Source organism: Vulpes vulpes, chromosome 7 (assembly GCF_048418805.1).
Source record: "Vulpes vulpes isolate BD-2025 chromosome 7, VulVul3, whole genome shotgun sequence".
Classification (NCBI taxonomy): domain Eukaryota; kingdom Metazoa; phylum Chordata; class Mammalia; order Carnivora; family Canidae; genus Vulpes; species Vulpes vulpes.
The window spans coordinates 48,907,225-48,979,313 of NC_132786.1; the positions used below are offsets into that span (position 1 = coordinate 48,907,225).

The following is a 72,089-nucleotide window of genomic DNA, read 5'->3' on the forward strand; positions in this document are numbered from 1 at the left end:
GAGTTCGAGGTGTGTTCATTCACTTAGTTCCTTAATCATTCAATCCACAAATATTTTGTGACTACTGTGCGTTGGAAGTGAAGCAAAAGAAAGAGCAATCTCTCTCTCTCTCTCTCTCTCTCTCTCTCTCTCTCTCTCTCTCTCTCACACACACACACACACACACACACACACACACACACACTCCAGATTGTAAACTAAGTAAGGTCTTTAGAGGGGACCTGGCACTCTTTGGATCATTGCTAAAGGAATATGAGCATATTTTTGGAATATTTACTGCAGAGTTGGAGGGGGTTAGAGGAAATTTTGGAGCATCCCAATTCTCTTTTGTCTGTGGTGTCTCCCAGAGGCAATGAAATTTCTGGGTGATAAAAATATATTTTCATTAAATTGAATGTGCCTTCTTCTTTTCTACATCTGCTGCTACAACTTCAGTCTAACATTTACTGTTATATTTGCAAATGTTATAGAGAACATGCAGTCAGCAGGATGTTAACAAGCCAAATGATAAGCAGTTCTATCATAAAATTGGCTTAGGGAATGCCTCAATCATAAAAGGTTAAATACCTTTCTTTAAAGTAGGACATCCTAGCTTTGTAATATCCTGATTACCAATGTGTAATTTTTTCTGAGGAGGATATAGTATACAGTACTTCCCACATTTACGTGGCAGGAGCCCTTTTAATGGGATTTTATCTTGTAAGATCGGTGAGGAACACCAATCAGTACCTTGGATGCACGCAGTAATAGTGGAGACAAGTTTGAAAGATGGAGTGGAGACAGAGTGAAGGAAAGTTTTGAATTCATTTTATTAGATGCCCGGCAGTCACCAGAAGAATTTGCACTGGGAGTGGCTGACTTACCACTACCTTGTCCTGTGAGTTGGGTTCCAAAGGAAGATTCTGCATCTCTGAAGAAGTGACAAAAGCATCCCATGAAAGAAAGAGCCAGCCAGCCAGCATTATGTCGCCAAGGCCCAGAGGCCAGATCACACCCGTGCTGGTCAAATGTAGCCGTCTCTGCCTTTGAAGTTCCTTCTTTCCTCTGTGTTCTGAACTCCTGAGATTCTAGAGGTGCTCAGCCAGCCAGTGGGAGAGCAGACGGAGTGAGGAGGGAGACAACAAGCCAACACCATCATCCCCTTCAGTGGGATCTACCAGCAGATGGAAGCAGACCCCAGCTGGGGAAGCAGAAAAGCCTAATTGAGCAAGAGTTTGTTATTACTATTGGGCTAGAGGTTTATAATGATGAGGTTGGACAACTCTTCGTAGTATCTATGAGTGTTAGAAAATCTCTATAATAAATAAGCCTGAGGTTTTATCCAAATGGAAGAATTTTCTTTAAAAAATCTTTAAAAGATCTTAAAAAGATCTTTGAGAGGATAAAAGAATAAGAATTTCCTGTTTGTACCTTCCTGAGTCCAGCTTGTTCAATAGGCCAGTTCTACAGGTCTCAATTGGTGAATATGACCACTGGGCTTGTCCAGCTCCCCTCTTTGGGAAACACCATTCTATTTATATGGTTCTAGTGGGTGCTGCCAACCACAGGACCCCACTGCCATGGCCACAGCGTGGATATATACCCTCAAACCAGGCCAATCAGAAGACTTTCCTGAGGTTTTAGAAATTGTTTTAAAAATTGGGATTGTTGACCTGAACAGGGAGCCTAAGAGATCCAGGCACCCCTGCTTCCAGCAGTACAAACCAAGAACACTAACTAACATAGAGAGAGGAATAGGTATGAGGTGTGGTGATATTTGAGCTCCTGGTCCTAGTTCTCCTTGACAGCTAGTTATATCCCTGCCCTTTTCCCGTTTTGGTAATAGATCATAAATATTCTCCCTTTTTGCCTAAACAACTTTGAGCTTCTGGCACTTGCAACCGAGTGCTCGCTAAGATGAAATGATATCTTGTCAAGGGGCCAAAAAGATACCTGTGTGAAAGCTGCCGAGTAAAACAAAGAGCAGCCTCTGACATCCAGAAGCTGGCCCGGCACTCACAGCTAGGCCATATTGTTCTCTTACTGGACAGAAACAGCCTCACAGACTATCAACTTCAGACAAGGTGATGCTGACACTATAAAATGAGACAAAGCATGACCACTTCCTAATTTTGCATAAGCACAGACAAAAATAAATTCACTGTGACACCCTCAAAATACCATAAAGACTCTTCTCTTGCCTAAGCTGACAGCCACCTCTTTACCAATTATTACTTTATCCTGGTTCTAGTCTCTTCTCCCTATAGATAAGCTTTATTGAGATAATCAGTCACATAATTTCCCCCTTTCTAACAGCATGAAATGTAGAAGGAAACTGCTTCCATCTGCCCTCCCCCAAATCACCTAAAGAAAACCCAACTTTTCAAGCGCCTTCTTAGTGAGACACCCCTAAGGTCTCCATACTGTGTATCCTCCTTCATTTCAGTAATAAACCAAACTTGTTCTTTGACTGGAAGACATTAACACTGTTAAAAAATATATATATATATTGGCTTTCTATGCAGCCATTTGTCTCCCAGAATGCCTGGAAGAGACTATTTTTAAAACTAAAATGGTTGGAACCTTGCAGAAGTGCTTAAAGAAACCAATTGAGCTATATCTACCTTAATTTTTAAATACCTTGGAAGGTGTAGTGGATGCTGTGGTGAACCGCTGAGCTCTCCCCTTTGGGACCCAGGCACCTATTCCTCTACTTGCCCAGAGTGTTCACGCTTCACAACTGAGATCCTCCTTTGGAATTGTTTTTGGGCAAAGCTTTTTGCTGAAGGGCACACTTCCTCCCTGGGACTGCCTAGATCCAATATTGATTGGCTGAGATGAGGTTGGGGCAGTCCAGCCCCTTTATGGCATCAACTCTGTAGGGCCATTCCCCATGGGGTCTGCTAAGGTCTCTGCTGCAACCTGCAATTGCATTGCAGATCATCATTCTCCCTCTTCTCAATCCAGTTTATTTCACTCCCTCATAAATCAGAGCACTCCCCAAAACCTGCTGCATGTACCCCTCCATCTTAGGTTCTATTTCCTGGAGAACTGACTTAAGATAAGAGAGCTAAGAGCTAACTGGCTACCCAGCAATTCTCACAAAGAACCAGAAAAGTTCCATCATTGAAAAGTCCCATAACTTGCCAAATATGTACAATAGGTGGTTTGCTGAACAGGTTGGGGAGGGGCAAAGTCACATGACGGGACAGTTTCTCCCATGCACAGAAAGATGGAGCAAGACTAGGGAGTGGCAAGAGATAAGAATGGCTGATATATGACCTAGTGTAATTAGCAACTAATGACCAATTGATTGCCTTTTTTTGTTAGTTTAATACAGAATTATATGTTTATAGGAAAAAAATAAGTACTTTAAGTCCCCGTTGGTAATGTGGGAGTGCACCTGGCTGTTTGGACTGTCAAGCTAGAAGTTACATCTTGTATTCAACTAGTTGTCACATAAATCTAAATCATAGATTCCAGGAGGGAGTTTTATTATAATTCCTGGTTTTGCCAATTGAAATCCATTAAGTTACAATTTCTTTTTTTTTTAATTTTTATTTATTTATTAGTCACACAGAGAGAGAGAGAGAGAGAGAGAGAGAGAGAGAGGCAGAGACACAGGCAGAGGGAGAAGCAGGCTCCATGCACCGAGAGCCCGACGTGGGATTCAATCCCGGGTCTCCAGGATCGTGCCCTGGGCCAAAGGCAGGCGCTAAACCGCTGCGCCACCCAGGGATCCCAAGTTACAATTTCAAAATAACTGACTCCTTAAATCTAAATTCCTCTGTTACACTCTCAGCAACATGGTTCTATCCTCTGCAGCATCCCTGCCTGTGACTCCACCCAACACCAAGTTCATGCCCCACTCCCTTCTATCTTACTGTTCATTCTGTTACCCTACTCCTCACTCAACCAAATTCTACCCACCTTTGAAAGGTCTGATCCCCTTTTGTTCAGGTCCATCTTTGATAGTCCCTTCCTACCCTAACTCTTCTTACCCCATTTTCTACAGTGTAGCTCAGATCCTATTGCACCCCATCATGCTTAGCACAGGGCTATGCACATGTAGCTGCTCCATGTATACAATATTTCTCACAGTTTTATTAATATATAATTTATGTACCCTAAATTCACCTGTTTTAAGAATATGATTCGATGATTCTTAGTAAAAACTTACATAGTTGTGCAATCATTACCACACTCCAATTTTAGAACATTTTCATCACCCTAAAAAAATCTCTTGCACTACTCCCCACTACTTCCCATTCCCATCCCTAGGTCCAGACAACCATTAGTCTGCTTTCTGCCTCTCCAGATTGCAAGAAATATTTTTTAAGCTCCTCATATGGAGCACCTTTACCAATTTTCCAATGGCTACCATCACTTATTATTGAGTCCCCTTTACAAATAACCTAAGGTAGACATTTGAATAATTAAACATTGTTAAATAAATGGCACTGAAAACCCCCTCCTCACTAACAAATTGATAGTATTTACTTCTTATTACAATAAAAAGATGTCATTTTTAGGTAAAATCTAAATTCCTAGGTTTATTTTAAACTCAATGTTTATTCAATTGGAGTTTGTTTTGAAAACGGAAAAACAGGAAGAAGGAGTGAACAGATAACATGATGCCACCTTGAGAGCATTCAAACAAGTCACTTCACTCATGGAAATTAAATAGGTCAGACAAACATCCTTTTCTGCATTTCCTTGTTTTAAACCCCAGGGATGAGGACTCCTCCTGAGAACAATTATAAAGGACAGCTTGCAGAAGTTCAGGATGTTTCTTCCTGTGTAAGTCAAACACAAGCCAAGGCTTGCATCTTTTATTAGTTTTACTTATATTCAGTTAAATGGGTCATCCCTTGTGCATTTTCTTACATATTAAGAAACTTTAATAAATTATGTTTGAACTCAATTTAAATTGTGGCCATTTGATCAACTATCTTATAAGCAAATAAATAAGAGAAGGAAAGCAAAATTACATCCTGCCCTGCTTTGAACAAACTGGTGAAACATTAATTGATAATAAAAGTTCATTTAGAAATATTTTAATGAAATTGAAACCATTGATACACAGCTAACATTCAAAGCACATCAAGAAAAATGGTAGTTGTGACTTTCATTTTGGCATCGTAAAAGTTTAATTTTATTTGTTTATTTATTTATATTTTGTGATGCCAAAATAAAGCAAGATTATTTCACAGGTAGAAAACACATTTTAACAAAAAAGCAATAAAACAATGTGTCTTGTGTGCAAAGGTCATATATAATGGGAAAGTGAAAATGAGTCCTCCTCCACACATTCATATTGTTGAGAGACTGTAGACACTTTCAGAACCACCAATAAAATGTATATTACTTTTTCCAGGATTCTGTGAGCTTAGCCTTGAGAATACTGAACAATTTTTAAAATATTTTATTTATTTATTTGAAAGAGAGAGAGGGCGCACACGCAGGGGGAGCGGCAGGCAGAGGGAAAGGGAGAAGCAGGCTTCCCTCCCCCATGAGGCAGAGTCCCCTGAGGGGGTGGATCCCAGGGTCCTGGGATCATGACCTGAGCCATATGCAGACACTTAATGGACTGAGCCACCCAGGCACCCTAATATCGAACTATTTAAATGAAAGTTCTAAAATGTGACTTCTCAAATGCTCCCGAAATTTAGCAAACAGATGCTTCTAATAAAGAAATTACCTCAGCTTTATAATTTCAACCCTCTCTTATATTTGAATACCAGAACTATAAAAGTTTTAAAAAGCTATTCTTGTTTATTTCCAATAATTAGATTCTTTTTATCGTAAAACAAGAATAACACTTAAAATCATAGTCTTTCTAGAGTAGAACTAACTTATATATACATAGCATATTATTTTATGACATGGTAATATATTTAATGTGAATGCATTATACCATGATCATCATTAATTATAGGGGATTATTTAAGATTACTTAAGGTTATTTAAGATTTTGTTTATCACCAAAATTTTCAAGATCAGAACTCAAAGAATCCAGTGGGACCAAATGATTTGACCAGGGCCATCTCCTGAGTCTGAGACCAAGAGAAAAGAATATTTTATTTCCACAAAGCTAATCTACTTATTAACCTTCCGGAAGTAAGCCTTTCTGTAATCCTTTTTTTTTTTTGTAATACTTCTAAGCAAGAGAATCGTTTCTTCTAACAACTATAGCAGAAACTCAAATAGCAGGAAAATATAAGTGAGTATAAGTAATCGAAATGAATCACAAATGTTTTCTGACCATGAATCTGTATATTGAAATGGGATTTAACACCTAACAAAATGAACACTGAGACAGGGACCACTAAAATAAAAGCTTCCCAATTTAAAAAATATTATAACTAAGCTTTTAAAAATTGGGGTATATATTTTACTCTTTTACAGTTGAAATAGCATTGTATCTACTAAAACAATTATCTTTTATTCTACTATGAGTGCATCCAAAAAATCTCCAAATATAATTATCAGAAACCTTCACATAATTCTCACTTTTCTTTAAATGAAGAATATTTTAAAACTTTTCTAAGTTGTCACAGACCTCAGTTACCAATTGTATATTCATTAGTAGAGGATATTCTGATATATTTATTTTGGGTCCAGTTAACTCTGTTGGCAATGAAAGGCCTGAAATAGGAAGATAAAAGAGATGGAAGTGTGGGATAATACTCTTTAAATATGAATAAACAAATTTATATGATCTTCAAATAAAACTTAAATTTACTATGAAACTTTTAAGATGGGAAAGTTACTACTCTGTTACTTTAGTCTTTAAATAAATTTAATGTATTGAATTTCTGGATCCAAGTGCTACCTGCAATTTATGATGAAAGGCATTCACCCGTTCTTTCTGAACTGGCCAGTTCAAGATGCAGTGAGATTTAAACATCCCTCTTCGCAAACAGAGTGCATGGTTCAGTTTATAGTCTGGAATCTCCTCAAGAAAGATCAATATAATGGACTCTAGATTTTGTTCAATAGCTTGCTGAACTGCCTGGTGCACTTTGAATCTAGTAAAAAAAAATATATTGAAATAAGTTACATATCAGTATACAGTATTCAACAGCCAAAATCTCCAACATCCCCCCTTACATTTGCTTTTACCTGTCACTAATAATCAGGTTATTTTTTTTAAACTTATTTTTAACATTTTTTGAGTGGTGAGTCATAATATAAGTAATATTTAAAAGCTTAATTGAAAAGTACACGCTTAAAATTTCCACAATGTTCACCTACCTTTTGCATAATGGATCCTTTAATAGATGCTGTGTTATAACAAAAATAGTTTTTCTACTCTTTTTGATGCTATTAACGATTGACTCGAGTTCAAGGACACCTGCCTCAAAGTCCCTCTCTTCGAGACAAAATTTGAGAGTTTTATCTTTTTCTTCCATTGGAGAGAAGTGTTCCCAGACCCAATCTCTATCTTTATAGGCATGAATTATATAAGCTGCATATTCAAACTGCTCTGGCTGTTTGTCTATTTCTTTGAAACCAAGAATTCGGTGCACTGAAACATTCCAATAAAAAGATATCCTCCAGCCTTCAAAATGGATCAGCAACACAATAAAGATAAAAGTCAATAAGACACTGGTATTTATTATGAAAAAGATTTCAAAGGGGGCACTGTCTTTGCAGGGTGATATATCAAAAAGCATCACTGGGAAACCATGATATTGAGGTGGAGTGTTGCAGAGGTAATGGCTTGATAACTCAGAGATGTTGGTATGGGTGCTGTTAATCCAATTAACAAACCAGGCAATACTTTCACAGGTACAATCAAATGGATTAAAGCTCATATCTAAATTACTAAGGTTCCTGAAGGCTGGCCCAAAAACATTCTTCTCAACTGATGTTATGAGATTCTTCTGAAGGTTCAGTGACTTCAGAGACACCTGATCATTAAAGAGAGATGATGGAAATATGTTTAAATTATTCAATCCTAAATCAATGCTCTTTAATTCAGATAAGCCCTTGAACACCTCTGCTGGGATCTCATCAAAGCCATTAGACTCTAAATTAAGAATGTGGAGGTGAGAAAGACCCTTTAGAAAATGAACAGGACCACCGGGGTTTGCATGTTTCCATAGCCTTGCTAAGTTGTTATGCTGCATATCCAGAATTTCTAATTTCTCAAGACCTTCCAACAGTTCATCATTTATGTTGGCTATATTGTTGTTGCTTAGATCCAGAATGTTCAAGTTCCGAAGAGGATGAAAAGGTGAAGGGGAGCTGTCCACATTTCTAGGGGACGTTCTTCGGAGCATCAGTCTTCGGAGGCTGGGAATCAAGGCAAAAGAGCTGCTTGTCAGTTGTAGGTATTTGTTGTAGGAAAGGTAGATTTCGACAATATTTTCTAGACCTTTCCACTCTTGGCCTGTGAGTTCTTGTCCAATTTCATTAAGGCCAAGGTCAAGTACCTGTAGGTGGCCCAGCCAAGAAAAAGCACCACTCTCTATTTTTGAGATTTTGTTTTTGGTTAGATTGAGTGTGATTAAAGGAGACTGAGCAAGTGACAAAAATGTTTCATTGGTTAAAGTTTGCAAACTTGTGAAGGAGTTGGAGAGACTCAAGTGTTTCAACTTTACCAATCCTGTGAACATATTGCTTTTTATGCCTGCAAAGTAGTTGTCTTCCATGTTCAGATACTGCAAACATTTTAGCCACTGAAAGGAAAAATCATCAATCCTGGGATGCGAAGCAAGGGAAGTGCTTTGTTTAGCAAAAGATCGTTTCAAATCCAGGTATCTTACATTGAGAAGCCCATAAAAGGAGTGGGAAAACAAATGCTCTATATTATTATACTCCAGGAAGAAATATTCTAAATGTGGAAGCCAGACAAAGGAATTGTTCTCAATCACATTCAAGTTGTTGTGGGAAAGATCGAGCATGGTGAGATTCGTATGCTTTAGTCCATGGAACGTCATATTGCTTGTTCTGTACAGCTGGGTGTTGCTTAAGGATAGATTCTGGATGCTTGTATTTGACAGTTCCAAACAAAGGTTCTCTGTGAGACTGGGGTTCAGCTGAACGTTGTTCAGAGAGAGGCCAAATAACTTTCCAATTGCATGGAAACACCCTGGAGAGAACTAAAGGTGAGGGGGAAAGGAGGTTAATAACCAAAACACAGTGGTGTCCTCATGACTCTTGAAATGTTGAAACAATTCTTTACTCAGTCCCTTGCCCCTTCACCATCTTCTCTGTGTTTTCTCCCCACCCCTCACTGCACAGCTCCTTACTCTGTGCCTGCCACACCTACCTCGTGCTCCAGCCCCTCACCTTTCCTGGCCACTGCTTACCTTCTACTCATCATTTAAGGCCTCCTCTTCAGGGGGCCTCCCCTGAAACCTCAGTCTAGGTTAAGTCCCTGGTGCTTTTACTTGATCACACTGAGTATAATTGTAATTAATAAACTATTTGTAAAGTCACCCCTGGGGCAGATCCTGTTTCTGTCCTCATCACCCCTGTTCTCAGTGAATAACATGGAATGGATGGGTGGATCTTATTAAAAGCAGTGATTCACACTTTCCCTTCTGTGACTCTGAGTTCCAGCCTTTCTCTTTGTCTTTCCACCAAGGTTTTCTTCTGCCTTTATTTCATGACACCACCTCCAGCTCCCTTCTACTCTGCCCCCACTGCCCCCCTGCTCCCCGCACCGGAAGCCTTGGCTGCTGTGTGATTCAGCACCAGGGCAAGAGAATGGAAGGCAGGAGAGAAGGAATCCAGAGAGGACTGGTAGCCAGTCCTGGGCAGTGGTTAAACACCAGCAGCACAAATAGGATCTGACTCCTATGGTGCAATTGGTGAGACGTTAGGATTCATGGAAGAAAAGGCAAAAATTAGGAGGAAAATGTACTTTTTCATAAGTAAAGTGAATTGGACTACAAAACAGAAAATTGCTAAATTAATTAGGACGGACTTACATGACAGCAGTATATTACAGTAATTGAAGTTGAGTTTTTGAATAATTCTCAATGATATGGAGAATGTTCGTGATGTTGTATTATTTTTAGACAGCAGGATACATATACTGTTGCCTCAGGGAGGCAACATGGTGTAGCTGTTAGGAGCATGGGCTCTGATCTAACACTGCCAGAAACCCAATTCCATCACCAGAAAAATCACTTGTGAGACCTTGGTTCCTCAACCCTACTTCATCTCAATTTACCCTTGTGTAAAATGATGGTAAGAATAAGTTAGTTACAAGACTATGTATATATAGCTTATCACAGAGCCTGACGCACAGGGTAATTTGAATTTATACTCTGAATTTCACCTGCTATTGTTTTTTTTCCAATTATCACTTGGAGTAAAGCTGGAGATAAAAATACCCAAATGCTAACATTGATTGTTTCTGGACTGTGGGCTTTTGGATGATTTTAATCTCCCCCCTCATTACTTACATATTTTATAACATTTCTGCAATAAGTGTTCTAAATTTTAAAAAATGCTATTCAAATCTTAGCATGAGTATTGCATAAAATGTTCATTTGTTGTCTGTTTATATTTTATTATCTCAGGACCAATACACAGTCTATTTTTATTCTGAAAATCAATACAGCTTGTAAAAATCTGATTTAGTTTATGCTTGCCAATATTCTTATTCTCAGCCTGTAAAGGAAAAAGAATATACACATACCCATATATAAAAGTGATTAATGAACTGAGTATCATGATCCAAAGAGAAGGTTAGTTACATATATTCCATTGTAAGAGGATTTTTATAATAATCTAATACTAGTTTTCATTTATGGAGCACTTACATGCCAGACACTGTGCTAAATTCTTTACCATACAGCCTAGGAAGTAGTTTTATCATTATGCCAATTTTATGAGTGGGGAACTAGAGTAAAGAACTTGAATAATTTGCCTGATTATATAATTATTAGGAGAGAAAGCCCAGGGGTGCCTGGGTGGCTCAGTCTGTTAAGTCTCTGCCTTCAACTTGTGTCATGATCTCGGGGTCCTGGGATCAAGCCCCTTGTTGGGCTCTCTCTGCTTGTTGGGGAGTCTGCTTCTCCCTCTCACTCTGCCTGCTGCTTCCCCTGTTTATGCTCTGTCTCTCCCTCTGTCAAATGAATGAATGAATGAATGAATGAATGAATATCAATCTTAAAAAAGACAGAGAGAGAGAGCAAGACCAGAGGCAGAGCTAGCTAACCCAACTCTAAAGCCTGTGCTCTTAAGTATCATGCTTTTTTATTCTTTCAGAGATTTTGTGTGATAAATAGTATTGTTTCCACTTTACAGGTGAGGAAACTAAGACCTGGGGAGGTTATGTAAGTTCCCCAAGGTCAAAGTACTGGCCTAGAATTGGAAGAGGAATTTCAACCCACTTCTATCAGACAGCAGAGCCTAAGCTCCTAATTGCTATCAGACTCTCCCATCTTGTAAGGATGAAATGAATGGCCCCAAGCAGGAAGTAGGAAGGATTTCTGGAACATGGGGCAAGCATGAGGTGGTAACCCCTTTCTCTAGGGAATCTTTAGATTCTTACCCATGTGACACAGGGGCTCCCACACTTAAAGGTAGAACACACAAAAAAATTTACCTTGCTTCTTACCTCTTTAATTGGATTTGATGACAACTCCAATTTTTCTAAAGAAGAATTACCAAGGAAATCAAGTTCTTCACGTCTCAGTACATTAATTTTATTATTTGATAACAGAAGCTCTTGGAGATTTTCCAATTGGAGCTGACTTCCTAATTTAGTAGATGACAAACCATTATGAGATAGATCTAATTTGACTAAATTCTGAGAAAGAAAAAAGACATATGGAAGTTAGAGTCTTGCTTCCAAAAATAGTTCCTTTAAATATTAGAGTCTTAGAAATGACTTAGAAATAACAGCAGAAATGTCACCTCTCTATTATTCTATAGAAAACTGAAAGTAGGGGTAATAAAAATCTTTGTTGTGATTGAAAATACCATTGCAGCAAGGGCTTTGTTTCTTATGTCAAGAATCATTAAAAAAAAAGAGAAAGAAAGAAAGAAAGAAAGAAAGAAAGAAAGAAAGAAAGAAAGAAAGAAAGAAAGAATGAGTGGATGCCTGGGTGGCTCAGGACATGGTCCCAGGGTCCCGGAATCGAGTCCCACATCAGGCTCCCCAAAGAAAGCCTGCTTCTCCCTCTGTCTATGTCTCTGTCTCTCTCTCTACATCTCTCATGAATAAATAAATAAAACCTTGAAAAAATAAAAATAAAAAAGAATCATTTTATTTCTCTTACCAAAGTAAAAGGACGTAAGCTTATTATTCATGATATAAGGACTATCCATAATAAGCATTTATTTATAATAGGCATTTCTTTATCATGTAAGGAATATTCACGAGGCTTAACAAACATAGTGTCATGCATTAGCCTTGAAACTAAACAACAGGAAAGAAAAAATAAGAAAAAACTGTCGTCTAAAAAAAAAGTATGACTAGAACTCTGCTGTCCATGAAGTCCTAAAATGATTTTTATATTGAGAAAGATTGAATTAACAGTTATATAAGTTTTGCATGATAACTAGTACAGAATATTTATTTTTGTTTGTTTTGTCAGTGCTGTGGGACATTTTATCACCCTTGTGCTACTTTTTAACACATAAACTTCCACTCAGGTAAAAGGTAATGACCAGTTGATATATATTTGGGCAGACTCTTATGTAATGCATATTAAAGAGAGTAAGACTTTTACTTTGTTTTTTATTTTTTTTAAAAAAAGAATATTTGCTAAGGATTACTCTAACCAAATTTTGAGGTTTTTGAGTCCAAAGACATTTCACCCACTTCAGAATCTAAGGAGGCACAAGAAAGAATTTTCAAATCACTAGTGAGCAAAATCATTTTATAAATATTTCTAAGCTATTTAAGTTCGTACACTATTCTTGGCATATGAGGTCATAGAAATGCCAAATTTTTTCTAGGTCTATAAAATGAAGAAAACAAAGTTTTAGAATGGCTTTGGTTTAAGAAAAGTATTTAATAATTGTCTCAGATTGAGACACAAGAACATATATTTTCACAGATGTAAAATTCAAGCAAAGTATTAAAAAAAAGATGGCAGCCATTGGTAAAGCAGTATTGTAAAGAGATTTCTTAAATCAAGATTACATAATTTTTAATTAAAAAATTTGCTTTATCATGCATAAGTTTTTGTTAACTTTATTTAAGTCAGAATTTGGATGTGGCATTTTTTGTTAATTACTTCAGGTACTAAATTAGCAGCATTAAGAGTTTATTTGCTGTGTTCCTTGTGGGATATTCTGGTTCTCTGTCTGGTTATGACAGAACAGATTCTTTGATCCCTACCTCTTGTCTCTAAGTTGTATTTTTAATGGAAGGGAGCAAGAGAGGCAAAGTTCTTTACAATTAATACTGAAATTGATTTAAGATGCTGTTTCCTCTTTTGCAAACATTTTCAAACATAAATGGCCATATTTGTATGTGGGTCCCCCTCTTCCCACTGAAGATTAGTTTTCTATTTCCTCACCTTGATATTTAGATATGAAGTTTAAAGATGCATAAATGACTTGAAGACTTACCATGAGATAACGTATTTTTAATTTCTTATATGGAGATGAACATTGTCATCTTACCTTCAGGCTTCGAAAAGGATTATTTTGAATGATCTTGATTGAATTGGACATTAGATGGAGTTCAGTCAAATTCACGCAGAAGACAAAAGTTTGATCTGAAAGGTGAGATAGCTCATTGTGTTGGAGGTTCAAAATTTCCAACAAGGGGAGTTTTTGGCACAATTCTGGCTCCAGTTTTGAGATGGAGTTAAAACCTCCATCCAAGATAATAAGTTGGCTATATCTTGTAAAATTGGCAGGTGGTAATCTTCTGAGCTGATTATGGGTGAGATTCAACACTGTTATGTTTGCTGGGAGGTCATCAGGCACTTGAGTCAACTTCAGGTGACTACAGTCAGCTACTTCATGTCTAACAACACATTTATTGGTAGAGGATGTACACAGTATCCAAAAAGGCAACAGTCCCAAAAAGGAGTAGATATGATAAAGCAAACTCTGGCTCATGATTCTCCCCTCTAAAAGAAATGTCAACAGGTAAGAGATCATAGGCTTTCTTAAGCATTGGTATATTTCTTATAAAATAGATAACCAAAAGTGACGACGTATGATCTTTTTACTCGCAACTTCTATGATAATACAAGCATGTATTATACAAGCAATACATCAAATGGAAATAAGTCAAATAGCACAGAAAAGTAAAAAAAATGGGGCATACAAACTCCCTCTTCACTCTTCACCCCCATCTCAGTTTCAACACGTCTTATTGAAAGAAGCACTATATGTGATTTCTATAAACCAAGATAAATTAGTTTTTTTCATCATACTTTTGGGTGAATGGCCAATTTGGAGGGATATGTCTAACACCGGCTATTTGGTTGTCATCTTGGAATCCATTCTACTGTTGTATTCCTGGGTGAATGCCACTATCATGGTTTTTAGTACCTTCTTTCTTGAATTTTTTTTTTTACTCAAGTATCTCCTTGAATAGCCCTTCCCCCCTCTCTCCAAAATATTTTTTTAAAGATTTTTTTAATTTATGATAGTCACACACAGAGAGAGAGAGAGGCAGAGACATAGGCAGAGGGAGAAGCAGGCTCCATGCACAGGGAGCCCGACGTGGGATTCGATCCCGGGTGTCCAGGATCGTGCCCTGGGCCAAAGGCAGGTGCTAAACCGCTGTGCCACTGAGGGATCCCTCTCCAAAATATTTATAGGAAGTTTTATCTTTCAAGTTCTTGAATATCTGTTTTTGTTCTCTTGTCATATGATTTTGATGTGTAGGCTGTTTGAGGTTCAAAATACTTTTTATGCAAAATCATGAAGGCATTATTCCACTGTCTTCTAGTATTCATTGTTGCTAAAAAGAAAGCATGCCCATCTGGTTTTCTTTCCTTTATATGAAAGATACCTTTATTTTACTCTCCTTTTCCTCTTTGGAAATATCTTTTCTTTTTCCTTGGTATTGTAAGATTCACAAGGATATTTCATGCTAAATCTTTCCTCCAAAATGTAGCTATACACTCTCAGGCATTTTCAATCTGAGGACTCATGTCTTCCTTAAATTTTTAGATTTCTTTTTCTATTATTCTTTGGTTCATTTCCACTCTTTCTTTGCCTGTGTTCTCTCCTTTGGAACCACTTTTAGGCAGACATTGACCCTTCTGTGTGATCTTATTTGTATTTAAAGTTCCCTCTTCAGGGCCACCTGGATGACTCAGTCAGTTAAGCATCCAACTCTTGGTTTCGGCTCAGGTCAGGGTTGTGGGATCCAGCCCCACGTCAGGCTCCATGCTCAGTGGGGAATCTGCTTAAGGATTTTCTCCCTCTGCCCCTCTTCCCCTCACTTTCACTCTTGCTCTCTCTCTCTAATAAATAAATAAACAGTAAAAAAAAATTTCCTTTTATATTCCACTTTTTTATCTTTTAATTCTCTATTTCTAGATATAAGCTCAGCTTTTTGTATCAGGATTTGCAGTATATATACTTTCTAAATTTTAGTAATTATATTTTAAATACATACAGAACAGTACACAGATGATGAATGTACAGCTTTTTGAATTTTCATAAAGAGCATGTCAGTACATTCGCCACTCATTTTGAGAAATAGAGCACAATGAGCCCCCCAGAAACCTCCCTTATGTTCCTGCCCAGCCACCACCTCCTCCTTCCCCAGACAAGCACTTCATTATTTCATACACAGAAAGATTAAATTTTTTTAATCTTTTTTATTTATTTATGATAGTCACAGAAAGAGAGAGAGAGAGAGAGAGAGAGAGAGATAGGCAGAGGGAGAAGCAGGCTCCATGCACCAGGGGCCCGACGTGGGATTCGAACCTGGGTCTCCAGGATCACGCCCTGGGCCAAAGGCAGGCGCTAAACCACTGCGCCACCCAGGGATCCCCAGAAAGATGAAATTAAGTTGCATTTGTATTACATGTGTTAACAGCATTGTGCACTATGTATCATTGTATGCCTTTTTTTAAAAAAAACTCCAATTTAGGTTTGTGAGATTGATCCACATCTTGTCCTTTAGCAGGATTTGCTCATTTCCATTCAAGCAGAATATGGCTATATACCATGTTATCTTTTTTTCAGCATTTCTAATGAAAAACTCTAGACAACAGCACAACTCACAGAATTTTACAGTGAACACACTAGTGTTATCATATATCTACCCATCTATCCATCCTCTATCTACCAGTTCACCAAAATATACTGCAACATCAGTACCTTTCCGTCTAAAGAGTGTGCATTGCTACCTCCAGTTCAGTATTTAAAGGTCTTTTTTCTTTTTAATAGAGTTTTTCTTTTGATATAAAATTTACATACACTGAAATGTACAAATCTTTGGTGTACATTCTCTGATTTTTGACACATGTATACATCCATGTAACCCAAACCCTAAAGAGATCCCCCATCCCCTTCTGGTTCATTCTAATCCCTGTCTCTCAAAGACCATCATAACTCTGACTTTCTTCTACTATATTGTTAAGTGACTTATAACCTACTATCAATGGAATCACATTCACTCTCTTAAATGAGGCTTCTTTCACTCAAGTGATCTTTTTGAAGTTCATCCATGTTGCATATTGGGAGTTTTTCTTTTTTAAACTAAATGGTATTCCATTGTATAAATATATTTTATCCATGCTGATATTATTAGACACATGAATTGTATGAAGTTTTTCACTAGTATGAATTAAGTTACTGTAAATATCTTTAGATATATTTTTATGGACATGTATATACTTGATTTCTTTGGGATAATTACTTGTGACTGGAATTGCTGGGTATTTGGTAAGATAGTTACTTTTATAAGAAACTGCCAGATCTTTTAATGAAATTTGTACCATTTTACATCTTTACCAACATTTGGTACTATTATTTTTCAGTCATCCTGGTGAGTGTGCTGTAATATCTCATTATGGTTTTAATTTTCATTTCCTTGCTGGCTAGTGATATTTAACTATTTTTTTTAAAGATTGTATTTATTTATTCATGAGAGACACACAGAGAGAGGCAGAGACACAGGCAGAGGGAGAAGCAGGCTCCATGCATGGAGCCTGATGGGACTCGATCCCAGGACCCAGGATCATGCCCTAGCCAAAGGCAGATGCTCAACCGCTGAGCCACCCAAGTGTCCCTATTTAACAATTTTTATTTGCTGATTATCCATTTGTATATCTCCCCTTATATATTTGAAGATTTCACTTATTTTTTAAATTAGGTTGTTTCTTATTTATTATTGAATTACAGGAATTTTTTATATACATAGGTATTAGTCCATTGTCAGATTTATATTTGTGAGTGTTTTCTCCTATTTTGTGGCCTATCTACTCATTTTCTTAATGAGTGATTGTATCTTCAGAATCATGGTAAAGTCTAATTTATCATTTTTTAATTATTACTACTTTCTGTGTCCTGTCTAAGAAACTTAGCCTACTCTCAAATTGTTCTTTTTTTAAAAAAATAAAAGTATGGTTTTAGGTGTTAGGTTAAGGCCTGTAATCTCTCTTTAATAAAATTTTGTGTATGATGTGAAGGAGGAGTCAAGGTTCATTTTTTTTTCAGTTGCACATCCAGTTTGTCACTTTTTTTTTCCTTTCCCCACTGGATTGCTTCAGGATCCTTCTTAAAAACCTAATAAATGGGGATCCCTGGGTGGCGCAGCGGTTTGGCGCCTGCCTTTGGCCCAGGGCGCGATCCTGGAGACCCGCGATCGAATCCCACATCAGGCTCCCGGTGCATGGAGCCTGCTTCTCCCTCTGCCTGTGTCTCTGCCTCTCTCTCTCTCTCTGTGACTATCATGAATAAATAAAAATTTAAAAAAAAAAACCTAATAAATGTGGGTGGATTTAAGTGTGGGTCTATATCTGGGCTCTCAACTCTCCTACACGGAAATACCTGTCAGTTCTTAGGCCACCATCACATTGTTTTGATTACTATGGCTTTATAGTAAACATTGAAGTCAGAAGTGTAAATCCTCCCATTTGTTATTCTTTTCCTAGATTGCCTTTCCCATGCTATGGTTAATAGGAATTATCTGAAATAATTTTACTTATTATTTAATTCATTATTCCACCTGAGTAGAGTATAAAGCTATAATAGTAGAGGACGTGGTTGTTTTTACTCTGTACTGCTTTGCCTGTGTCTAGAAAAATGACTGGAACATAGCAAATATTGAATAAATACATGTTGAATGAATAGCTTTCCATGGGCAGTTAATTAGCTCAAGAAAACCTCTTATCTCTGTAAATAGTCACAACTTTATTTTGGTGGGATAGGTACCTAATGTGATATTCTTTGGTATGATCATTTACCTAATTTCATTTTCAGATATTTAAAAAAATCAAATAGATCATCAATGTATGGAGATAGATCAATAAAAATGATATTTAAATAATTTAAGTTTTTCCATAATTTCTAAAAGTCATGTCACAAGAAAAATTCCAGATAAGTTTTAGAGAATAAAGTCATTTTTGATGATTAATTGTAGGAAAATAGAGCCAGTGTATTTATAATTGTTCTAGTAGGCTTTTTAAAAATAGTAGTTTTAATTCTAATCTAGTTCTCAGAAATAGAAAAAAAAAGTCAGTTTCTTTATAATACTGGCACTGAGTATCATTAAAGCTAGACACAGTTTTTATATTTATGACAGTTTTTATATTTATGACTATGACAAACATCACCAGTCCAGGCCAGCTAGGATGCCCCTCACCAAATTGCTCAGGTACATGAAACATGTGGGGCTGGAAACGGTACATTCTGGAAATCTGGAACCAACTCCCCAAACCTCACCTCTCTGAGATCCTCCCAAATCTCTCTTCCCTGTACCATGAGTGCTTCTACTTCTCCTTACCAACTCAAATCTACAGTCCCTGCAATATATTCTCCTCCTTGTCTGGGGACATTTATCTCTTCTGGTAGGGCTATAAATAGAGATCAGAATTACTGAAAAGGACTAATCTCTTTACTAAGAATATCCCCGAAGGACTGAAAAACATTCCCAGATTTGAAAATATATTCATCACATGGAAAAGATTGACCAAATTACAGGTAGGAGGAGTGAAAAAGGAAAATCCACAGAGAGAATCTTATGAAATTTCAGGATTGTAGCCATTCACAAGAAAAAAGTCCCAAAACCTTCAAAGGAGAGCATACAATCAAATACCTCCAAAAGAAAAAGGTCCTGATTGATAGAAAACTTTCATCAGCAACCCTAGCCACTAGAAAGCAATAGTGATTAGCTTTCGAAATGATCAGGGGAAATAATTTTGATCCAAAAATTTCATTTCCAGCTGAACAGCTCAAGATAAGGAGAATATGCAAAGATTCAGGAGGTTTATAACTATGCAAACTGTATGAAAAAATTATTCTGGAATTTGCTTCAGTGAAACAAATGAAAATAGAGGATGAAATAGAAGGGAAAAAACTGCTATTGAGTGTGACATAGTAGAAGCAAAGAAAGCTGAAAAGATGGAAAATAGATATCAAGTGGGCCTTGCAATTTTAGAAAGGTGCATAGAATTCCCCTTCTCTGTCCAAGTGGGAGATAATATTGTATCATGAGAAAGACATGGAGTCTGGATCCAGGCTACTTAGAGCTAGCCACTATTTAGTTTGGCTTCTCCAGTTTGGTTTGTGCACTTCGCAATAATTTTTCCCCCTGAATATATACAGATACAGCTAACTGCAGACACACAATCCTACTGTAAAAATGGGAGGTAACTTACTGAACCAGCATGGCCTGAGGCTGACTTGAATTTCCTCTGACTCGCCTGCATTTGCCAGTGTTACTTTCTCATCTTCCTGTACACCTAAATGCCTTTCTACTTGTCACCTTCTCCACTTTTCCTTCATGAAGTCAAAGAAAGCCACTTTGGTACTCCCAGGAACACTTGAAGTGTTTTCTCTTTTTTCAAGCACATGATCACAAAAGGCCAGCTCCTATCTCCTCTCCAGACAACAAAACTGAGGGAAAGAGATAAACTCTTTCAAGCTCACAAGGCTCTGTAGCTATGTAAGACAAAGATATGATTTGTTTCAAAGGTTTTACGAAATAATTTCCATGGATTTCCTAATGAGCTTTTCCAGGTACAGAACTCCACATAGGAAAAAAAAATTACTGCATAAGATATTTCAGAATGTTAATTATAAATTCTTGCTATTATGTATATTCTGGGTTAGGATACACTTCTCACTACACCTCTATCAGCTCTCTTCTATTCTCCTTGTTGATTCTGACTAGATTTCAAGCACCAGATCAAAGAAAGACCAAAGAATGCTAAAACCAACGTGCAGTCCCAGCTCGAGCTAACGAGAGATCCTCTCCCAGTAAGAATTTTAAAAATATACCTTCATTTGCTCTGATAACGGCTGACCATTCCTTTTTTTCATTAGTCCAAATCCAGTTATTTTCACCAGGGAAGCATGGAAGATTTCCTGCGATCTCGAAAGTGAAACTAAAAAAAGAAAAGGGAAAAAAACTTCAAGTTCTTGGATTCTAAGAAAGGCAAAGGGGAAAAAAAAAACACAATATCAGCAAGAGAACTATTAAATTGCTTCTTTAAAATGTCTTGCTCTTTTTTCTTCAGGCAGTCCCTTAAAAGGGTCACAGATTTAGTAACAGAGAAGTTGAAAAAGTGGAACCTCCCTTCTTGGTGTGGGCAGGGCTAGTGCTCCAGAGGTTAGTAGATACCTGAGAGTGAATTCCTCTGTTTTTCTTCCCAAAGGCTATGCAAAACTGTCAGAACCTCCAGAGTGTGGTCAGAGTGACAGAAAAAAACCCTCAATCCTTAATCAAAGCTAAGTACTTTCACTTCTCTTATCTTCTTAGCAACCCTGGAAGGTAAGTAATGCAGAAATTAACCTTTTGATCCAAGAAGACACCGAGTTCACAATAGAGGAATTGCTGGCTATGGCAAATCCAAAAGCCAGCCCTAATTCATGCCACTCCAGCTTCCACAGTCAAAGCCTGCTAGGGAGCAAACAGATCTGCCCACAGAAGTCCAGATTCACCCGGTAGCTTTCAGTAAACTTTATTGACTAGTTAAAGGAATGTGCTTATCAGGAAAAAAAAACACACTTCCCATAATTGATATCAGAGGATTTAATGTTACTAGCTATATTGTTATATAGTAAAATATAACACTTAGAAGGAGCTGTAGAGATCACCTAATTTCAACTCCCTTGTTTGAGAAATTAGGAAACCTAGCATGGTGAAGGGTTTGCCTAAGAATACACCACAAGTTACCACAGTACTTCACTACTCAGACAAGAAGAGTAATAAAACAGCCTGGAATATTTAAAACATGTCACTAGTTTGACTTGATTGCAGAACTGACAGCAAGAAATAGGTTTGTATCGTGATGCAACATGTCTTCCCTTGGGCCTCAGCTTAATTGGACTACCTTGTGGTCACTGGGCTCATGGTCATGCTTTCCTGATTTTTCACTTGTCCTATCTATAATATAATACCATAAGCAAACCATTGTATTGCGTAAACAATTGTCTCCCACGTCTACCATTGTGATATGCAGTAAAACATCAACAGTATTCAAAGGTTTCTTCTCTGTGAGCTCCTTGAAGCAGAACAGGGTATGTTCTTTGTATTATGACTCTCTAGCCACTCTTCCATGGAAGGCTGGTACTTTGGCCTCCAAGGAACCAGGCTCCTCTTCAGTATTCAGACTTTTACATTATTTTTTCCCACATTGACTCTGGGTTTGGCCATGTGACTAGAGTTGGCCAATAGGATATTATTAAGCATGAAGTAAGCCAAGACTTGATAAGCTTTTGCACATTGGCACTTACCATCTTTCTTTCTGAACTCAACTGCTATGTGGTAAGAAGCCCAACCCAGCCTTCTGCAAAGGCAACATGGAAGAGAACTGAAAGTCTGGTCAACAACTCCACTGATCACCTAGAAGACAGCCAGCCTCAACTTGCTGTCCATATGAGTAAGTCATAATGGGAGTGGATCTTCCGATCCCAATTAAGTCATATGGGGCAGGTGCCACATGGAGTAGAGATGAGTTGTCCCCAGATCCTGCCAAAATTACAGGAGAGTAAACAAATAAATAACTGGTGTTGTTTTAAACAAACAAAACAAAACAAAACAAAACAAAAAAACCCCTGAGTGGTGGTATGTTATGTATCATACATACATAGATAAATGAAACACATTCCCTCTACAGTCCAACACACCCATTTTTATGCTTTATGACTCCTTGTGCATATTAGGCTTTCCATAATGTTGATTGAACTAATGAATGGCTTTTTCCAAATGCTTTTTATCGATTAGTTCATAATGCAACAGTTTACATAGAGATATTAATGTCCTCAATTCTTGCTAGTTTCTGAATACATCACAGGTCAGTTTCTGTCCACTGTAGATTCCTTAATCATGCATTAACTTATTTAGCTATTATGGCAGTAGGTGCTACAATGACAAGACTCATTTTTTCCCTTTTTAAAAGAATTAAATCAAAGTTGTTTGTGATATATCTCCATAAATGTAAAATTACAAGTCCAATATTTTTTGGTATTTTGCAGTATGATAGATAAGCCAATCTCAGAATAAAAATGAAGCTGCATTATCCCCAGGGCACACAAGATCTATAGCATTCTAGAAGCCAAAATCCCTTAAATTTATTAAATTTTACTGATTTTACTAAAATGTATAAGTTTTATAGTTTCCTCCTTCAACATGAGCAAGTACTTGTTAATGAAAATTGAGTAAGATGTATATGCAAAGAATCTGAAAGAATGTTTTGATAAAAACAGCAAATTTCAGAGTCCAGCAGCCATAAGCTGAATGTAATTGGTAACTTACTATTTGTATATTTGTGGAACCAAAGACCCTCTGCCCTTCTCTGCCTGCTCCTAATAATAAATATTGATACATTAGACATTGTTTTTAAAGGGCAATTACAACCTTTTTAATGCTAGGCAAAGAATTTTTTGATGATTGAATACAGTGTATAATCACTAGGAAGTCTATTTGTTTCATCATAGGATTTGTAAAGGAAGGCTTAATTATTGTTTTCATCATCAACAACATCTATAAAACTAGACTACTGAAGGCTATATGAGACAATGTTTACAATTTCTCATATAAATTAACTTAAACATGAAGATTGCATTGTTGTAATTTCTGACAACATATATACAAGTTGATATTGTGCAGAGAACAGACTATGTGAAAAAAACAGGTTAATATCAGACAAAATAATTATACTATTGCCGGATCTTATGAGGTCCAAATAGAGAACTGGTTATTGAGGAATATTTAAACTTGGGTCAGCACTGAATATCCAATTGCCAGGGAGCTGCTGGTATTTGGGTATTTAAGAGTCAATATCATGCACAGGTTTAATTTAACATGGTTCTTAAGAATCTCCACAATAAATTGGGCTAACCAATCTACTGAACTAACTAATCCCTGTGTTAACAGGAAGCCCAAGTAAGGGCATACCTTTTCATCATTAAAACTTCTCATGGGCTTGTAATGTGATTAATGTACTATGGACCTAGGTAAAGAGTTAAGTTTGCCTCAGAGCACTAGCTAGGTAGGCATTTTAAATTGTGCTCACTGGTCTCCCTTCATAGCCACCTTTGGAAACAGACATGATCCTACTCTGTACCATCTGAAATTTCTGCAGGCATTTCTCTCTCTCTCTCTCTCTCTCTCTCTCTCCTCTATGGTATCTGAACTCTTTTTCTAATGTAAAGGTACAGTTCCTCTTACCAGTGTCATTTCCATGTCTGCTCAATGACTTCAGTTGTTTTAAATTAAGCTCATCCAGACAACTCAGCAAGAATTTTAACAAGAGAGGAAATAATGCTATGTTCTTCCTACTACTCTAACAAGTCCTGAGCAAAATGAAACTTGAACTTCCCTTCTGAAAAAGAAACCAACATATGACACACAGAGCTTCTGGTTTAACCTAAACTTGCTTACTTATTTATTTAGTAATTTTTCAAGGTAGTTGAAAATGGTGATATCTTTCAGTCTCTTATAAACCTGTGAAATGCGTTAATACGAATAGGATTTCACTGTCCTTTACGGACAGTCCCATGGTATGGCTAAGGGCTCTTTAAACCATATGCCTTGAACTTAATATTCATTTATTAAAATAAAAAATAAAATTCTAGGCCCAAATTCACTATGATTCTACACTTTAAACATCTTAACTAAATTTGGTAAGCTGCTGTCCACTGGGCATCCAAAGAATGGAGTCATAAATGGCAGACAAAGCCAATCACACTTAACACAAGAAAGTTTAAAGTGTCAAAAGCAACTAATAACATAGTATAATCATATTGAACCGGTCATTGGTGAGAACTAATGCTCACGAAATTGGTCTCTATTTTATAATGCAAATTTTAAATCAACAGGGGAAGTTAAAAAGAAAGCCCAGAGTTGGAAAGGCTGGACACTTGCTTTTGACCACACTTCTTGATTTTTACCTAGGAGGAAGCTCAATCTGTTTCATGAGATGGTTTATAATAAGAATATGGGAACCAGTCCTTAAAAAGTACGAAGTAAAAGTGGAATAAAGGTGGGGCAAGGAAAAGTTTCCTATGATAAGGATATAGAGCTAAAATACATAAACCTAATAAAGTTCAGAAAACCTCAATACAGAGTTTGTAGCCTATAAAAATACTAGTCTTATTCTTTTCTTTATCTAGAAATAATCCAATATAAGAGTTGAATATATACTTTAACAGCATCCAAAAAATGGTAACATTTCTTTTTTCTTTAAATTACCTGTATGTGTTTGTTCAAATTGCTACTTGGTTTCATATTCTTATAATTGATTTACTGTAAGAGCTTTCTGGGATATTACAGAAGTGGCTTTCATCTAAATGTATTGAAAATTTTTTGCCTGATATGTTTCCTTTTAATTTTTAATAATGATTGTTTTAACTACACAAAAAGTTCATAACAGATGTGATATTTGCAAAATGTCAGACTATCATTTGCAAAATGATATTTGGAAAATGTTTTATTCTGTGAAAACATCAAAAACTAATAAACTGGCTGAACTAACCTTATAGCCAAAGATCAACAAGTGAATTCCCAATCAAGAAAAATTTACCTTAAGAATGATAGGAAATTTCGTGGAAATTTTACTCACCATTTCCCTACTCCCTCTTGGCTCAGCACAGTCTTCATATAGAAGATGCAGCAGCCAAAGTCCCAGCTATGGATTAAACTAACTGCCAATGTTCTACCCTTTCTGGAGGCATCATAAAGGACTAGTAGTTTCATCTAACTTGAATCTCAGACTTAGGGAAAAGCAGTAGTCACTGTTTGTGAAAGCTTCAGGAAGATTACATATACAGAGGTACATGAGGCAAAAGAGGATAGATGGGTACATATAATTGACCATCGAGGTCCTTGGGGAGAAGTTGGAATGGGATTCTTTGAGCTATTAAGACATTCAAAAATAGCCACATATGTGGAAGAATTGAGAGAGCCACACACAAGCCCAGGCAAGAGGCATTCTCAGAAAAGACCTTAATGGACCTTAAGCTTTTATCTCAGGCTTATCCCTAAGCTTGGAACACACCAAGCCAGTTGATGAAGCAGTGCCTTAGCACAGAGCTGGTTTGCAAGGATTGGGACGGGTGTCCAATTTTCAAGTAAAAAATCATAAGGCAAATAAAGAAATAAGAAAACATGGCCCATTCAAAGGAACAATATAAATCTCCAGACATTCTCCTTGAGAAAGCACAGACATTGGATTTACTAGACAAAAACTTTAAACCATCTTTCTTAAACATGCTCAAAATGCTAACGGGAGTGAAGGAGAGGAAGATTGTGGCACAGTAGGAGGACTGAAGGCTGGCCTCATCCAACAAACACAACTAGATAACTATCACATCATCCTAAATACACCATGAATCAACCTAAAGGCTGACAAAACTAACTCCATAACTAAAGGGAGAGAAGAGCTATACTGAAGAAGGTAGAAAATGCAGAGATGCAGTTTAGGGGGTAAACAGATCAGAGGTGCTGCAGAGGGGAGGAAGTGATGGTCAGAGAAGAATGAGAGAGAGAGGAACATATAGGAGAATGCACAAGGAGAATATGTTCCCAAAACTATTGTCTTGGGAAAGGAGAGGGGCTGAATTTCACGAGTTCTTGCAAACAACAGAGCTTAAAGCCTTAAGTTTTCAATGTCAGTGGGCTTGGCTTGGATGGAGCCCTGATGTCACTGCACTGCTCCTGGAAAGAAGGCAGACAAACAACCCAGGGGCATATGGCTTGGAAACAGTGAACTGAGAGACACCTGAGGCACACAAGAGGGAGATTATTCACTATTCTCAGAGTGCTTCCCTGAGAGGCAGCATTTACAGAGACCCAGCCCCAGGAACAAAGGAGCTGGCTGGTGCCAATCCCCTCCCCTGATCCCCAGCATAAACACAGATCCACATGACAGAAGCAGCTCAGTATGCCAATACTGGCTGCCTAACTTGGTTACACCAAGCTCCAACCCCCAGTGCTTTGGTAGAACTGCTCTTCTCAGGCAATCTTGTCTCATTCCCAGTGTGGCAGTCCTCTTCCCTAGACGACTAGCACAAACCCCTATCCACACCACCTCTCCCAACCAGAGGGTTCTCAAGGTTTCAGTTCTGGTGGAGTTAGTGTCAGGACTCATTTAACAAGCAGACCGGAGTACATCTTGTTAAAACCAGCCAAGGACCAAACACTGCCCACTGTGGGCAAAGGTAAGCCTCTGTAGATGATTGCTCTGAAGGATAGAGCAGCCAGCACACAATAGCAGAGTGCACACAACACACACTGAGACACTCCCTGAAGTGCCAGGCCCTGGGAACTACATGATTTCCTCTTAATAAGGCCATCATTTTCAGAAGCAGGAGACATAACTAACTTTTATAATACAGAGAATAAGGCAGAGACTGAATAAAATGCCAAGATGCAGGAATTTATCCCCAAGAAAGAACAAAATAAAGCCACTGCCAGAGATCTAAAAGAGACAGATAGAAGTAACGTGCATGATAGAGAAGTTAAAGCAACAATTGTAAGGATACATCCTGGGCTTGAGAAAAGAATAGAAGACATCTTTTACCACAGAGATGAAAGAGTTAAAAAAAATCAGTCATAAACGAAAAATGCAATAGATGAGATTAGAAACAGACTTAATACAATGAAGAGCTGCCTGGAAGAAGCAGAGGAATGAATTTGTGAGATGGAAGACAAAATAATGGAAAATAATGAAGCTGAACAAAAGAAAGAATAATGGAACATGAAAATAGACTTAGGGAACTCAGTGATTCCATCAAATGTGATAACAATTGTATTATAGGAGTCTCAGAAGAAGTTACAAAAGGGGGAGAAATTTTATTTCATGAAATAATAGCAGAAAACTTCCCTAATTTTGAGAAGGAAACACACATCCAGGGAACTCCAAAATCAACAAAAGCAGACCAATGACAAGACATATCGTAATTAAATTTGCAAAATATAATGATAAAGAAAAAAATCTTAAAAATAGCAACACAAAAGAAGACAGTAACATACAAGAGAAAAAAAACCATAAGGTTAGCTGGAGATTTCTCAACAGAAACAAAGCAAGCCAGAAGGGAGTGGCATGATATATTCAAAGTGCTGAAAGGAAAAAACCTTCAGCCAAGAACACTATCATTTAGAATAGAAGGTGAAGTAAAGAGTTTCCCAGAGAAACAAAAACTAAAAGAATGTGTGACTAAACTAGCCCTGCAGGAAATATTAAAGGGAATTCATTGAGTGCAAAGCAGAGACCAAAAGTGGGAAAGACAAGAAAGGATCAGAGAAAAGCTCCAGAAACAACCACAAAACAAGTAATAAAATTGCAATAAATAATATGTCAATAATTACTTTGAATGTAAATGGATTAAATGCTCCAATCAAAAGAGATAAGGTGTCAGAATGGATTAAAAAAAAAAAAGACCTATCTATATGCTGCCTGCAAGAGACTCATTTTAGACCTAAAGGTACCTGCAGATTGAAAGTGAAGGGACAGAGAAACATATATTATGCAAATGGATCCCCAAAGAAAGTGGAAGTAGCAATATTTATATCAGATAAACTAGACTTTATTTTTTTTAAGATTTTATTTATTCATGAGAGACACACAGAGAGAGAGGGACAGACACAGGCAGAGGGAGAAGCAGGCTCCATGCAGGGACCCCGATGTGGGACTTGATCCCAGGTATCCAAGATCACACCCTGGGCTGAAGGCGGCGCTAAACCGCTGAGCCACCCCGGCTGCCCTAAACTAAGCTTTAAAACAAAGATAGTAAAAAGAGACAAAGAAGGGCATTATATAACCATAAAGAAGACAACCCAACAAGAACATATAACAATTGCGAATATTTATGCACCCAACTTAGAAACAACTAAATATATAAAATAATAACAACATAAAGGAACTAATTAAGAATAATACCATAAGAGTAGCTCAAAGGACAGATCATTCAAACAGAAAATCAACAAGGAAACAATGGCTTTGGGTGACACACTGGACCAGATAGACTTAACAGATATATTCAGAACCTTCCATCCTATGATGGCAGACTACACATTCTTTTCAAGTGCACATGGAACATTCTCCAGAACAGGTCACACATTAGGCCACAAAACAGGCCTCGACAGTTACAAAAAGACTGAAGCCATACTATACTGTGCACCATTTTGACCACAGAACTATGAAACTAGAAATGAATCACAAGAAAAATATGGGAAAGAGCACAAATAAATGAGGACTAAACAACATGCTACTAAACAATGAATGGGTCAACCAGGGAATCAAAGAAGAAATTTAAAAATACATGGAAACAACTGAAAATGAAAACAGAACAGTCCAAAGCCTTTGGGATGAAGCAAAAGTGTTCCTAAGAGAGAAGTATATGGTAATACAGGCCGACCTCAGAAGCAAAAAAAAAAAAAAAAAAAAAAATCTCAAATAAACAACCTAGCCATACACCTAAAGCAGCTAGAAAAAGAGCAATAAATGAAGCCCAAACCCAGTGGAATGAATGAAATAATAAAGAGTAAAGCAGAAATAAAGGATATAGAAATCAAAATCAGACAAACAAACAAAAACAATAGAACAGATCAATGAAACCAGGAGCTTCTTCTAAAGTAACAAAATGATAAACCTTTAGCCCGACTCATCAAAAGAGAAAGGATCCAAATAAATAAGATCACAAATGAGAGAGGAGGAGCTACAACCAACACCACAGGAATGCAAATATCAATAAGATATTATGAAAAACTATGCCAACAAATTGGACAACCTGGAAGAAATGGACAAATTTCTAGACACATATAAACACCAAAACTGAAACAGGAATAAATATAAAACTTGGACAAACTGATAATCAGCAAAGAAATGGAATCAGTAATCAAGAAACTCCCAACAAACAAAAGTCCAGAACCTAATGCCTTCACAGGCGAATTCTAACAAACATTTAAAGAATTTAAATTAAAGAGTCAATATTTTTTATTCTCAAACTGTTTCAAAAAATAGAAAAGGAAGGAAAACTTCCAAATTCATTCTATGGGGCCAGCATTACTCTGACATCAAAACCAGATAGAGCCTCCACTAAAAAAAGAACTGCAAGTCAAAATCCCTGATGAATATGGGGTGCAAAAATTCTCAATAAAATGCTGCAAACCAGATATATTTTTTAAAAAATCATTCACCACAATCAAGTGGAATTTCTTCCTAGGTTGCAAGATGATTCAATATTTGCAAATCAATCAATGTGACACACCACATTAATAAAAGAAAGGATTAGAGCGATATGATCATTTCAATAGATGTAGAAAAAGCATTTAAGAAAGTATGACATCAGGCAGCCCTGGTGGTGCAGTGGTTTAGCGCCGCCTGCAGCCCAGGGTGTGATCCTGGAGACCCTGGATCGAGTCCCACATCAGGCTCTCTGCAAGGAGCCTGCTTCTCCCTCTGCCTGTGTCTCTTCCTCTCTCTCTCTCTGTGTCTCTATGAATAAATAAATAAAGAATCTTTTTTTAAAAAAAGAAAGTATGACATCCATTCATGATAAAACCCCTCAACAAAGTAGGTTTAGAGGGAATATACCTCAATATTATAAAGTCCATATATGAAAATCCCAGAGCTAATATCATCCTCAATGGGGAAAAACAAAGAGCTTTTCTTCTATTGTGAGGAACAAGATAGGGATGTCTACTTTTACCACTTTTTTTCAATATAGTACTGGAAGTCCTCACCACAGCAATCAGACAAGAAAAAGAAATAAAAGGCATCCAGATGAGCAAGGAAGCAGTGAAACTTTCACTTTTTACAGATGATATGATACTATATATAGGAAACCTGAACAAATTCACCAAAAAACACCTCTGCTAGAATCAGAGAAAACACCTCTGCTAGAATCAACTTCACTAAGTGAATTCAGTGAAGTTGCAGAATACAAAATCAATGTACAGAAATCTGTTACATTTCTAGGGGCGTCTGGGTGGCACAGTCAGTTAAGTGTCCAACTCTTGGCTTTGGCTCAGGTTGTGATCTTGAACTTGTGGGATTGAGCCCCATATTGGGCTCTGCACTCAGCTTGAGTCTGAGTCTGAGTTTCAGTCCCCCTGCTCCCCAGATTAAAATTCAGTGAGACTTCAGCGAGTCTTTTTTATTATCGTTGTCTCTGTCTACCCTGGCTCAGTGGCAATTATATACTCACTAACATAGACTTGTAATTATTTTATACTTTTGTCTTTTAAATTCTCCAAAAAAAAAAGTGCCAATATCTTCTCCCATTCTGTAGGGTGCCTTTTAGTTTGGTCGATTGTCTCCTTGGCTGTGCAGAAGCTTTATATAGGTTATATAGTTTACTTTTTATAATTTACTTTTGTTTCCCTTGCCTCTGGAGACATATCTAGAAAGAAGTTCCCTAAAGGCTGATATCAGAGAAGTTACTGCCTGTGTCTTTCGCTAGGATTTTATGGTTTCAGGTCTCACATTTAGGTTTTTAGTCCATTTTGGATTTATTTTTGTGTATGGTATAAGAAAGTGGTCCAGTTTCATTCTTTTGCATGTTGCTGTCCAGTTTTCCCAACACCATTTGTTGAAAAGACTATCATTTTCCCATTGAATATTCTTTCCTGCTTTGTTGAAGATTAATTGATCATACAGTTTGGGTTCATTTATGGGTTTTCTATTCTGTTCTCTTGATGTATGTGTTGATTTTTGGGCTAGGACTATAGTGTTTTGATGACTACAGCTTTGTAATATAGCTTGAAGTCCAGAATTGTGACACCTCCTGCTTTGCTTTTCTTTTTCAAGATTTCTTTGGCTATTCAGGGTCTTTTGTGGTTCCATGCAAATTTTAGAATTATTTGTTCTAGACCTGTGAAAAATGTGTTGGTGTTTTGATAAGGATTGCATTAAATGTGTAGATTGCTTTGGGTAGTATAGATCTAACAATATTTCTTCTTCCAATCCATGAGCATGGAATGTCTTTCCATTTCTTGGCACCCTCTTCAATTTCTTTCATCATAAAGAATATAACTATAAAATTACATAAAATAAAATGAGAAGGGAATAAAAATATGTTATTATAAAAATCAACTAAACACAAAAGAATGCAGTAATGGAGGAAATGAGGTATGAAAAAGCTACAAGGCATACAGAAAACAAATAACAAAATGGCAAAAGTTAGTCCTTCCTTAACAGTAGTTTTGTTAATTGTATATATTCAATTCCCAAGTCAAAAGGCATAGATTGGCAGAATGGGTTAAAAAAGCATAATCTAACTATATGCTAGTTACAGGAAATTCACTTTAAATCTAAAGACACAAATACTATGAAAGTGAAAGAATGGAAAGATATATTCCATATCAAATAATAATGGAAAGAGGGTTGAGATGTTTTTACTAATATCAGACAAAATTGACTTTAAATCAAAAACTGTTATGATATGAAGAATATTATAATTTGATAAAAGTGTCCACCAAGAACCTATGAAGAATTATAAATATATAGCCACCAAACATGAGAGCTTCAAAATATGAAGCAAACATTGGCAGACTTGAAGGGACAAATAGATAGTATACAATAATGGTTAAGGACTTCAATACTCACTTTCAATAACTGATAAGGCAACCAGACAGAAGATCAATAAGGAAATAGTGAATTTGAACAATACTGTGAACCAATTAGATCTAACAGGCATATACAGAACCCTCCACCCAACAAAAGCAGAATACATTTTTTTCAAGTCACATGGAACACTTTCCAGGATAGACCATATGTAAGGCCCCAAGACAAATCTTAATAAACTGAAAGAGACTGAAATCATACAAAATATCTTTTCTGACCACAATTGAATGAAATTAGAAATCAATAACAAAAGGGAAACTGGGAATTATATATAGAAATTAACACACTCTTAAAGCAATCAATTGGTCAGATAAGAAATCACAAGGAAAATTAGGAAATATCTTGAGACAAATAAAAATGAAAACACAACATACCAAAAGATATGAGATATAGTAAAAGAAGTGCTATGCAAATTTATAGCAACACTTACACTAAGGAAGAAGAAAGTTCTCAAATCAAATTCTAACTTTACACTTTAAAGAACTAGAAAAAGACGACCAAGTTAAACCCACAGCTAGGAAAAGGAAGGAAATTATAAAGATTAGAGTGGAGATAATGAAATAGAGAATAAGAAAACAATCAATAAAATTCAATGAAACCAACAGTTGGGTCTTTGAAAAGATAAAAAATTTGGCAAACCTTTAGCCGCACTGATTAAGAAAAAAAATACTCAAATTATTAAAATCAGAAAAGAAAGTGGGGACATCACTACCAACTTCACAAAAATGAAACAAATCATAACAGAATATTATGAATAACTGCACACTAATCAAATTGGATAACATGATGAAATGGCCAAATTCCTAGAAACACAACTATCAAGACTGAATCATAAAGAAATAGAAATATAGACCTATGAATGGTAATAATTATTTAATCAGTACTCAAAAACCTCTCAACAAAATAAAAATCTCTGTATCAGATGGCATCACTAAGGAATTCTACCAAATTTTAAAGAATTAACGCCAATCTGGGCATTAAGGAGGGCACATGATGTGATGAGCACGGTGTTATACACAACTGATGAATGATTGAAAACTATATCTGAAACTAATGGTGTACTCTATGTTGGCAAATTGAATTTAAGGGAAAAAAAGGGAAAAAAGAAAATCAACATCGATTACAAAAAAAGAAAAAAAAAAGAAAGAATTAACACCAATCCTAATCAAGCTCTTCCAAAAAAATTAAAGAGGAGAGAGCACTTCAACTCATTTACTGAGACCAGCATTACTCTTGATACCAAAGCCAGATGAAGACACTCTAAGAAAACTACGTGCCAAAATCCCTCATGAATATCGATGCAAAAATCTTCAATAAAATACTAGCAAACTGAAGTCAATAGCATATTAAAAGTATGCTCCACCATGACCTAGTAGGATTTATTCTTAGAATTCGAGAATCGCTCAACATACAGAAATCAAATAATGTAACAGATCACATTAGCAGATTGAAGGAGAAAATCATACGCCCATCTCCACTGTTGCAGGAAAAAGCATTTAACAAAACTAAACACATTTTCAAGATAAAACACTCAACTGTTTTATAAGATTTGAGGATTCTTTTGAGGGGCATCTGGGTGACAGTCACTTAAGCATCTGGTTCTTGGTTCCAGTTCAAGTCTTGATCTCAGGGTTGTCAGATTGTGCCCCAGGTTGGGCTCCTTGCTCAATACCGAGTCTGCTTCTGACTCTCTCTCCCTCTCCTTCCCACTCTTTTTTCCTCTCTATAATAAGTACATCTTAAAAAAAAATCTTTTCATGACAAGAGACAACACAATGACACTCAGAGGAAAGCTAAACTCTTTGTTACTTACAGCTCTAGATGAGAGAAAGTTTCCAGACCTTGCACCACAAAGGATTACCTCAAAACAGCATACTGGAGCTGTAGTTGGCAGCTTATGTGTGGCAAGCTAAGTGTGGCTAGCTAGGATTTGCGGGCTCCCTCTGGATGACTAATTTGAGTAATTTCAGTGGGCTCTAGTGTAGAGGGCCTTTCTCTAGTGGTCTGGGACCTGCCGTTTGTATGGGTATAGAGTGGCCTAGAGTGTGAGAACTAGTGGCCATTTGTATGGGTATAGAGTGGCCTAGAGTGTGAGAACCTGATAAAGGAAGTGAGTGAGTTATCAAAAGAGCAGAAAATAAAAAAAGGAGAAGCATAAGTCTTTGCAGGCCCTCCCACATCTGAGTTCCTCATTTATGTGGTATTAGCCAGATCTGAAATTTCTGGGGCTTCTAACCATATTTTGGTGGAGCTGAAAAGTGGGTTAAAAGAATGAATTATATTTTTTCGTAAAAATAATATCTTGGTGTTTTTCTTAGGTCAAGCTGAGAGGTCTAGCAGTTATATTGTTGGAGGATATAAGTTAATTGTTTAGTAAGGTATATGTATGTAAAGGTTAATAGTACTTGGTCATAACCAGTGAGAAGCGGTGGTTGTGGGGGACATGATCAGAGTACACAGTGGGGAATTGTGATGGAAAATTGAAATAGGGGAATAAGAGAAGGCACTGGAAAGTGAAGGGTTCTTTCCTCAGGGAGTTAGAGGCTGGAATAACCATTGTCATTAATTTTTAGGATGGCACAGATAGTTAGCAACCTCTATGTGATTTCCCTTGAGGCAAAGGAGTATAGGGGTTTTGACCAAGAGCAAGGTATATACAAGATTCATGGACTAAGCAGACAGTAAGCTCAGGAAGTATAGTATAATCTCTAATATCAAAGAAAGAAAAGCTATAAATGTCCCACGTCCAATTTGTTAGTACCTTAGGAGAGGCAGCCTCTGGGCATTACTAAGGCAGTGGTCTGAGAATCAGGAATGACGTTATCTCTGATGAAAAGAGCAATGTCATTTTTAGCAGTAAGTCCTGGACCAGGGTAATGTTTTCTGTGTTGTGAGACGGGGATAGCCTTCTCAAGGGATACCCACTGGGGTTGATGTGGGTCATGATTTGTGATCATATGGCCAAACTATTACAAGATTTAACCCTTGAAGAAATTGAAGACAATACTGGGCCTGGGGGCTTGTTAATATCTTTTAAGTCAAGGTGCTTTCTGGGGCACAGCTAGCAGAAGTGATGCCAGCATCCACAATAGTGTTGTAACTGGACCAAAGCTCTGGAACCCGACTAGCACAACTAATGGTCTACTTAAGGGTAGCAAAACCTAAAAGCTCCCAGCAGTCCAAGCTTTTGCCCAGATGGATGATGAGAGGCGTTTTATTACAAATAGGATTTAAATCCTGTGGTCTGATTTGAGTGCATGTGCTTAATAGGGTATCAGATTATTAATCATCTGAAGTATCTGTGGCTGAGATTGAAAGCAGCATTAGTCCATCAGGAAGTCCTCTAAACCAATGATTATAGGCCTTTGCCTCAGTTGTCAGATTGGTGTGCTGTTTAGCCAAACTGGATGGCATGTGCACATCAGCATCTGCCATGTTTGGTTGAAACAATGGCTTACTTGTCCCAAGGTTTTGCTGCTAAAGATGACATTGCTCTTTTCATACTTACTTGGAGAGCTTCAGCTTCCAAATCTTAAATTAATGAAAACTCCAAGACCAATGGTAATAAGTCTCATAGTCAATTGAATGCCTACTGTTGCCTAAAGTAGATTTCCTCCTGGCATATATTATCACCAAAGAAGAGTTATCTAGGTTTATCATTATGGGATATGATATTGGTTCCATGATTATCCCCAAATGTGGTTTTTATTTACTAAGTGGGGCTTTTGATCTCCCTTCTTGGTAGTCCACATTATTCTGGAAATGGACCTAGAAAAAAATTTAGTTTTTTGGAGAGGATCAGAGAGAGAGACAGATTAATGATCTACCCCTTTGACCTGAATATAAGAGAAGATTTTAGGTCATAGAACTTTAGGCTCAAATGGGACCCATATCACAGGGGAGGTACCTGGCCCATAGGACAATCTGGTCTAAGGAATCCCAGAAGAATATTTATCACTGACCTGGTCCCAGCCTGTATAGGATGGGAGTAGAATAGAAAATGGATAAAGATAGGAGAGACAATATTAAAGGGCCTCATGTATAAGTCTTTGTATACATGGAGGAGAGATTGCTTCCTTTTTATATACAGTAAAGGGAGATGGGAAAGATTATTAAAGTAGGTATCAGTGTGAGTAGGCCAAGGGGCCTTGAATTAAGACAGATTAAGACCTGGGAAAGTTATAGATCCATTTAATGATTCATTTGTCATTTTGTAATTGAAATAGCAGTTCTCTGAGGAGCTGTTTAGGCTTCTCAATTACACCTATTGCCAGGAGGCTAAAAGTTCTATTAAATACCTTCTATAGGAGCCTAGCACTGTCTATTTTGAGAAGTGAAATGCGTGTCTCAGTCAATAGCAGTAATATCTGAAATACCAAAGGGGATAAGGAGTGTCCTGGTATAGCTTGAAATTGTGACCTTTGCATACATAAAGACATGTATAATTTTTATTTATATTTTGGGTATTAAGAGAAAAGAGATTTCAAAAATTCTTTACCCTAAAAGGCACAAATTAGGCAATAGTCCAAGAGTTTGTAAAAACATGCAGATGGAGCCATTTACTGACTAGAGTATCCAATGCTAAGATGACTGCCTAAAGTTTGGCCAATTGTGCTGATCATCGGATCCCATCCTTTATCAGTAACATTCTAGTTAGGAGATGGGAAGTAGCAACATTCCACTGAGCTGCATCATGTACGATGGATCCTGAGGCTGAGGAGATGAGATGGTGAAGGAGCACAGTCCCCAGGACACCTGCCCCCCACTCGGAGCACCCCGGATCCGGAGCCCAGCAGTGGGGGGGACAGGATCCCCAAAACTAGGGCACCAACACTTTCCTCCATGAGGGTCACAAGAAATACAGGGACAAACCAGGGTATAATAATAAAGAAACACCAATGTCAAAAACGTGATGAGTCTTTAGAACAGATCTCTGCCCAGACGCAGCCTTGACCCTAGACACACCAGAACATCCGACCCTGGGAAGTGTAGCTTCTATTGCCCTAAAGTGGGTTCCCACCTGGGCTAATATTTAGCACCCCACTTTAGCCAACTGGCACTGTTTGTTTTTAATATTCTCACACTGAGGAAATTTGGATAAACAGAGCCATGGTGATCAGTGACACACCAGCAAGTAGCGAGCCTAAATCTCAATGGGTGGCAGTTCTGTCCTATGCTGCTTTCACAGTCATTTGGAATCAACTAGGAAGACAAGAGCAGTCCGTTCACAAAACTCCTCCAGAATCAGCAGTCATGGTCATACCATACTGCCTAGAAGAGCTCTAGTGGGGTGGGGGCGAGGGGTGGGGTGGGGTGGCGAGGGAGACAGAGAATCTTAAGCAGGCTCCACACTCAGTGGGGAGCTTGAAGTGGGGCTCCATCTCACGACCCTGAGATCATGACCTGAGCCAAAATCAAGAGCTAGACACTTTACCCCTTAACTGACTGAGTCACCCAGGTGCCCCTAAAGATTCTTTTGATCATAGGTTGGAACACAGTGATACTCAGATGGATGAAAGGTAGCTCCCAATAAAAGAAGGCTTCCAGGCTGACTCACACAGGGGGTAGCAACTGGGGACAGAGTAACAGCAAGCTGGGCTGCAGGGCGCAGTTTATGTATGGCAAGCTGGGTGGAGTTAGCCAGTTTGGGGGAGCTCCCTGTGGACTGACTAATTTAAATAATTTCAGTGGGCTCTGAGACATAGGGACTCTCCTCAGTTGCCTGGTACCTGGCCCTGGGCCAATTAGACAGATATATAGTGCCTGAAGTGTGAAAGTCTGATAGTGGAAGTGGCTGGGATTGTGCTTGTAATCAGCTGCTCTAGAAGAGGTACTGACTGGTCTCTAGCTAGTTCCCCAAAACTGGGTCGAGACAATATTAAGACAAACACCACTATATTACACTAACAAACTGGGAATAGAGAAAACCTTCTCAACATTGTAAAAGCTATTATGAGAACCCCACAGCTAACTTCACACTCAAGGGTGAAAGACTGAAAGCTTTTACCTTAAGATCAGGAAGGAAGGAAGCTGGGTGGCTCAGCAGTTTAGCACCACCTTCAGCCCAGGGCATGATCCTGGAGACCCAGGATTGAGTCCCATGTCAGGCTCCCTGCATGGAGCCTGCTTCTACCTCTGCCTATGTCTCTGACTCTCTCTCTCTCTCTCTCTCTCTCTCTCTCTGTGTGTGTGTGTGTGTGTGTGTGTCTTTCATAAATAAATAAATAAAATCTTAAAAAAAAAGATCAGGGAGGAGACAAGAATGCCCACTTTTGCCACTTCTATTTAATATAGTATTGGAAGTTCTAGCCAGGACAACTAGGAAAGAAAAATGAACAAAGGGCATCCAAATAGGAAGAAATGAAATAATCTCTGCTCATATAGCCCAAAGATCCCAACATGGGGGTGAAAAGCCCATTAGAACTAAGAAACTAATTCAGCAAAGTTGCAGGATACAAAGCCCACACACAAAAATCAGTTGTGTTTCCATACACTAAGAATAAACAATCTGAAAAGAAATAAAGAAAACAATTGCATTTATAATACTACCTCAAACAATCTAAAGATTCAATGTATCTCTGCCAAAATCCCAACTACTTCCTTTGTGAAAATAGAAAAACTCATCCTAAAATTCAAATGGAATCTCAAGAGATCTCAAACCCAAATTAATCTTGCAAAAGAACAAAGTTGGAGGATTCGCACTTCCAGATTTAAGAAGTTATTACAAAGTAATCAAAACCGTGTGTTGCTGGCTAAAAGATAGACATATAGAACAAAGAAATAGAATGGCCTAGAAATAAACACATATACAAACCCACATATATGTTCAACTGGTTTTTGACAAGGGTGCCAAGATCATGAAATGGAGAAAGAACAGTTTTCTGACCAACAGTGCTTGGAAAACTGGATATCCATATGCAAAAGAATAAAGTTGGACCCTGTACTTACACTATATCCAAAAATTAACTCAAAATGGATCAAAGACCTAAATGTAAGACTAAACTGTAAAACTCTTAGAAGAAAATATAAAGAATAATCTTCATGACATCGGATTTGGCAGTGATTTCTTGCATATGACACCAAAAGCAAAGGCAACCAAAGGAAAAATAAATAAATTGGAAGTATTCAAAATTAAAACTTTTGTGCCTCACAGAAAACTATCAAGAGAGTAAAAGAGTAACCCACACAATGGGAGAAAACATTCAAAAATATTTGGGGAATCCCTGGGTGGCTCAGCCGGTTTAGCACCTGCCTTTGGCCCGGGGCGTGATCCTGAAGTCCTGGGATCGAGTCCCACATCAGGCTCCCTGCATGGAGCCTGCTTATCTCTCTGCCTGTGTCTCTGCCTCTCTCTCTGTGTCTCTCATGAATAAATAAATAAAATCTTTAAAAATATATATATTTAATAGGGGATTAATATCCAGAATATATAAAGAACTACAGTTCAACTACAAGAAAAAAGGTAAGAAATAGACAAAGAACTTGAATAGATATCTTTCTAAAGAAGATATTTAAATGTCCAAAAATCACATGAAAAGATACTCAACATCATTAATTAGGGAAATGAAAATCAAACTCACAATACGATACCACTTCACACCAATTAAGATGACTGCTATAAAAAATTATATGAAAACATCCCAGAAAATAATAAGTTTTAGTGAGGATATGCAGATATTGAAATCCTCATGCATACCTGAAATCCTCATGCATACCTGGAAGTAAAATGGCACAATTGCTCTGGAAAACAATATGGTGATTTCTCAAAAAATTAAACACAGAAGTGATCCAGCAATTCCACTTCTAGATATATGTCCAAAAAAATTTAAAGCAGGGACTTAAAGAAATACTTGTAAAGCCATGTTAATGGCAGCATTCTTGATTACAGCCAAAAAATAGAAACAGCTCACTTGTCCATTGACAGAAGAATAGATAAACAAAATGTGGGGTATATACACCCAGTGAAATATTAGTAAGCCTTAAAAGGAAATTCTGACACACGGTACAACATGGATGAATCTTGAAAACATTATGCTCAGTGAAATAAACCAGACCCAAAAGGACAAATATTGTTTGAGTCCACTTATTCACTAGAATAGTCAGAGCCATAGAGACAGAAAGTGGTTACTAAAGGCCTGAGAAACAGGGGTAAAGGAGGAATTAATTGGTAGAGTTTCAGTTTGAGATAATAAAACAACGGTGATGGTTGCACAAAAATTTGAATGTAATTTTAATATAACGAACTTATATACTTAAAAATGGTTAAAAGAGTAAATATTATATATATGCACACAATATATATAATATATATTTACCACAATTTTTTCAAGTAAGAAAAAACTTATCAAATAATGGTGCTTCATTCTGAAAACGATAAACCTACAGTACTGATCTTAACAGAATTGAGGCCACATTATCAAAGGTTTTATGGTATAGTCTCCAAATATCCTTGCTATTTACATGAAGTTGAATGTTCATTAACTCATTTTGAAATTCAATTTGTAGAATATCATGTTTAGCTTTCTTCAATAATATTTATTACAAGAATAAATTTGCAATTTCCTGATGGTAAAAGAAGATTATCTTTCTGTTCTAAAACAACTTTGAAATCTAAAATATGATTCTGAACTATTGAGAAAGACAGATCCAATATTATAACTAGAGTGAACTTGGGAGCTAATCAAACAAATTCAAATCATGACTCAGCCACTTACTATCTGTTTGACCTTTGGTAAATTACTTAATCTCTCTGAGCATGAATTTCCTCCTCTGTTAATTAGAGATAATGTACCCAACTTGCAGAATTGCTGTGAGGATTAGAAATAATTAAACTAAATGTTTAAAAATAAATAAACTAAATGTTTAAGCACGGAATGTACTTAATAAAGTATTGCTTTTACTCTTAAGACAAATTGAGAAATTCTTATAAGAAAACTAGATAGGCAGTACCTCTGAGTTTTGAACACTCAAATTGTGTACAGTAGTTTGTTAGTATGTAAGAAGAACTGCATTCAGATTAACAATGTAGTATTCCTCAAGGAGTAACCATAGATACACTCTAGGAAAATAGTACCTGATTTTATCTGTAAAAATCACCATCTGGTGGCACTTAGATCCTGTTACAGCTTGGTGCCCATATGTCCCAGGACACACTGCCAACACAACAAAAGGGAAGACTGGTTAAAGAGAGATCACTGATAAAGACTTTATATGAAGATATAAGAGACTTAAAAAGTAGATACTTTAAAAATAAGGATGCATTTAAAAAATGGTGATAGCTTTTTCAATTTTACCCAAATTTTATGCCAATTACCAAACTATATTCCCACCAAATAGTTCTTGAGGGATACTTAAAGTTTGAGAATTATCAAATTGGATCAGTGGAAAAAGGTAGCTTGCTGTCTGATGGTATATTTTAAATATTGAGTGAAGATGAGCTTTTGTTCATATTATGTTGGTTCATTTGTATTTCATTTTTACTGAAGTGCCTGAATATGCCATTTTCCAGTTTTTTGTTTTTATATTTTTTATAAGTTGTAAAAACTTTTTGAATATTAAGAAAATTAAACTTTCATCATATAAACTGCCATTTATGCCTGGTTTGTTTGTTCTTTTTTTTTTTTTTTGAGTGTTGTTTTTAACAATGAAAAAGTTTAATATGATCATGTTTTACCCATCTGCCCATAATGTCTAAATTTTGTTTCTAGTTTAGAAAGCCTTTCCAAACCTACACTCTTTAATTTAGTAAATCCATTTCAGGCATTTGTCTCATAAATATACTCTCCAAAATGGATTGAAAATTATGTTTAAAAACTTACTGTACTGGGCAGCCCAGGTAGCTCAGTGGTTTAGCGCCGCCTTCAGCCCAGGGCGTGATCCTGGAGACCCAGGATCGAGTCCCACATTGGGCTCCCTGCATGGAGCCTCCTTCTCCCTCTGCCTGTGTCTCTGCCTCTCTCTCTTCTCTGTGTGTCTCTCATGAATAAATAAATAAAATCTTAAAAAAATAAAATAAAAACTATTGTCAATAGTTTCATCTTTAAAAAGAATAAAACTTACTGTACCAATAGGGGATTGGTCAATAACTTATGCTAATTCAATAAACAGAAAGACATGTAGTTTAAAAATGAATATACACACACATAATTTTGGAACAATTTTCAAGTTATATTGTTAAACATATAATTGAATTATAAGACAAAATATTTGTGTAAAAAGAACAAAAGGACCTAAATCTGAATCATATTCTTTCATATTCTTAGGAATGGTCTGGAAAGTTACATAGAAATGTGTGAACAATGGTTACTTCCAAAATGCTGGTCGGGAAAACTCTAGGTCCGTGTGGGCAAGAGGATTTAATTTTCACAGTAAATTCTTCTACGTTGTTTGAATTTGTATCTTGCCCATGTGTTTTTATAATAAGGAATGAATATTAAGATATATACACTTTGGAGATATAACAGTAGCAGCAGATAGTTTCTGAATCTCCCTGAGTCATCACATTAAAAGCAGACCAACTAGGCATAAAAACCAGAATCCATAGACCACATCAAAAATAAAACAAGTTGGCAAGGTATTCTCACGAACTTCAAAATATCAGAGAGTGTGGATAAGCTGTCAACATCCATAAAAGACCAGCATCATATCAGCATCTGTGTATGACGTGACATTTGACAAACCTAAGAGAACACCAAAACAGTTAACAGGTGTTCTATGAACAGCAGCAGAAGGGGCACTTGGGTGGCTCAGTTGGTTAAGTGACAGACTCTTGATTTTGGCTCAGGTCATGATCTCAGGGCTGTGAGATTGAGCCCCGCATCTGGCTCCCCGCTCAGTATGGAGTCTGCTTATCTTTCTCCCTCTGTTCCTCCCCTGTTCTCTGCCTCTCTCAAATAAGTAAATAAATAAATAAATAAAACCTTAAAAAAAAAAAAAAAAAACAACTGCAGAGGACTCTGGTCAAGCCAATAGTTGGTAAATAGAAGAGGTCAACCATAAGATCTGAAGAGGCTGAGAAATCTAAAACTAAGAATTCTTGGGAATCCCTGGGTGGCGCAGTGGTTTGGCGCCTTCCTTTGGCCCAGGGTGCGATCCTGGAGCCCCGGGATCGAATCCCACGTCGGGCTCCCGGTGCATGGAGCCTGCTTCTCCCTCCGCCTGTGTCTCTGCCTCTCTCTCTCTCTCTCTGTGACTATCATAAATAAATAAAAAATTAAAAAAAAAAAAAAAAAAGAATTCTCAAAACTGACCAGTGAGGGCTCAAGTCCAGAACAGGTCCTCGCACTGAAGAGAAATTCTCAGAAGTGATAAAATAGAGATGATGAAAGGAGAAGGTCGAGATAAAAGTGAAAAAAGAAGGGCAGACACAAGAAATCTCAAAAACCAAATCCGTGAGGTTTTTGAATCCTACATGAAAACAGCAGAAGATAAAACTCTTTGAGTTTAGAAAGACTTTCCAGAACAATGCTTCCTTACAAAGAAAGTTCAGGAAAATTAATTTCAGTTAAAACTGAGCCCTGAGGCCGAGGAGATGAGATGGCGGAGGAGCGGGGTCCTCAGGCCACCTGCCCCGGCTCACCTGGGTCGCTTGCAAGGCCCCGGGCATCGGGATGCGGAGCCCCGCTCGGGACCAGCGGACAGGACAGACCACAGGAGGGGGGCGGGAGCAGGAGCAGGGTCCTCAGGTCACCTGCGCGGGCTCACCCGGGTCTCTCTCCGGGCACCCTGAACACCTGCGGATTGGAGCTGCGATGTCCCGAGAGAAGAGCTGGCAGGCGGCAGAGGCGCGCGGCGGCCCGAGCAGGTGGTCGGAGCGGACCTGGACGTGGAGCCCGGCGGGGGGCGGGGGGGGCGCACCGGGGGCGCGGGCGGGGGGGCGCCCTGCCGGTGTGCGGACCCCGAAGCACCTCGGCTGGGGGGGGGTCAAGACCGCGGCGGGGCGGGGCGCGTCCCCAGGTAGAGACACCTGCGGCGCTGCAGGCCCCCCCCCCCCGGGAGAGCGTGGGACAGCAGGTGCGCGGAGCGGCCGCGCTGCAAGGCAGGACTGAGCCATATAATGCATGGCTAGAGGGTTGGTTTATTTTATTTTATTTTTTTAAAGATTGCATTTATTTATTCATGAGAGAAAGAGAGGGGGGGGGGCAGAGACACAGGCTGAGGGAGAAGCAGGCTCCACGTCGGGAGCCCGACGTAGGACTCGATCCCGGGTCTCCAGGATCAGGCCCTGGGCTGAAGGCAGGCGCCACACCGCTGAGCCACCCAGGGATCCCCAAGATCTAGAGGGTTTTTTCACTACGATTCATTTTTATCTCAGGTTAAAAATTTCCAATGTTGCTTCTCTTTTCCTGCCTTAACTACAATATTTTACCCACTCTTCGTTTTTAAGCTTTTTCCTTTTTGACTTCCGTATTTCTACTAATAGATATATTCTTAGGTATAGTCTTCACTTGTGGATTCTCTTTAATGTATTCAATTTAATTTTGGTAGATATAGGAATCATGAGTTTGGGGGTTTTGTGCTTTTTTTTTTTCTGTTTTGTTTTGTTTTATAATGATGGAAATTAGTATCTTCTAACACATGGACCAAAATACACCCAGAACCAACAGGAACACTGTGTTAGTTCATTCTGTGAGACTATATTCTCTCTTCCTTCCCATTCTGCCCCACCTCTTTTATCTTGTTCCTGTTTTTGTGGTTGATGTTGGGTCTCTGTATAGGTTTTGCTGGTTTATATAAATTTGGAATTGAGCATCTGCTAACATATAGGACAAAATGCACTCAGAACCAAGAGAATCACCCTCTACATCTCCTTGGGGAGGCTATATTCTCTTTCCGCCACCACTTCCTCACCACCACCACCCCCTTTTTTGCTTTGTTTTCTGTTTTTGCTTTAATTCTTACTATTTTGTTTTAAAATTTGTTTTTCACTTTAATGGTCCTTTTATTTTGTTATGTTCTTCTTTTTCTTTTATTTTCTGGCTTCTGACCTCTTCAGAATCATCTAGGGTGTATTTTACTTAGGTCATGGTTGATATTTTTGACTCTGCTTGCTCATACAGCCACTCTGCACTGGACAAAATGACTAGAAGGAAGAATTCACTACAAAAGAAAGAACTGGAAGTAATACTCTCTGCCACAGAACTTCTGGATGTGGATTTAAATACCATGTCAGAGATACAATTCACAAATAGAATTATAAAATTACTGGTGGCTCTGTAAAAAAAAAAGCATAAAGGACTTTAGAGATTCTCTTACTGTGGAATTGTGATCTAATCATGCCAAAATTAAAAATAATTTAACTGAGATACAGTCTAAACTGAATGCTCTAACTGGTAGGGTTAATGAGGTGGAAGAGAGAATGAGTGGCATAGAAGACAAGTTGATGGAAAGGAAGGAAGCTGAGAAAAGAAAAAACAATTAGGAATACATTAGCAAAGGCTTAGGAAAATAAATGATAGTTCAAAAAGGAATAATATTCATCTTATTGGGATTCCCGAAGGGGGGGGGGAGAGAGAGAGAGAGAGAGAGAGAGAGAGAAAACCCAAAGTATATTTGAACAAATATAGCTGAGAACTTTCCTAACCTGGGGAAAGAAACAGGCATTCAGATCCAAGAGACAGAAAAGATTTGCCCCACCGCAAATCAACAAAAACCATTCAACACCTCAACAATTAATAGTGAAACTTGCAAATTTCAAAGATAAAGAGAAAATTCTTAAAGCAGCTCGAGACAAGAGAGTCTTAACTTCTATGGGGAGAAATATCAGATTAACAGCAAATATCAGATTAACCTATTCAGAGAGACCTGGCAGGCCAGAGAGGGCTGGCATGATATACAGGGTACTAAATGAGAAAAACATGCAGCCGAGAATACTTTATCCAGCAAGGCTGTCAAGGCTGTCATTCACTATAGAAGGAGAGATAAAGAACTTCCAGGATAGACAGAAACTGAAAGAATATGTGACCACCAAACTGGCTCTGCAAGAAATATTACAGGGGCTCTGCAAGAAATATTAAGAAATATAATTAATAATATTAATAAATATTAATATAAAGAGGAAGCCCAAGGAAATAATTCACAAAAACAGGGACTGAGTAGGTAATACTATGACACTAAATTCATAACTTTCAATAGTTACTCTGAATGTAAATGGGCTAAATGATCCCATCAAAAGACACAGGGTATCAGACTGGGCACAAAAGCAAGATCCATCTATATGCTGTCTACAAGATACTCATTTTAGACCTAAGGACACCTCCGGACTAAAAATGAGGGAGTGAACCATTTACCATTCAAATGGTCCTCAAATGAAAGCTGGGGTAGCAATCCCATATCAGATGCATTAGAGTTTATGTTAAGACTGTAATAAGAAATGAAGAGGGACACTCTATCATACTTAAAGGGGCTATCCAGCAAGAAGACCTAATGATTATGAATGTTTATGCCTCTAATGTGGGAGCACCCAAGTATATCAATCAATCCATAGTAAAGAGATAACATAGATAATAATACATTAATAGTAGGAGACTTTAACACAACATTCTCAGCAAAAGACAGGTTTTCTAAGTAGAACATCACCAAAGAAACAATGGCCTTGAATGATACACTGGGCCAAATAGATTTCACAGATATATACAGAACATTCCCTCCTAATGCAAATGAATGCATATTTTTCTCAAGTGCACATGGAACTTTCTCCAGAAGAGACCACATACTGGGTCCAAATCAGGTCTCAACCAATACCAAAAGATTAGGACTGTCCCCTCCATATTTTTAGACCACAATACTTTGAAACTAGAACTCAATCACAAGAAAATATTTGGAAGAAACTCAAACACATAAGAGTTAAAGAACATCCTACTAAAAGATGAATGAGTCAACAAGAAAATTAGAGAAGAATTAAAAAGATTCATGGAAACTAATGAAAATGAAAATACAACCACTCAAAATCTTTGGGATACAGCAAAAGTGGTCCTCAGAGGGAAATACATCACAATACAAGACTCCCTCAAGAAACTGGAAAAACTCAAATATACAAGCTAACCTCGCACCTAAAGGAATTGGAGAAAGAATAGCAAATTAAGCCTAAACCAAGCAGAAGAAGAGAGATAATAAAGATTAGGGAAGAACTCAATGAAATGGAGACTAGAAGAACATAGAACAGATCAGCAAAACTGATCAATTCTTTCTTTGAAAGATTTAATTAGATAAACCTCTCCCAGTCTTATTAAAAAGAAAAAAGACTCAGATTAATAAAATTGCAAACGAAAGAGGAGAGATCACAACCAATACCAAGGAAATAAAATGATTTTTAAAATGTATTATGAGCAACTATATGCCAACAAATTAGGTGAACTAGAAGAAATGGATGCATTTCTGGAAACCTACAAATTGCCAAAACTGGAACAGGGAGAAATAGAAAACCTGAACAGGCCAATAACCAGCAAGGAAATTGAAGTAGTCATCAAAAACCTCCCAAGACACAAAAGTCCAGGGCCAGATGGCTTCCCAAGGGAATTCTACTAAACATTTAAAGAAGAAATAATACCTATTCTACTATAGCTGTTTCAAAGGATAGAAAGGGAGGGACTACTTCCAAACTCATTCTATGAGGCCAGCATTACTTTGATCCCAAAACCAAAGACCTCACTAAAAACGAGAATCATAGACCAATATCCCTGATGAACATGGATGCAAAAAAATCTCACCAAGATACTACCGAATAGCACCCAACAGTACATTAAGGGGATTATTCACCAAGACCAAGTGGGATTTATCCCTGGGATGCAAGGGTGATTCAACAATCACAAAACAATCAATGTGATAGATCATATCAAGATAAAAAACAAGAACAATCTAATCCTCTTAATGGATGCAGAGAAAGCATTTGACAAAATACAGCATCCATTCCTGATCAAAACTCTTCAAAGAGTAGGGATAGAGGGAACATTCCTCAATATCATAAAAGCCATTTATGAAAAGCTCACAGCAAATATCATTCTCAATGGGGAAAAACTGAGAGCCTTTCCCCTAAGATCAGGAGCATGGCAGGGATGTCCACTCTCACCACTGCTATTCAACACAGTACTAGAAGTCCTAACCTCAGCAATCAGACAACAAAAAGAAATAAAAGGCAGTCAAATTGGTAAAGAAGAAGTCAAACTCTCCCTCTTCACAAATGACATGATACTGTATATAGAAAACCCAAAAGACTCCACCCCAAGATTGCTAGAGCTCATACAGCAATTCGGCAGTGTGGCAGGATACAAAATCAATGCCCAGAAATCAGTGGCATTTCTATACACTGAGACTGAAGAAAGAGAAATTAAGGAGTCATTTCCATTTATACTTGCACCAAAAACCATAAGATACCTAGGAATAAACCTAACCAAAGAGGTAAAGGATCTATATTCTAAAAACTACAAAACACTTATGAAAGAACTTGAGGAAGATGTAAAGAGATGGAAAAAACATTCCATGCTCATGGATTGGAAGAATAAATACTGTGAATTTTCACAGTATGCTATGCTATCCAGGGCAATTTACACCTTCAATGCAATCCATAACAAAATACCATGGACTTTCTTCACAGAGTTGGAACAAATAATCCTAGGATTTGTATGGAATCAGAAAAGACCCTGAATAGCCAGAAGAATATTGAAAAAGAAAACCAATGCTTGGGACATCACAATGTCTGATTTCAAACTATATTAGAAAGCTGTGATCATCAAGACAGTGTGGTACTGGCACAAAAACAGACAATAGATCAATGGAACAGAATACAGAACCCAGAAATGGCCTCAACTTTATGGTCAACTCATCTTTGACAAAGCAGGAAAGACTATCCACTGGAAAAAGGACAGTCTCTTCAATAAGTGGTGTTGGGAAAATTGGACAGCCACCTGCAGAAGAATGAAACTAGACCAATCTCGTACATCATACACAAAGATAAATTCAAAATGGTTGAAATATCTAAATGTGAGACATGAATCCATCAAAAATACTAGAGAAAAAAACGACAGGACACCTGCACCCCAATGTTCATAACAGCAATGTCCACGATAGCCAAAGTGTGGAAGGAGCCATGATGTCCTTTGACAGATGAATGGATAAAGAAAATGTGGTGCGTATACACAATGGAATATTCCTCAGCCATCAGAAAGGACGAATACCCACCATTTGCTTCGACATGGATGGAACTGGAGGGTATCATGCTGAGTGAAATAAGTCAATTGGAGAAAGACAGTCATCATATGTTTCACTCATATGTGGAATATAAGAAATAATGAAAAAGATTATAAGGGATAATGGGAAAACTGAGGGGGGAAAATTAGAGAGGGAGACAAACCATGAGAGACTCTTAGTCCCACATTTTTTACACTGCCGTTATCTCTGTTTTTTAATGGAAAGCCTCAGGTCAATATAGGATGACAGCCCCAGTACAGAAGACAAATGGCACATTGACCTTCTTTATCTCCACGCAACAGGAATCTAAGAGTGGCAGGATAACAGAAAGGGGGCTGTCCTGAGCTTCTGTCTCCCAAAAGAAGAGTGGGATTTTCGATGCTTTCCTTTTTTTTGTACGTCTGGTCACCAAATGTGAAAGTTGTAAGGCGATGTCAACTTCTAAAATTACACGTGGTAGGTGTTCATATACATATATATACTCATATGTCCATATTCAGAATAGTGTGTATACTGTATATAATATGGGTTAATTCATATCAATAACTGTTGGAATTCCAATCATATCATCCTCTGTAACCTTGAGAACTAAAATCTTGTTGTGAAAGGAAGAAGATACAGATGTACTATGAAAGAGTTAAGTAAAACTATGTAGTCCTAAATTTGGATTGGGAATATTAATATGAATTCCGTATGCACATGTATGCTTATAGACATCTGCTTCCCATATGACAAGTGCTATCATAGATCTGTTAAATGTTTATGTTTTTAAAGAAAAAATTTCAGTTGAAACCTTAAAAAAAAAATAAACTGCTCCTCAGAATAAACTTAACAACCAACCTCATCATTCTTTTAAAAAAAATTCTCTTCTCTTTTACCTTTGAGTATAGTCAGATGCTATTAGTGACAGTCTAAACTACACATCCAATTACAAACAAATCCACTTTCCTTCAGAATAGTCATTGAGATTCTCTATATTGACCATCTTCCAACATTCCAAACACGGACAAGTTGAAAAAGTTGTACAGTAAACACTCATTAAGGCTTTAATTTGCATTTCCCCAATAACTGATATTATTGAGTACTTTTCCATATGACCATGAGTATGTCTTTTTTTTTTGTGAGATCTGTTCAAATACTTTCTTCATTTTTTTGTTTTATTATTTGTTTTTAAAGATTCCATTTATTCATTTGACAGAAAGAGAGATGAAGAGAGAGAGTGAGTGCATAAGCAGGGGGAACAGCAGAAGGAAAGGGAGAAGCAGGCTCTCCACCAAGCAAGCAGCCTGACAAGCAAGGAACCTGATGTGGGGCTTGATCCCAGAACCCTGGGATCACAACCTGAGCCAAAGGCAGATGCTTAACCTACTGAGCCACCCAGGTGCCCCACTTTCTTCATTTTAAATATTAGGTTACTTCTCTTTTCTCTCCAGCTGGCTTATGTGGGGTTCACAGCTGATCCTTCCAAACCTCCTGTACTATCACTCTGCTTGAAGAGAGACTCCTTTGCCCCAGCCTCTTGCATAGGCAACCTGGGGTGGTACTTCCAGAAAGCACTTTCTGGACTTTAGTTGGCCTAGTGTCAGCCTCATGCAACATCAGTGTGCCAATAAGAATCTTCCTGGAAAGAGGGCCATTGTGCTATATCTCTTGTTGCAGTTTTGGCCTTTGAATGTACACATTTGGGGATCCCTGGTGACTCAGCAGTTTAGCGCCTGCCTTTGGCCCAGGGTGCAATCCTGGAGTCCTGGGATCGAGTCCCACGTCAGGCTCCCAGCATGGAACCTGTTTCTTCCTCCTCCTGTGTCTCTGCCTCTCTCTCTATCTCTGTGTATCATAAATAAATAAATAAATAAATAAATAAATAAATAAATAAATAATTTTTAAAAAATTGAATGTACACATTTATATCCAGCCAGATCACCCAAATTCTCTTTAATACTAAAGAGAAATACTTTAATACTAAAGTATTAAAGAAATAATCTTTTGTTTTCAGGGTGACTTCAATTTATCAATGACATCATGTTTGAAGTATGAGAAAAATCAACTACAAGTCTGAGAAGAGGTAGGTGATAACTTTTACATTTCCCCACATTATTATTTTACTATCAAGCTTAACTACTTTAGAAATAAAACATACTTTAGTCCTAAATCAGACTACTCTAGGATGCTTTGGAGACTGAAAAAATCCTACCTTGGCCTAACATTCCTTCACATCTATTCATAAAAGAAATGCTTCTTTTTGCTCCAGACTTGTAAAGTTTGATGACCCAGAGCATTATGGGATGGCTTGGCGCTTGTATGAAACAGAATTCTCATCAGGAACATAATTAACCAACTTTAGGGCAGTTCGAAGAGTGCTATGAAAAAACAAAACAAACAAATGCAACTCAAGAGATCACCCCCACCCCGTTTTTGTTTTATGTTTTGGAAAGCTCTTGACATGACCTAGCAAGTAGTACAAGACTCTTAGGAGCTGGTTTATTTGCTAAGTCAGGAGAGAGTTTGACAGTTCTCAAGACTGCAAATCTGCTATTACTTCATTAAGCCATGGAGGCAAGGTCTCTGCTGAAAAGACTGTCATTTGCCTTGTCCTTGCTTCTCACAAGATCACAAGATCATCAATGTTGGGTCTTGATACTGTGAGCCAATCAGTTGGAGATAACTGCACCTTGGCATGTGGGAATGCATTAGGAGTTTAAAGTTTTCTTCTTTTGCCTCCTAATTTGGGTATATCCCAAGTTTCAAACGATCATTTCATCCATGATGCACATTTTGCAATATCAAGTGATTATTTCCGGATATAGTTCAAAACTATCCTAATGAAAATGACAGGAAACTGATTGATTAGGAGTCACAAAGAGAGAATTCAGCTTTTAGCTGGATGGCTGGTCATGAATTTAAAGCCTTTCTGACAGGAAGGGGTAATGTGGCACAGCAGGGAAAAGCAGGGTTTCATCTTCAGAAACACCAAGCTTCACATCATTGTTCTGCCCCATAACTACTGCATGTGACCTCAAGTGGCCTCAATTTCCACATCTGAAAAACAGTCACCTACCTTTGAGGACGACTGTAAGGATTAAATGAAAAACACAGGCATACATCTGGCATATACTCAACACTCAATTAATGGTTCTTACTGGTATTTTTCACTAATCGTCTAACTTTTCCTATTTAATGCATTTTATCAATATGCTTATTACGATCAAATAGCCTTATGACAATGTATTTTACTTTCAGTATTCATTTATTTTCACCAGATATGATTATATATAGTTCTGATATGCTCTGTCGCCTCCCTCCCTCCCTCCTTCCTTTCCTTCTAGAATTGCACATAAACTTTTGTAATCTATGATGTAATTGTCAAAAGAGCTGATGTTCAAGTTAATCCACAGAGGTTACATTCTTGGCTATGTTTATTCTCTGTACTGGGAGGCAGAGTGGTGTCCTAAATCTGAACTTCCAACTCGGTAATTGGGTCATAGTTATTGCCTCACCTTGGATCTAGAGATTTCCTTGGAGATCTTTAAGAAAATGCATTTGGTGCCAGAAATGCATAATCTTCTGCCATAATCTTCACAGGGTTATGCAACAGAAGAGGCTCTTCTTACCTTGTCCCTCATTAAATTTCCTTTAATGTAACACCATAGTTCCTTCACATTATGAGGTGTCAAGGAGCATGTCATTTCAGGAGATAACACTAGATGGAGCAAAAAGATCAATTTTTGTTCATCTATGTCCTGAAATTCTAAATTCTAGCAAAATAAAATTCAGTTTTAAAATTAGGTGACTAAATAGACTACTCAGAGATCAATTAGACCCTTGGGTTTGCTCTTTGTTCTTCCCTTTCCTGTTCTTTGTCTTTTCTGTTTCCTTGCTTGGATGTGCAACATGAGTAGAGAATTCCATTCCCTTGCAGTGGTTAGAGAAGGGGGAGGGCTTTCCCACTGGTTATCTAGGTGTAGATAAAGGATGCACAGGCCCAATTTTCCTGTCTTTGCAAACACAGGGGAGTGGCATCAGTGTTTGTGTTACATCCACATGTTGTGCTGCTTAACGTCTAGATTCTGGAAGGCTCATATGTTGGGCACGAGGCACTCTGTCCTTAGTCCTTCTCCACCCTCTCATCTGATCAAGCTCAACAGTGTGCTTACCTGTATGTATAATAGCCATGGCTCCCACCTATAATTTCCCAGCCTTCCCTGTAACATCTCTCCCTTTTCTACAACTTCATCTCTCTTCTCTACATCCCTGCTAACAAGACCAGATTTTCATCAGTTGCACATCAGTCCAATGTGTGCAATAAACCAATTGCACCAGATTATACTATAGCCACTTTCCCAATATAGTTTATAATGCTTGACCATGATGAGTTTATTTCTTCATTCTTCTTCCCTCCTGTTTCCTGTATTTCATCCCTTGCATGACCTTCCACAAAATTTATTCTAAATAAGCACTTGTTCAGTCAATGAGTGAATTGAAAAGTGAATGAATGACTACCTCCCTTGACCTCATCCATCTATCTCCAGCACTTCCTTTCCTATTCTCTGCCCCACACCACCCACTACCTCCCATTCTATTTACCAGTCCTTATCATTCAATTGTCCTTTGTTGGTAATCGGATTTAGAGCCCCTGTTCCAATTCCTCCCTTTCAAAGTGAATTCATTCATTGTAGTCTTTTCTGTTGCTTTCCAATTGCTTCCCTGCTGTGTCATTTCAATTGATAGTGTTTTGTGTTTTGTTTTCTACGTTTATTCTGGCTTACATTCATTAGATTTCTGCTCACTAAAATAGACAGATATTTACTGAAATGGCAGATTTGGATTCACCTCAGCTTGCAAATGGAATTTGAATCTGAGCAGAAAGAATATAAAATCAAAACTGAATTGGTTACATGAATAGCTAGAGAGTATCTGCTAAATATAAGAAACAAATTAGTATTAATTCTTTGGAGGATAGTCAAAAGTCTTAGATGCAAATAAAAATATTTACAGACTTGAGAATTCTGCTCATATCTACTTAGGCAATTCCCAGTCTTTACCATCAGATAACTGACTTCCTGTAATGCAGAGAACACAATTATCTACCTATTTTCCATTATTTACATTACTGTCAGGAGCAAAGTTTCTCCCAGCACATGTCAGTCCATTAAAATAACCATTGAATATGTACCAAAACATATTTACTCTTTATATTTGAAATGAAAAATGACTGAGGTCTTGATAGGTAAGTGTATATTTAAGAATTATTTATCAAAAAGTTGATACATATGAAAATAAGTTTTTTCTCACAATTTAATTTTAATTGTAATAACACCTATAGGGGTTCAGAACAAATTGCCCCAAAGTGTGCTACTTTGGCATGTGGAGTATTTTGAACTAAAAACAACCAAGGATCAAACACTCCAGAACAAACACTGACCTTCTCCCTAACTACCTAAAAGAATTTAAGTACACGACCTGCTCCAGATAGGGAGCTATCATCATAGATAAAACTGCAGTATATGAACTAGGTGTGTAGACAGGGAGGAGCAAAGTCTGTTATAATTTCTCTCTACATTCTGTTGTTTCAAATTTTTTTTTAATTTTTTTTATTTTATTATTTATGATAGTCACAGAGAGAGAGAGAGAGAGAGAGAGAGAGAGAGGCAGAGACATAAGCAGAGGGAGAGGGAGAAGCAGGCTCCATGCACCGGGAGCCAGACGTGGCACTCTATCCTAGGTCTCCAGGATCGGGCCCTGGGCCAAAGGCAGGTGCTAAACCACTAGCGCCACCCAGGGATCCCCATTCTGTTGTTTCTATATGGCCAGCAAACATTTGGTTACTAAACAGTTACTCTTTTTCATCTTCTTCTGAACTCTTTTCCTCCTCTTTTAAGTCCCAGACTCCTCCCCTCTTCTCTTTAGTTCAGGATGACATATATACCTCATTTTGCCTGACTGTCTTTAGAATGTCTCATGTTTCTATGAATTTTTCATGTTTGTAATTAAATTTAATTTTCTCCTGTTTATCTGTTTCACATCAATTTAATTCTTATACCAGTTACAAGCACTTTAAATAGTTTAGGGAAATTTTTCCTCCTCAACAGACAAATGGGTAGATGCTTAAGTGTTAATTAGGAAACATAACTAGAAATTATTGTTTTCAAAGTATCGTCATAAACCTTTAGAAGTATTTACCTATCTCTGGGGGTGGGGAGTGAAAGGGGAAATGTACCACAATGTTACAGCAAGGGGACTGGGAATCCATATGTAAATCCAGAATTATCTATCTGTACACTGAATATGTAGTAACTCCTGTATGTACGTTACAATCTGTATGTATATAGATACTGTTTTAATGAATAAGATAAAATTTGTTTAAGAAGAATGATAGTTTGGGGTTTTTTTGTTTGTTTGCTATTTGCTTGTTCAAGTAGAGACAATTTCACTGGCTTTCTTCACTAAGTATCTATGTTCTTTAGAGATTGCTAGAAGTTTTGCTTTGGGTGGTTACTTGATTTCCCTCAGAGTACTTTAATTGCCTTTTGAATTTCTCATTCTTGTTTTCTTGAGTATTTTCTAGTCTTTGTAGTAGCCTGCAAGTCACAGCAAAGAAGTCAATTATGAATTGATTGTGGATTCTTCTTTTGGTTAATGTAAGAAGACTAGGGGTTCTCAAAAAAGAGAAATTGAAGTTCACCAGCTGCTCTTCCAAAGGAAAGTCATTTTAGATCCTGGCCAGAAATAACTCGATGCTAAAATGCCATGGATTGATTGGAGTTCAGACCAATAAAAAGCTCTCCTCTTCATGGGGGATTATGGGTAAGGGAGAAATTGATGCACACAATATCTTTTTTTTTTTTTTTTAAGTTGACTGCCTCAGTGCCTTGTAGCAATAGCACAAAGAAAGGACTATGTCATCAGTATGACTTCAGGTGTCATTTTATTATTTTTTTTCAAAGGTCCCCTTTTGCCTCCCAAAAATAGACATGCAGTCACTGGTTAAGTTTAACTATGTGACTAGGCAACAAAATTATTCATATTGCATTCAGATATGTAAAGAAAATGTAGCTTTTCAATTTCTTTGTAACTGATCACATCTCACACCTGAGCATCAGCCTGCTGGGGCTAATGATGGGGCAGGATTATAAACCAAGATTTTGTTCAACTTGATTTATTAATTTAAAATCCTCCTCTCAACTAGTTGCTCAGTTTCCTAGATTTCCTATCTCTCTTCCCCACCCTCCTAACACAAAGGGAACAGACATAGCCCTTTACTCCTTTCCTTCAAAACTCCTCATATCTGTTACATCCTCTTAATCTGGATCAGGATGGAGCGCTGGTCCATGCCTTCCTAGGTGCAAGGTAACTTCCCCACCACTATGGCAGAAACCCTGTGATTTTAGACATCCAGCTGGCTTCTCTATATTCTTAAGAGATTCAGAAAATTCTCTAACTCCCTCTCCTCCCCAGTCTCTCCTGTCTTTCCAACTTTCTCACTCACTCTTGCTTGTTTTCTCTTTCTCACTCTCTTCTCTCCAAAGTCTGGCCTTTGGTTTTATTGTCTCGCTGCTGACAGCAATGAAAATCACACTTGAGTATTAAAACCTTATAGTTCCAGTATGAATCCATTTTTTCTTTTGCAATCCTTTGCTTCAATGTCTGTGATGCCCAGACATTAAGATTTACCAGAAATGGATTTATCTGAAGGGACATACATCAGAAAATACATTTCAAAAAACATTGTGTTCATTATGAACCATCCCTCAGAGGAAGGGGGATAAGTGCAAGGAACTTTCTTTTCACTATCCTTTCCTTCTATCATGAATATCATCATATTTCATATGAGGAAAAAATTTGTGTAAGGGTGGTTAAGTTGTCCAAACTATACAGCTGCAGGAGGGCAGGCCATAAGGAAGCGTTCCCTTTGAAAAATGAAAACTAATTCCAAAAGTTGATGGTCACCAAGAAGGTTAGAACATTTTTATTCTTTCCTGCATGTTTTTTGCTTATTCATTGCTGATTTGCTCTTGAAATATGGATGTCTGAGAAATTAACCACTTGAAAGGAGAATGTCTCCTTGCCAAGTGCAGGTTTCTACAGAACATTGCCTGCTCTCCCAGGGTAGCCAGATGAGAGCAAACAGGCCTCTATTCTCCAATAGCAGCGCTAGGTGGCCTGCATCAGGCCCCTGGCCTAATTATTTTGGGGTGGGGCTGGGAGGCCCCCTGAATGTGACTGACCTTAATTTCGAGCCCTTCCTAGTAAAAGAAAAAGAAAGCCAGAAGGGGGTTCCTGAACTAAGCAGTGGGTGATAGCATAAGAACTAGGAAGTTGAATGCACAGACCGAGCACCAAATTCTTCTCATACTAAAACCCAGAAAAATGCCCCTGCTCTCTGAAATCCGCATACCTTCCCTTCTTGTTAATCTCCCTTTCTGGCTATTATTCAATAACTGAATCCTTTCTCAGGCTTTTAGCCAGCTTTAAGCTTGTAGAAAGAGGATGAAAAAAAGTGCACCCTAAGACCCTGGATCTTTTTTCTTCCTCTTCTGTTGCCAGCGAATCGATTTGAAAAGCGAGCTGGCGCAGGTTCCAGGAATTTGTGTAAATGCCTAATGGAGAGATACCACACAGTTGCTGCGGGCTGTGCAGGCATCTCCAAACATGGTTCTAACTGATGACCTGCACTTTTAGGGGAGTGAGCTGCCAGTGACACATGTTTTTCTACCTGCAGAGAGACTTGAAACGTTTCAATATTTCCTTTCTATTTCTTGGAGGGTGAGGGGAGCCGGGGGTTGGGGAGGACATGCATTTTAATAATTCCATAATTCAAGCTGCTGTGTTTATTTTTTCCTTTTTAAATCTTTTTTAAAGATTTTATTTTATTAATTTGAGAGAGAGAGAGTGAGCAAGAGCAAGAGTGAGCACAAGCAGGGGGAGCAGCAAGCAGAGGGAGGGGGAGAAGCAAGCTGCCCGCTGAGCAGGGAGCCCAATGTGGGGCTTGATCCCAAGACCCTGGGATCATGATCATGACCTGAGCCTGAGGGGGACACTTAAACCACTGAGCCACCCAGGTGTCCCCAAATTGCTGCGTTTAAAGCAAGGTAACGAAGGCATATGTGATCTCAGTCTCCTTACTGCACTCTCTTCCAGGCATCACAGAAGGTTGAATGTAAAGGTTGTGCCTGTAAGTATTTTTCCAAGGAAAAGGTGATCATTTTTGTGTTTGTGTTGTGTTCAGTTCTCAGAGGGTCTGCTGATTTATTCAGTGATGTTTACTGAGTGCCAGGTATATGCTGGGCATTGTAATTATAGGAAGATACAGCAAAGAACAAGGTGGATAGGATCCCTTATAGATGAAGGTGGTGGAGGGAGACATTGAGAAAATAAAAGTGAACAAACAACCATGTGTGTTTTGTCTTGTTGTAAATGCTCTGGCACTATGAAGGAAATAAGCAGGGTGATGTCATGGTGTCTGGCTGGGTGGTAGGTGCAGTAGATATTGGACTGGCTTTTCCAACTCCAATTCCCTCCCACTTGAAGCACTGCTTCCTGAACTGCAGCTCGGATGCCTGCTTCAACTGCCGAAGCAGAAAAGCCAAAACTTTGTTTTTAATTAAACTAATGCTTCCAAGACCCCCTCGTCCTTGGGGTCTGGCTGTGGCCCAAAAGGAGGCAACGAGCAGCGCCAGGCAGTGGGCACTGTGAGAAGGTGAGTTTGGGGGCCAGTCTGCTGGGGGGAGCCTTAGGGTCATCCAGGGCTTGGCCGGAAACCTTTGGCCTGATCTGCAGACTTGTTGGTGCTGAGAGGCAGGTAGTGGCAGCAAGACTTCCACAGAAGCACAGCTATGGGGTGTCAGATCTCCCAGCTGCTGCTGCTCCTGACTGCAAAGCTTCCAGAAGCCCTGGGCAGGACAGTCCCCTCCCCGCCTTTCCCTGTAATAACACTCCTTTTTATCCAGGGCAGAACCATCAAGGGCAGACCTGGGCGGTTTCCAGCCCACCTGCCAAGGATAACAGATCTGCTTCTCCTCCTCCCTTGGCAGCAGTGCACCTTTGTCAGGGGCTGTTTCCTGCTCTGTGCAAACCTTCCTCACATGCACGCAGTGGAAAACTGGGAGAAAGGTGGTGAGTGAGCTCACCTTGCTCTTGTGTCTGAGCCTCCCAGGTGGTCCAGGTGACCTACCTGCCTGCCCTCCACCGTTATGAATTCATTCATTTTAGCTGTTTTCTTCCAACCTGACTTTATGGTGGCTCCGTCCTTCTCCCAACCATGGCCAAAGGTGAAGCAGCCTGTGTTACCTGCTTCCCCTCGATAGATCTGTTGCTCTTCAGAACTGAGTTGATTGATTTATTTTTTATTTATTATTTGGGGGTGGGTGAGCAGGGAAGAGGCGGAGGGAGAGGGAGGAGCAGACTCCCCGCTGAGCAGGAAGCCTGATGTAGGGCTCCATCCCAGGACCCTGGGATCATGACCGGAGCTGAAGGCAGGTGCTTAATTGATGGAGCCACCAACCCCCCCAGAACTGATTCTACTTGGTTGCACTACAGCCTAGGCTCTCTGATGTGCTCAAGAAAAGCTATAAATTTGTAGGTCACCTGGCTTCCTCTCATGGTGAAGCAGGAGTGACATCTTCTTGAAGCTATCCACATCTTAAGCAGAAGCATGATTCTCTTTCTGTTAAGAGATAAACATTGGGGGGTGTGGAGTTTGGACCTTTCCCCAACAAGTGATCAAAGCACCCACACTGCTAAAAGCTGCAGATAGGGAACATTTGATAATTCACTGCGTATTGTCTCCTATTTGCTCATCACTAATAAGGAGCTGAGGATACAAAACAATGAGGAAAAATTTCTGACCTACCTACGGTTGCTCACCATCCAGAGAGAGTGAGTGCACACAAACAAATGTTATAAAGTGGGGTGATGAATGCCCTAATAGAAGTGGAACAAAACACTGTGGGAATAAATAGGACACGGGGCACTGAAGAAGTATAATTGATTCATTTCTGGAATTTTCAGTAAGAGTTTTCCAGACAGGTGAGGAGACATCGACACAAGATGATTCTTTCAATTCCTCATTCACTAATAAGAACTCCATTTCCTGGGGGCTCATCTGGGTGGCTCAGTTGGTTAAGCATCCAACTCTTGATTTCAGCTCAGGACAGGATCTCAGGGTTGTGGGATTGAGCCCTGTGTTGGGCTCTGTGCTCAGCTTGGAGTCCGCTTGAGGTTCTCTCCCTCTCCCTCTGCCCCTCCCCCTCCTCCATGCACTCCTGCATGCTCTGTTTCTCACTAAAGTAAAATAAGTAAAACAAAACAAAAAACAAAACTTAAAAAAAAATAACTCCATTTCCTGGCAATGTTAGGATCAGAATTCTCTTTCTGAGGTCTGATGGGTCAACCCACTCTCAACCATGGTCATCCCTGTGCCTATGCCCTCCAGGTGAACTCAGCATTTCTGCAAGGTCAGCGGTTTCCAGGGCAACAGGATGAATAACAGAAACTCTAGTGGATTTTATTTGACTAAAACCAGTATTTTCTTCCAGAAAAACACAGAAATTTGATACCAATGTCTAAGATACTCTCTTCTACACTTGCCCTCTTTATATTTTTATTTACCTCTAGATATGTTGTACCCTGAGTGGGTGGACATCTGGCAATTGGTGTATTTGGACCAGTGGGGGCCGATGTCAGCATGGTTCTAAAAAGAAAAGTGAGGCCATGTAGTCAACAAAGCTCTCCGATTTGGGGCCATTAGCCCAGCGAGGATGGCACAAAATGTTAGCGCCAACACAGGAACCGTGGAGCCAGATAGGGACTTGCTAGAGTCAGAGGCCCACAGGAGCATGGGGTGTAGGCCAATATTTAATTCTCAACATGGAAGCTGAGTTGGTGGCAGGCTGGGTTTAGACAGAGTATTAGAAGAGCAAAGGATGTCAGCTCCCAGGCATGTGAGTATGGTGATGAATGTGTGGACAAATCCAAGATCAGAAGGTGGCAACATAGACAAAACAGGGTCAGGAAGCAGGACAGGAGCTTAGGCTGCTTAGCAGGTATGTCACAGCCACCCTGGATGGCCTTGGACTCAGCCCTATCGTGAGTCTCCAATAGCATTTGAATATCAATTTCTGAAAGATATTCACAATATATACCCCAAAATATGCAGGCCGTAACTTCCAAAGTACGACGATATAGAGCAAAAAAGGTATAGGCAGTGTACAGGTGGGTCTATAGGGTGCGTGTGATGCTATAGGGTTTGCTTGACAGCAATACACTAAAGGGAACTTGAAATAGACTTAAAAATTTATACAAAAGGCACAAATTACTTTCTAAGAGGTAGAGAAGAATGTTTCAGTGGTTGCAAAGTTCCCTTTTCTTTCACTACTGAGTGATGAAGAGAGAGTATCAGACTACAGAAGAGGACAAAAGTCTGATGTTGCAGAAAATCCCACAGTTTGGCACTGTACATGCTCACACATCAATGTCCTCATTTCTTGGTATTTCAGGGAGGGGTGGTGGCTGAGCCCTGCACTGGGAAAATTAATTCCACATTGTGGATTAAACAGCTAACCCATTCTTAGTTGTCTCAGCATCCCTTTGACTGCTTATGTTGTTATTTTGAACTTTCAAATAAGTCTGTATTTAAAATAGTTGTCAACATTTGCCAGACATGATCTTAGATATCCCAAGGGTCATTACAAAAGGACAAAAAAAAAAAAAAAAAAAGATTCTAAGTCATGGTTTGCCTTATTGGAAATGTGCCCTCACATTCCACCTTTCCAGCATCATCTATGAGAATGTTTCCTATTGTTTGGTTTCTGAGTCTGAGATTTCCCTGAGAATTTTTTTTTGACTTAGAGTTACTCTCTCCACTGTCCATTTCCTTCCAGAGCACACACATGCATGCTTATAATAAGAGCTGTGCAAGGGCACTATATTGTGTGGGTGCTCTGGGAATGTGGGTTACAAAATCCTTAAAGAAAATCCCTGTGAGTGAATCATAAAAGGATAAGGACATATATCTCCTAAAGTTTAAAGTCACCAAAAAAGCATTTTCTTCAAGGTAAGATGTTCATCAGTAGGGCTAAAAGAGAGCTGACTGCACAAAATATAAATTAGTTTGCTATTAGCATATATATTTTTATTATATATATTTATTTATATTGGCATATATAAATTTATATACACAAATATATAAATGATATGTAATATATCATTATGTTGTATTTCTAGGTGAAAATTCTAAAACACCAAATTGAATTGAGGCAGTACTTTATTTATTTTTTTTAAAGTATGCTCCGTGCCCAGTGTAGAGCCCAAGGTGGAGTTTGAACTCACAACCCTGAGATCAAGACCTAAGCTGATACCAAGAGTCAGACGCTTTATCAATTGAGCCATTCAGGCGCCCCAAAGAAGTGTTTTATTATTTTTTTTCCCAAGGAAGTGTTTTAAATGATAACAGATGGACATGCATTTTCCTCAATGAAAACATTTGTTCAGAGCTTTATACTTCTAAATTGTTTTCATATACTGTTACTTGACCCCCGCTATAAGCCTATGAGGTGGACAAGGAGACATTATTTCCTCATTTAAGTGATGGAAAACTAGATACATATTTAATGGAGATAGAAACATCTTGAATTTGCCACTAGAGAAGCTGAATTACGAATAGCATGGATGCATGACTCACTGCCTCAAAGGCTGGATCAGACCATGCAGCCATCATTACTCAGACAAAGTCAGACAAAACCAGGATTATTTAGGCCTGGATATTATCCAGTAAATTGTATCCATTGTTCCTTTTGCTTTGATAACAGTAGATTACTCTGGAAATTACTGACAGTTTCAGGCAAAAAAAAAAAAAAAGTAAAAATCAAGCATCTTGACTTCCATTTCTGACTTCTAACCACGAGAGGGTAGTATTGTTCTCTGCATGGATGGTCCAGCATCTATTCCAATAGAAAAGATTGGAACCTTGAAATCAACATATCCCACATCGTCACAGGGTGTACCTAACCCAAAAATATCAGGGGTGTGACTTTGAATTTCCAGTTCTAGATAATGTCTCTGTTTTCCAGCCCTAAGCATTGATATGGGCCTCTATACTCGATAGCATGGTTTGGATGGAGGCAAGGAGACCATCTTCTCTTCTCTTCGATTAACCACTCTTGGGGCTCAACTAAAGCTGTAGAACCCAGGGGGCTCTTCCTAAGTGTTAAGCTATCAATGAGCAATTGTTATCACAGTTTCATGTATTTTCAGTCTGATTCATTTCCTAGAGAAAGGAAAACAGCGAATGAATTGCTTGATCATGGCATTAGGAATCAAAAATTATAAAGGGGCCAGGAGGAGGAGAGGAAAAAAAAAAAAAGAAACCTCTGCCCCTATGATTAACTATTATATAGAAAACAACTATATAAAATACTACATAAAAATATATATTGCATAACCTAAAGTATTATGTACTTTCACTAATGTTGAAAATGCTTCCATGAGTATGTGCAGCTGGAAAGATGTTTCTGGTACATGACACTCAAGTGTTTCTAGGGGAATATAGAAATAGCCTGTAAAAGTTTTTACTGTGCAAAATAATGATCCCTAACTTTGTATGGCTTCATACACAATACGACTTGGGCTCTTTACAACGCTGACGGAAAATAATAGCTACTGGTCCTATAAAATCTCTGTGGCAAGGTGAAGCCACATGTGGCCACACACCTCATCTCATAGGTGACCACTTCCCTCATATTTTGGGTTTCAAAGTTTCTCCCTCTTCTGAACTAAATATCTGGATCCCTCCAGCGCTTGCCTTCTGCTACCTTGTGTTTTAAGTCAATCTCCAGAGAGTTGACTGATAATTCATTTCCATGCAATGAAGATTTACTACAGATGTCTTAGTGCTGTGCTAGGTACTAAAATACATTTACACATGACGCTGGTTTCTGTAGAGCTAACCAGACTGTGAATTCCACCAACACCCCGTTCACGCCGATCTGTTTTTTTTTTGGGGGGGGGGGTCCTTGCTTCTTCCAGAAGACACACACTCTCCAAGCAGCTCCTGCTCTGATCAGATTGCTGGGAATCCTTGAGCCGTCTCACCAACAGCCTCCTGTGTTCTGTCTTACACACCCACCCTGTTCACATGCATTATCCTCAAAGGCCCGTGACAGCAAGACCTCCTTGCATGGCTGCTGTCCACTGTCCACATTACAGAAGAGGACAGTGCCAAGGGGGATCCCCATCTGCTGACCCTCCCTGGGGTCTTCAACAAGCCAGGGTCATCCTCTCCCATGCCTTCCAAACACTCCTCCATAGATCCAGGCTGAGGAGCCAACAAATCACAACTAACCTCCCCTCCTCCCTTCTCCTATTCACCTTATTTATCTGTGACAACCCGAGTCACCCTCCTTCAGCCACAAACCTCCTCCCTGGTGGTCATCTCAGGTCCTGCTTAATTCTACTGTGACTTAAAAGGGGATGGATGAACAGAGCTTCACCCTCGGAAGCTCACATTCATGGCTCGGCCTATTCCTGACACTCAGCAGAGTGAACTGCACATAGCAGAGGCCGAGTGAGAGCTGTGATGATGGGTGTGGGAATTTGCCTTAGTTGTAGGGGTTACCAGGCCTGTCACCCAGTTAATGTTTAGTTAATGTTTATTCTGTTTATTCTGGCAAGCCCTAAAATAGCTGTCTTTAGTTTTTAACACCAAATTGACTTGCTTTTGTGAACTATACAACACAATCTATCTTTAATTCCCTAAGTCCAAGGATTTCATCTTAATAAACCTTATCTCCCCAGTGAGATTGTAACATTTGAGAGATTGTAACGTTTGAGAGGTCAGGATATTGATCCTATATTTTTCCTTTTTTCTTTTCATCACTGTCACATACTGTCTCCATAATCTTCATGCCCAGCATCCCCAGTCCCGACGGCCACCTCTTCTAATTCCAGCTCATTCCCTCTAGCCCCTCATCACCACACCTCTGTCAAACACCTCCTTCAAATCTTTGTTGAAATATCACCTCCAGAGACCAACCGCTTCTCACCCCTTACTCAAAATCTCAAACCTCCTCTCCCTTCTCTGCTTCATTTTACTCCAGGGCACCTATCACCACGGATATGCCATCAATTTTTGCTTTGGTAATTGCCAGCCCCCCAAGGGGAAAAGAAACTCCACAAAGGTGCTTTTGTATATTTTGTTCACCACCGGAGCCTCAATGCCTGCAAAAGTGTCTGGCACATAATCAACACTCCATAAATATGTGTTCGATAAATTGATAAATCAAGGATTTTACCACAGCATTTTCCCAGAGCGGGCAGTTAGGAAATACTTGTTTGTTTATGTTAACACAGGTCTATTTTCATCAGTTTAGGAAAATGAAAGTTCAAGGGTCACTTACAGATGGTGCCACAAGAGCCTGAGGAAGCTTACCGGCTGTTAAAATTTCCAGACACTGTTTCAATGTGGTTTCCTTTGGTAGCAAAATAAGCAAAGCATGCTTTGATATGAAGACTTTGGGACTAAAATCATGAAGTCCCTGGAACTGGTTAAGCTTCTAGGATGTTCAGTTCAGGATTTCAGAGCAATTTGCACAGCTGTACTCTTTCCATTGATAATGTGATTGGCAAGGCTCTGTGTTACAGAATATGGAGAGTGTTTAGTGGATAACACTTTGCAATATTAACCATTCCTAATATTTCCCATTTTCTTCCACTTAGGGAGACTAGAAATGAATTTTCCATTGCTCCAAGTGTTCTTTGACACTGTAGAATGTAGGTGTACTCACCTAAGTCTTTTTTCCATTTTTAAGTTTTATTATTTTTTTATTATTTTAAAAGATTTTATTTGACAGAGAGCGCGTGCGCACAAGCAAGGGGAGCAGCAGAGTGAGAAGGAGAAGCAGGCTCTCTGCTGAGCAGGGAGCCCAATGCAGGGCTCGATCCCAGGACCCTGGGATCATGACCTGAGCTGAAGGCAAATGCTTCACTGACTGAGCCTCCCAGGTGCCCTAGCTTTATTGAGTTATAATTGATGTACACACTTACATTATGTGAATTTACAGTGTGCAATATGATGATTAGATATGTGTATATATTGCAAAATGATTACCACAATAAGGTTGATTAACACATTCTTCACATAATTATTATTTTGTTGTGGTGGTGGTGGTGAGAACATCTAAGATTTACTCTCTCAGCAACTTGCAAGTGTATAATATTGTTTACCCTAGTTACCATGTTGTACATGGGGTGCCCAGAACTTATTCATCCAATAAAGGGAAATTTATACCTTTTGTATTTTCTGCATTTTGATGTTTTACAACTGGAGGCTTCTTTTTTTTTCAGGATGTTATTTATTTATTCATGAGAGACACAGAGAGAGAGCAGAGACATAGCAGAGGGAAAAGCAGGCTCCCCACAGGGAGTTCAATGAAGGACTCAGTCCTGGGATTCGGGGACCATGCCCTGAGCCAAAGGCAGATGCTCAACCACTGAGCCCCCAAGTATCTGGACACCTGGAGGCTTCTTGACCCTAGAGAGACATCCCCTCCCAAGGCTAGCCAGTTCCCACAGATAGTAAATGACTTGCCTTCAGCCTATCAGAAACCTCCTTTTTCAAAAAGAAAATCATTCAGACCCCACCCACCCCCAGCCACCTTCTTTATTGGGTTCTCAAACTCAAGGACATTATTTCCTGCCCTAATTACCCCAGATTTCCAGAAACTTTGGAACAGCCCCACACAGGGAAGCCCGCTGATATTATTCAAACTAGCCACTCTTGGTCCTGTTGACCCTGCCTAGGGGGCTCCTTCCCATGAAGGCTACAATAAAGGCTCTTGCCCACATCTTCCCTTACTCCCTCTGCCTCCTGACTGACCCTGTTTCCCTATGTGCACCCTGCACTGTGGTGTGTCCTCTCCCCTTGGAAACTGTGACTGGGAAACTACCTTTTCAATGGCAATTGTTTCCTGGCCTGTTGGTCTTGCTGTACCAAAGTAGTTACAGAACCTGTATATCAAAACAATAGAGAATAAAGGTAATGTGTGGGTCTTTTTTAAAAAAGATTTTATTTATTTATTCATGAGAGACACAGAAAGAGAGGCAGAGACACAGGCAGAGGGAGAAGCAGGCTCCCTATTGGGAGCCCGATGTGGGACTCGATCCCAGGCTCCTAGGATTATGCCCTGAGCTGAAGGCAGATATTCAACCGCTGAGCCACCCAGGTTCTCCTCATCTGTGGTTTTTAAGGGCTTCTTTAGCTCTGGTTCTGGGATGTAAATAAACTACTATGCTAACAACAAAACAGGTTTGAAAGGAAGGAAGTTCTGTAATTTAGAAAAGAGGAGGGACACCTGGGTGGCTCAGTGGTTGAGCATCTGCCTTCAGCTCAGGGCATAATCCTAGGAGCCTGGGATCAAATCCCATATGGGGGTTCCCCGCAGGGAGCCTGCTTCTCCTTCTGCCTATGTCTCTCTGCCTCTCTCTCAGAGTCTCTCATGAATAAATAAATAAAATCTTTTAAAAAAGCAGAAAAGAGGAAAAGAAGAGCAATAGATCATAACAGAGATATGGGACTCAGAGGAGGGTCCCAGATTATGCCTTTCCAGTAGCTCACTTTCCCCTCTCTGGGGCTCACCCTGACTGAAGGGTTAATAGCTGAAGGGTAGGTTTGGGGAAGCAAAACTGACACAAACCTTTATTTGACTTCCTCTCTGGAGTTCTAGTGTTTGGCAATCTTCAGACATCTCCCTGATACACACAAGAATTCTTTAAGGTAGCTTTTAATAATTTACCGAAAAATGAGATTTAAAGAGATTAAGACCACATGATTATCAAATTTATAGTATTGAAGTATAATCACAATGTCCGTCATTTATTAGTCGCCTTCTATAGGACAAGCTTATAAATGCTAATGATGCTATTTTATTTTATCCACCCAATTACATACTACAGCATAGCGCAAACTGAAGCACATGGACTCTGAATTCATGTAGACTGTGCTAATTCTGATTTTGCTACTCAGTAGCAAAATATTTCATCTCTCTCTAGGTCATAAGTCAATTTCATTAAGATCTATTTTTCATTCTATTGATTTTTCTTTTTACATTTTGTCTTTAAAACTTATTAAAGCAATAGACGAACAAAGTGGTGTTTTGTTGTTTTGTTTTGGAAGGAGAATAGTCCTAAAGGCTTGTAATGCAAAAATACCAATCCCTAGCTTACTCTTAATGACCATCAATCTACTCCCCAGGGGCACTTTTTACTTTTTTAGATGATATGTCTATGCTATTTGTTTTGATTAATCAATTTTATTTTATTTTTTAAAAGATTGTATTTATTTATTTGAACGAAAGAGATAGAGAGAGAGAACTAGCAGGGGAGAGGGAGAAGCAGATACTCCCCACTGAGCAGGAGCCTGACTTGGGACTTGATCCCAGGACCCCGGGATCATGACCTGAGCCAAAGGCAGACGCGCAACTGACTGAGCCACCCAGGTGCCCCTGATTAATCAATTTTAGACAATATATATCACCTTACCTTTATAGGAGATGAGGATTTAGGTGCTAGATGTGGATTACCTGTCTAATGCCACACTATGCTCTTAGCATCCCACCTGCACCTTCATAATATGTATCTATTATTTATTGACTCTATAAACATTGTTTATATTATCATGACTGTAGCTTTGGCTTATTGCAGAAATAAGTCATGTACTGTGATTATATTTCTTTTCTCCCAAAGTGTTTTTTTGTAGATTTTTTAGTCTTGTGTTTCTCTGTCCCCTGTCCCTGGAAGGCAAGTGCCTAGGGGCAGGAATATCTCTCTTTTTTGATTCACTGCTATGACACCAGAATAGAGAAGTAAGTGCTCAGCACACAGTAGAGCATCCAAAAACTCTATTGAATGAATATCTGCTGAGAAAGGACTGACTAGTGTGGAGTTAACACAGCTGTTACCAATTAATAGTTGAGAAAAATAGAAACACTGTGTGATCTCTCTGAAAGTACAGAAAGGAAGAGATGGCGCTAAGAGGGTGAGTCAAACAGCTCCCCACACTGATCTCTGTGCGGCTCCGCAAGCCCAACATAGTAGCTAGGGTGAGTCTGAAGAGGAAGAATGATGATGGCCATTTAGCACTGCTGTTGTGATATTGCATATAGGTGAGCTGGAGAGATAGCAAGAGGGAAAACACAGAAACAAAACAAAACAATCAGTTTCCAGCTCCTTTTTTATCGGAAACATCCATGAATTAGACGTAGTAGGTTAATACCTGTTGTCTTGCCTGTGATGAATCAAACTTCAAATAATAGGAGTAGTTTAGAGGCAAATGTTCAGGTTAATTGACTTTTTTACTTAGCAGAGGATTGCCAGAAAATCTGTTTTAATTATTCCCTTGTTAATAAATGGTTTAGGGGTGCCTGGGTGGCTCAGTCAATTGATTTTGGCTCTGGTAATGATCTTGAAGTCTTAGGTTTGAGCCTTGCATTGACTTTAGAGCTCAGTGGGGAGTCTGCTGAGAATTCTTTCTTTCTCTCCTTCTGCCTTTGCCCTGCCTCCCTGTGCATGTGCATTCTCTCTCTCTCTCTCTAAAATAAATAAATCTCTCTTAAAAAGTTTTAAAATACCTAAGTAGACTTCTTTCCTCAAAAGAATAATATGTAGAATATGATTAATTTATATTTGGATAATATGATAGTTTTCATTAGGATTGATGAAAATTGGGCAACTGGGCGGCTCCGTGGTTAAGTGCCTGCCCTCCACTCAGGTCCTGATCCTGGGGTCCTGGTATTGAGCTCCCCAGCATCCAGCTCACTGCAGGGAGCCAGCTTCTCCCTCTGCCTATGCCTCTGTGTCTCTCTGTGTCTCTCATGAATAAATAAAACCTTTTAAAAAAAGGATTAATGAAAATTAACTGTGGTCAGATCACATAATGTGGAAGAAATGACTGTCTTCAAGATCTTCCTTTGTTTTCTTCATTTGACCTTATCCAGCTGACAGTTACCTTTTCTATATCATTTTATTCTGGCCTCTATTATTTTACCTCTAAATGAGGGTGTAGAACTAAGTGACCTTTCATCAGATTTTAACAGGCTATTATTCTGCAACAGTTTAAATATAGAATGAGGGAAGAAAGGATTTTTACATGCTGATCAATATGCTATCGAATAACTGGGAAATAGTGGGTTTAAAAATTCTTTAAAGAAATCCCTCATCATTCACAATCATGATTCTTTTAATCAATAAGTGAAGAGCAAAAATTCTGGGCATTTGGTAAATTCAGTAGTCTGATCCCCATTAAGTTTTACTGTGCTACATTCTATTTCCAATAGGGTGGAATTGTACATCTGGTCATTATCAGTGATCAGTGGTACACTTCATAAAATCATAGACTCTCAGAATTAGTCTCATAGTCCTAAACATCATTTGATCTATTTCTTTTATCTTTACACGCAGAAAAAAAAATGGAACTAAAGGGGTGTGTGTGTGTGTGTGTGTGTGTGTGTGTGAGAGAGAGAGAGAGAGAGAGAGAGAGAGAGGAGAAAATAAAAGTATTTTTTTAAACCTTGGAATTGATCTAACCCACAGCCATCCAAACTAGCAAGTTCTAGTCCCTGAATTCTTAAAAAAAAAAAAAAAAAAAGTTGAAGAACATTAAGTTCTTGTGTTTTCCCAGTTGGTTGACACATGGAATATTCACATGTAACTTTAGAAAGAAATAGCAATGAAAGTGTTGGCAAATCTGTGTGGAATCCATATGAACTCATAGATGGTGAAAATATTAGTGGGCCCTAAGACCTGAAGAGCTAGTGAGCCATCTTCATGAACTCTGAAAAAATGTTTTTTAATGACTTTTAGCAGGGCATGCGATTGATACTAAATTCTTGTGGTAAGAATGGGAAAGGAAGGGTTGTCAGTTAATAAGAAACAAAGCAATCTGTTTTCATTGTTGTTTGAAATCATTTTTTCTAATTTTCTAAGTGCTTTGGTTTTTTTTTCCTTAATAAAGAAAATCTCATGATAAAATATGTGAGTGTGTAGCACGTTTTTCCCAGAGGGCTTAGAAACAAGCTCAACACCAGACCCACACATCTGGAGTGATTAATCCCAAATGTGTTAAATTATGAACTTGATGTTTTAAGTTATAAAATTTTAAAGTTTCTTACAGAATTTAATTCTAAAAATGTTGCAAAGGAGGTACACATTTAACTCTGAATCCTTTCTGCATTTATAACCCTGCATTTATAAACAGCAAAACGAAAATTGGAAGACCAAGGTCTCTGATAGTGCAATTTAGGAAGAAACACACAATCAACATCTCCTGCAATGGGAAAGAAACTTTCAGGAAGTATTTAACAGTGAAGTGTCTTTTCTCACCATACTTTGGGACCATCTACATACAATCATGCCTTGTCACAGTTTACTTGGGAGAGAAGGCATTTCTGGTTAACCATCAACTCGGGAGGCATTTGATTTGTAGAGTACTTGGGAGACTTCCACCAGGCACAATTTGCTAATTCTACAACATATGAAGAGCTGTGGCCATTTTCTCACCCAGACACCACTGCAGTGCTCTGATGGCTTCCTTGTGCAAAAGCCCAATAAAAGGTCATCTGTGGAGAAGTGGGGAGAATGTCTTTCTCATTGTTCCGTGTTTTGTTCTGTTGCATGGTACAACCGGAAATAGCTGTTCCCTTGTTTGTTTTTCCTTTAAAGTCTTCCTCTCCAAGAATCAAGCCTGCAGAA

General features: G+C 38.5%; 1 protein-coding gene across 6 annotated transcripts; it reads right to left on the minus strand.

The window, feature by feature from the left end:
- Positions 1 to 795: 795 nt before the first annotated feature.
- TLR3 (toll like receptor 3) lies at positions 796 to 34,268 on the minus strand. Of its 6 annotated transcripts, none has more exons than XM_072763709.1 (7): positions 33,982 to 34,268; positions 20,377 to 20,483; positions 13,582 to 14,036; positions 11,564 to 11,755; positions 7,237 to 9,089; positions 6,815 to 7,010; positions 5,021 to 6,627 (listed from the first exon to the last, which is right to left on the minus strand). In XM_072763709.1, the coding sequence occupies exons 3-7, from the start codon at positions 14,023 to 14,025 to the stop codon at positions 6,604 to 6,606; spliced, it is 2,709 nt and encodes a 902-aa protein (XP_072619810.1). In that variant the 5' UTR covers positions 14,026 to 14,036; positions 20,377 to 20,483; positions 33,982 to 34,268; the 3' UTR covers positions 5,021 to 6,603. The 6 variants fall into 6 exon arrangements, with proteins under 6 accessions (XP_072619808.1, XP_072619810.1, XP_072619811.1 ...); XM_072763710.1 differs by lacking the exon at positions 33,982 to 34,268 and adding an exon at positions 20,891 to 21,051; XM_072763708.1 differs by lacking the exon at positions 33,982 to 34,268 and adding an exon at positions 20,720 to 20,828.
- Positions 34,269 to 72,089: the final 37,821 nt, after the last annotated feature.

Bases quoted from the DNA above. Each gene is read 5' to 3' on its own strand.
- TLR3 (XM_072763706.1), bottom strand. From the start codon at position 14,025: ATGAGCCAGAGTTTGCTTTATCATATCTACTCCTTTTTGGGACTGTTG. The intron at 11,756-13,581 runs GTAAGATGACAA...TTTCTTTCTCAG, and splicing joins ATCCTTTTCGAAGCCTGAAG to AATTTAGTCAAATTAGATCT. The intron at 7,011-7,236 runs GTAGGTGAACAT...TTTTTTTACTAG, and splicing joins AAGGATCCATTATGCAAAAG to ATTCAAAGTGCACCAGGCAG.